Genomic DNA, 63,517 nt, shown 5'->3' on the forward strand with positions numbered 1-63,517 from the left:
CCAGCAACCACATGGTGGCTCACAACCATCCACAACGAGACCTGATGCCCCCTTCTGGGACGTCTGAAGACAGCTACAGTGTACTTACACATAATTAATAAATACATGTTTAAAAAACAACACAAAGGCTCAAACATGGTGCTAAAACAGTCTAACTTGATGTATTATCTTACAGAGATCTCTTTCTTGCTCTGTCAAATGTTAAGCGTTTGAGATGGATGTTCCTGGGTCCTCTCAATTCACTGAGAATTGTAAAAAAAGAAAAAAAGGAAAAAGAAAAGGAAAGTTATAGTCTAACAGTTGTCAATGGTCACAAATGGATTTGGACCTGTGAACATGAAAAGATGCTGTATCTTTCTTTGTTTCATTTGTTTTGTGATGGTCTCACTTCGCTACAGAGCCTGGCTGGCTTGAGCTCACTAGGTAGAATAAGCTGGCATCAATTTTTCAGTGATTCTCCTACTCTGCCTCTCTAGAGCTGGGAGCAGAGGCCTTTCCACCACGTCTGGCTGAGACTCTCTCAGGAGTGTCAGGCAGCATTGAGAAGGGCCGGGAGGATGAGCCTCTTGAAGGCAGTGACATCATGGAAGCTTAGCTCTGGCTTCTGCCCAGCCTCTGGTTCTGTGAGACGATGTGAGGCCCAAGGCTTGGGTCTGGAACTTGTCAGCCTCACCTGTCAGGCTTCCTCAGACCAGTATGCAGGGGTCTGCTGTTATCACTACAGACAGCATGGCTAAAGGAGAGTCAGATGTGGTGAGAGTGTAGAGGTGTGCTGCTATGGGCCAGGCATCCCCAGTTTGACTGTCCCCTTTGTGACAAGCACTGGGAAGAATTCAGGCTCATTCTTTCACGAACTTACTCATTCATCTTAGTGTTAATAAATTAAATATTCAGCAGCTGGGCATGATGCTGCACACGTGTAATCCCACTATTCAGGAGGTGGAAGCAGGAGGATTAGGGGTCCATGGGCTATACAGTAAGTTCCAGGCCTGGGCAGTTTGCAAGTTTGAGGCTACCTTGGGCTCAAAACAAAACAAAACAAAACAGAAAAACCCAGTAGCAATAACAAACAGTTAAAAGAAAGCAGAAATGTGTTAGAAATAGACAGACAAATTCAGTACTATAGAATTGCTCAAGAAGGCTTCTTTTGAGCTGAGAAAGTAACAGATGGCTACAAAGAACATTCTAAACTGAGGAAAGGGTTCTTTCTTTCTTTCTTTCTTTCTTTCTTTCTTTCTTTCTTTCTTTCTTTCTTTCTTTATTATTGTATTTGAGTACACTGTTGCTCTCTTTAGACACACCAGAAGCAGGCATCAGAACTCATTACAGATGGTTGAGAGCCACCATGTGGTTGCTGGGAATTGAACTCAGGACCTCTGGAAGAGCAACCAGTGCTCTTATCAGCCGAGCCGTCTCTCAGCCCAGAGAAGGGTTTATCTAAAGTGGTGATAGGGAAGCTCTGGATGTCTGCAGAACCTTAAGACCAGTGTAAAGTGGTCATGTGGCAAACTCCCTCCTAATAAACGCCAGTTGAGCAAGTAAAAAACAATCACAGCCAGACATGCTGGCACACATCTATAATCAATCCTAGCACTCAGGGGACAAGTCAGGAAAGTCTCAAGTTCAAGGCTAGCCTGAACTATACAGCAAGGCCATTTCTGAAAACAACCAAAACAGCAAACAAAAATGCCCATAAACCCCACAAACACCTAAGTATTTCTGCTTCCAATCTAGATACCTAATATTCCCACATAAGACACATAAAGTACCATTTCCACCTAGAGTATTTAAGAAACCAGGATTCTCTAGACACTGAAAGCCAGGCAAGGAAAAGCAATAACTGCTCAGTAGAACACAGGAAGGTAAATTCTATGAATGTCCCACCACGTTGCCTAAACAGTTTCTAGAGTTCAGCATGGGGAGGAGGCACTCTGGGGCAGTCTAGCAAGCCCTCTTCATTGACAGAGAACTAAAATGTACATAGTTGTATGTATCTGTATTTTTAAAAAATTGGAGTGTAGGGGCAGAGTGCTGTGTAACACACGAGGCCTCATATTCAACCTCAGCATTGCAAACACAGAAAAATGACACAAAACACTTAAATGGAAACTACAGACAAAAAGCACAGCATCTAAATGAAGATCCTACTGGCTGGTCTCACACAATGATGGAAAACAGCCAGCTGACCACATGGAAACTGTGGCATGCACCCGCTACCCCAGCTCTTGACAGGTAGAGGCAGGAGGATCAGGAGTTCAAGGTCATCCTTAACTTCTTAGTGAGTTCAAGACCAGCCTGGACTATATGAGATTCTATTTTTTTTTTAAAGATTTATTTATTTATTATATGTAAGTACACTGTAGCTGTCTTCAGACACTCCAGAAGAGGGAGCCAGATCTTGTTACAGATGGTTGTGAGCCACCATGTGGTTGCTGGGATTTGAACTCTGGACCTTTGGAAGAGCAGTCGGGTGCTCTTACCCACTGAGCCATCTCTCCAGCCCCGAGATTCTATTTTTAAAAGGTGTGTGTGTGTGTGTGTCTGTGTGTCTGTGTGTATGTCTGTGTGTACATAGTGGCACATGCCTGTAATCTCATCTCTTAGGAGGATGAGGCCAGAGGATTGCTATAAATTCAAGGCTAGCCTGGTCTATAGAACTCCTGGTCTATGGAACTCCATGTTAGCCAGGGTTAAAAAATAAAAATAGAGAAAGAAAATTATAGTATAGTAAGATATCCCTAAATAACATAGATACAGACATTAAAAACAAATTCTTCCTTCCCCTTCATATTTTATGTGTTGAGGGTTTTGTTTTGTTTCTCAATGGGGTCTAAGATTCAGCCTCTCATGACTAAGGAATTAATACACTGAACACTCTTGTATCACATACGCGTTGACCCCGAGGCCTGGTGGTAGGTTTTACTGGGACACAGCCATACTCACTTGTTTTTCCGATTATACATGGCTGCTTTCCTACTCGAGTTACAAGGGCTGACTGTAGTAGCTGTAACAGACATGTAGTTTTGTGGCTCACAGAGTTCTGTGAAATGAGCTCTTCATGGTGATAATTATACCGATGTGTCCTAGCTGGTTTTTGTCAAGTTGACACAAACCTAGACCTATCCGGGAATGGGAAATCTTAGAGAAAGTGCCTCCTTTCTTTTTGTTTTTTTTGTTTTTGTTTTTGAGACAGGGTTTCTCTGTATAGCCCTGGCTGTCCTGGAACTCACGTTGTAGACCAGGCTGGCCTCGAACTCAGAAATTTGTCTGCCTCTGCCTCCCAAGTGCTGGGATTAAAGGCGTGCGCCACCACGCCCGGCAAGACAGTGCCTTCTTAAGGCTGGCCTATCGTCAAATCTGTGGGGCATTTTCTTGATTGGTGGTTGCTGTGAGAGGGTCCAGTCCCCTGTGGGTAATGTCACCCCAGGCAGGTGGTGCTGCACTAAACAAGAAGGCTGAACAAGCTAGTAAGCAGTGTTCCACCATGGCCTTTGTTGCAGTTCCTGCCTCCAGGTTCCTATCCTAACTTTCTCAGTTCACAGCCAACCTCTCCTGGGAGTGTAAGACAAGATAAACCCTTTCCTCCCCAAGCTGTTTTTGACTATCCTGTTTCATCACAATAAGAAAAATCCAAAACAAAACAAGATGAATTCAAGCCCAGCATGGTGGTGCACGTCTTTAGTCCCAGCACTTGGGAAGTAGGGGCAGGTGAATCTCTGAGTTCAAGGTCAGCCTGGTAAAAAAGAGTAAGTTTCAGGATAGCAAGGGCTACACAGAGAAACCCTGTCTTGAAAATAATCAAACCAAAATAAACAAGCAACCCCCCCAAAAAAAGAATGAGATGAGAGGCCCCTTACTTTCTGACTGTGGGTATTCTGTTTTATTTAACTTTTCTTTTCTTTGTTTTCTGGGTGTGGTAAGTAATGCACTTTTAATCTTACAGTCGGGAAGTAGAGACAGGCAGATTTTGGTAAGTTTGAGGCCAGCCTAGTGTTCTACACAGTAAGTTCCAGAACAACCAATCCTACATAGAGAGACCTTGTCTCCAAACAAACAAACAAACAAACAAATGAAACATGTCGTTGGTGTGCCACAGCATGTACAGGGAGGTCTGGGGACAATTGTGGAAGCTGATCAGCCAGGGCTACCTAGAGAGACCATGTCTCAAAATAAATAAAAATTCTGTTCAATGTGTGTGCCTCAGCATGTATGTGGAGGTGTGAGGACACTTTGTGGGTGCCAGCCCTCTGCTTCCACTGTGAGGGTACAGAAATTCAACTGTGCCCCCAGGCTTGCAACAAGTACTATTATCTACTGAGTCATCTTGTAGGCCCAAGAGCTGTTTTGAAAAGACTTGCTAGAACCAGCTGTTGCTAGGTCTGGTTGTAGGTCACATGTGCATGTATACACATGGACAGAAATATCACATGTATTTTTTGTAGTTACTATTTTTTGTTTTGAAGATAGGGTCTTACTATATAGCATAAACCAGGTTCAAACTTGCAATACTCCTGCCTTAGCTTCTTCAGCACTAAGATAGGAGGTATGTACCATCACACCCTGTCATATGTCGCTATAAACTTCAGTCCCAGGCCTGGTGTTGGGAGCAAACAGGAAGACTGGGGAAAAGTCTTTTTTTTTTTTTTTTTGTTTTTTCGAGACAGGGTTTCTCTGTGTAGCCCTGGCTGTCCTGGCACTTACTTTGTAGACCAGGCTGGCCTCGAACTCAGAAATCCGCCTGCCTCTGCCTCCCGAGTGCTGGGATTAAAGGCGTGCGCCACCACGCCCGGCTTTTTTTTTTTTTTTTTTTTTTTTTAAAGATTTATTTAAGTACACTGTAGCTGTCTTCAGACACTCCAGAAGAGGGCGCCAGATCTCGTTAGGGATGGTTGTGAGCCACCATGTGGTTGCTGGGATTTGAACTCTGGACCTTCGGAAGAGCAGTCGGGTGCTCTTACCCACTGAGCCATCTCACCAGCCCGGGAAAGGTCTTTTTAATGCCTTTTTGTTTGTTTGAGTCAGGGTTTCTCTGTGTACCCTTGGCTATTGAGACTGGCCTCAAATTCCTTTTGGTGTTCTCTCTCTCTCTCTCTCTCTCTCTCTCTCTCTCTCTGTCTCTCTCTCTCTCTCTGTCTGTCTCTCTCTCCTTTTATATTGCTGAGAGTTGACCTCGGTCTTCTCCCCCTCCCACCCACCCTCACTCCTCCCCCAACTTGCCCCTCAGAGCAAGGGCTCTGTCAGTGAGCTAAACACCCTCCAAAACCCTCCAGTTCTGCTTCAGGGTCTATGTAACTGTAAAGTTAGCAGCTGTTGCACGTATTTCAAAGAACTCTGAAGTTCATAGGCCAAAAGCAAGGCAACCATACTGCAGTCCCATCCCTCAGAACTGGATGGTTCCTCCTCCTCGGCTTCCCTTTCTAGGCACTTTCTACTGCTGACCTGCCACACACAAACTTCCCTAAGCCTTTCCTGTCGGCACAGCCCTGTCCAGCACAACAGCCCTATTCCGGATTCCTGGTGTTCTTCCCTTCTGCTCCACCCAGTCCCCATTCCTTCCCTCTTCTTTTAGAGACCTCTCCACTGGGTTGTGGTGGCGCACACCTTTAATCCCAGCACTTGGGAGGCAGAGGCAGGCAGATTTCTGAGTTCCAGGCCAGCCTGGTCTACAGAGTGAGTTCCAGGACAGCCAGGCTATACAGAGAAAAAACCCTGTCTCGAAAAACAAACAAACAAACAAAAAAAAGATACACTGTATGGGCCGGGTAGTGGTGGCTCACACCTTTAATCCCAGCACTTCGGAGGCAGAGACAAGTTGATTTCTGAGTTCCAGGCCAGCTTGGTCTACAGAGTGAGTTCCAGGACAGCCAAGGCTATACAGAGAAACCCTGTCTGGAAAACCAACCAACCAACCAAACAAACAAACAAAAAAGATACAATGTATGCAAGCTACTACCATTTACATCAAAACTATATATACAAATGTCTATGTTTCCAGAGCCCCAGAAACTTGTAAGTGTTGCTGGAAGACAAGACTAGGGACTGGAAGAGTTAATTCAATGGATTCTGTTTTAGGGATCAATTTTACTTTTGCTAAACTGGATAAAATTCACTTAACAGAAAATTAATCTTTTTTCTTCTTAAAATTTTATTTTATTATTATTGCATGTGTGATTACAGGTATGCACATTCCATGCAGTGCCTGTAGAGAAAACTCAAATGAGTGTGTTATCTCCTTCCACCTTGTGGGTCCCAGGGAGTGGACGTGGGTCATCAGGCTAAACAGCAAGTGCCTTTACCCACTGGTCATCTTGATGGTCCTATGTTAATTATGTAAAACTGTAGAGTCTCAAGATGAGCACTGGTGTTTATCTTTGGTCTTGCTCCAGCACACTGTCATTGCACCAGAATAAACCCTATGCCAAGCACTCCTAGCTCCCATCTCTTAGCTCTCACCAAACCCTAATATGCATCTTACCTTTCTGGGTATTCTTTGCAAACGGAATCATGCAATGTGACCTTTTGACTCTGGCTTTTTTCACTTCCCATATTTTTTTTTCAGAGTGTTCACATTGATCCTTTTGTTGACAAGCTTGCTAAGTGGCAAACATTTGGGTTGTTTCACTAATATGAATACTCACATATGGGATTTTGTTTGAAGAGAACATGTTTATCAATTATTTGGAACATATACTAGCATTGGAATTATTGGATCATTGGTAGTTTATTTTGCTTTGTTGGCACTGGGAATCAAATCTAGGGCCTTGTACATGTAAGGCAAGTGCTCTTAGCACTGAACTACTACGTCATCAGAATATGGTTACATGTGAGCATGTATTTAACTCTTTGTGATGGTCTTATACATACATCCTGGTTAGCCTCAAACCTGTAATCCTCCTGTCTTAGTTTTTGGAGTACTGGGATTAGATGGGTGGGCCACTGTAGTCAGCTCAAATTGTTTTCAATGTTTTTCTGTGCAGTTTTCACTTGCTGGAACTGGTTTGGTTTTTTGTTTTTGAGACCTGTTTCATGCAGCCCAAGCAGGCCATCCCTAACCTACAAGTAGGTGTTATTCAAATGGAAACACTGTCTTCTCAAAATAGAAAAAAGAAAGCATATATTCACAGAAGGAGATTGTAAACAAGGAGGTTATTGTCTGTCCTAAGACAAGAAATTAGCAAGTCTTTCTCTAGATGACTCCTGGGGGAAGATCATAAGTTGCACTCCAGACCCCTCAGTTCAGATTTAATTCCCTTGGTGCACTCTGGTTCCAGGACTGTGCACATAACATCCTGGGTTAAACCTGGTCCCCACAGTGGTCCCACATCCTTGTACAGGTGGTGGGTGGGGCCTCTCTGTACTTCAAATGCAAAACAAAAAAGTCATCTCAGAGCAGTGATGAGGAGTAGGTGGGCTCAGAGATGAGAGCCCAGCATTCAGCTGGATGCCGGCGTTGGTGGCCTTCTACTAGCAGGGCACAGGAGAGATCTTTTCTCTGGAAAGCATCATTGTCTACAGGCTATCACAGCTGCTCTGATGCTGTACTCTCAAGGATCTGGCAGAATCCCCCTCCCAAAATATTTTTCCCCTTTATTGTTAGTTCAGAAGAATAAACAGTTATGCTTTAGGGTGACAGGGATCATGGTTAGATGTTAGGAAAATGGCTTGCTGTCTGAGGGCCATCTTATGGCAGAGAACATGGGTTTACTCTATAGCACTGTGGCACCCATGGTTATCATGTATGGAAACCTGAGTGAAGTCACAGAGAGACAGATATGGGGTTCATTGGAGAACAGCTGCCCTTGACCACACAGGAACCATGTGAGACAGGTACCAGGCCCATTTCACAAATAAAGAAACTGAGGCTGAGCTGCTACTTACTCTTTTGCCTAAAGTCCCAGAAGCAAATACTAAGTATTCCAAGTACAGGTCCATCTCTGTCTTGAAGCTTAACATTAAGTATTCATGGCCATCTTTAATCCCAGCACTTGGGAGGCAGAGGCAGGCAGATTTCTGAGTTCGAGGCCAGCCTGGTCTACAGAGTGAGTTCCAGGACAGCCAGGGCTACACAGAGAAACTCTGTCTCTAAAAACAAAACAAAACAAAACAAAACAAAACAAAACAAAACAAAACAAAACAAAACAAAACAAAACAAAACAAAACAGTATTTCATGGCCAAGTGGCAATAGGCAGTGGCCGTAGATAGATCTTTTGAGTTTGAGGCCAGCCTGCTCTACAGAACAAGTTTTAGGACAGCCAGGGACAAAGAAACTATGTCCCAAAAAAACAAAACAAAGTAAAATAAAAACTGTCAGTAGACAGCTGGGCATGGTGGCTCACTCCTTTAATCCTAGAACACTGGGGAGGCAGGAGGTTCTCTGCAAGTTCTGGTCTACAAATGGGATTCCAGGACAGCCAGAGCTGTTACAGAGAAACTCCATCTCAAACACACACACACACACACACACACACACACACACACACACACTCCCTGCCCCACCCCAAACCAAAGCAAAGAGAAGTCAGTGGAAGTACTCAAATGCTCACATTTAAGTGTCATCTGAAAAGTCTGCCGGAATCACTGCTGAAGGTACAGCGGTGAGAGACTTGGTGTGGAAACTGAACTCCCCAATTTCCAGTTGACACTTGGTGGAAATTCAAGTATTGGGTGCAGTCAAATGGATCTCGGTAGGTCCTAGGGTCTGGTTGCTGGGGTACTAGGTATTTAAATGTATTCTTGGACGTGTCCCAGGAATTGGCCTTCTTTTCAGAAACTAATTCTGGGGGGCTGGAGATATGGCTCAGCGGTTAAGAGAGCTTGCTGCTCTTCCAGTGGACCCCAGTTCAGTTCGCAGCACCCACATCAGGTGGTTCATAAACACCTGTAACTCCAGCTCTAGGGGAGACATATACACATAAGTAAAAACTCTTTTTTTCTAATCTGAAGGTAAAAATGGGGTCAGCTGACCCTAGATTTTATCTATGGTCCCTCTGACACAGATTCTTTGATCTGCACTTCTCTGTAACCACTGAGGAGATATCTAGGTTAAGGTAAGGCTCTCTCCCCAGCTGCCTTTAAGTTCTTAGAGAGAATGAGTGTGCCCTCCCTCCCCTTCATGGGCAGCAAAGATGAAAGACATAGGAGCTACACTCACACCTTCAGAGGTAAGGTAGGTGTGCCCCCCCCCCCCCCGTCCTTGCACTACTGCTTTTTACACAGTGCCTCAGGACCCAAAAGACTTGCCACTTGGCACACTGGACACTGGTCTAGCCCTTTGGCCTTTCTTGGAAACTTGGCCTAGTAGACCAGCCTACCATACCTAGTGAACAATTCTATAATTTGCCTGGCTGAGAGGGTGCCCTCTCCCAGGTTCTGGGAGTCAGGCAGGGAAGCAGGCCAGAGAGGTATTCTCAGTGACCTTTGGTTCCCTGGGAAGGACTCAACAGCCAGTAAAAGTTTACCAAGTGCTGCTTAATGGATGCCAGAACTTAAAACCCATTTCAAACAAAAACAAAACCAGAGGGTTTTTGAACAAAAATTTTCATAGGAAAAGATCTTTGATTAATTTTAATTTTTTCCTAGAAAAAAAAGTTTCTTTCTTTTCTTTTTATTGTTTTTCCAGACAGGTTTTCTCTGTGTAATTGCCCTGGTTATCTTGGAACCCCATTTTGTAGACCAGGCTAGCTTCAAACTCACAGAAATCCACGTGCCTTTGCCTCCTGAGTGTTGGGATTTAAGGCGTGCACCACTGCACCCAGCTGGAAATTCTTTCTTAGCCCAAACTCAAGATCCTTCTGTCTCATTTCTTGAGGAAAAATAAATCTATCACTTTCATCCCTTTTCCTAGTTACCCTTTTAGTCCATTGTGTATTGCTGTAACGAAATACCCTAGACTGGACAATTTACAAAGAATGGAGGTTTACTTTGCTCATGGTTCTAGAGGCCAGCAAGCCCAGGACCTTGGCATCAATATCTGCTCAGCATCTGGGGAATGCCCAGGGCTGCATCACCTATGAGTGCGAGCAACATGAGTCTGCAGAGTAAGTTTCCAATGTATGAATTTGGGAGTGGGGCACTTTAAAATCATAGTACTTATTATCCACTCTTCATATTAGACCGAAAGGAAACAGCAACAAGGAGACTGTTAGTTCCGGGCCAGCCTGGGCTACTATACAGGAAGATCCTGACAAAAAACTCTAGATGTCCCATCCCTGAAACCCATGTAAAAAGCCAAGTGTGGTGTCATAGGCTTACAGTCTCATGTCTGAGAGGTAAGACTGGAGGCTGACAGGAGATCCCTGGCCAGACCGCCTAGGCCAACAACAACAACAAAAACATCCAAGATAAACAGCTCATGAGGGATGACACCAGAATTGACTTTGAAAAAAAAAAAACAAAACATGTTTTGTTGTTGTTTTTGTTTCTGTTGAGGAAACAGAAACATAAAATGGTACTCAGTAGCTTGTGTGTAAACCAAAGCTACTGATGTCAACCACTGAACCTCTGTTTCCCTTTCTGCAAAACCACTGCGGTTATACAGGAACTCACAGGGGAGAAGGACTAGGTGACGGCCACTGAGAGGTATAAGTAAGGTCGTCAGGGTTGAGGCCAGAAACCCAGAAACCTTTGGCTTGCTCAGACACCCCTACTGGGGCTTCTCTGGATTCTTTTTCTTTTTTCCAGAGACAGGGTGTCACTGTACACACACACACACACACACACACACACACACACACACACACACGTATACATAGCTCTAACTGACCTGAAACTTGCTATGTAGATCAAGCTGGCTTTAAACTTACAGAGATCCCACAGCCTCTGCCTCCCCAGTGCTAGGATTAAGATGTGTGTCACCACAACTGGCTTATATTATTTCTTCAACCCCTCTAATTTTCCCACTTAGGCTCCTGGAATTCTAGTCTCTTTCCTTTTTGAGTAGGGGAAAACTGTCACTGATACATTAATATATTAGAAAACAAAACAAAACACTTCTAGGAATTATTCCACTGGAACACTAACTTTACTTCCCATTTCTCTCTCTAATAAAAAAAAAAAGTTTTTTTGAGATGTGACCTCATGTAACCCAGGCTGGCTTAAATTCACTATATAGCTGAGGCTGATCTTGAACTGCTAAAATAGTAGGCCTATGCTACTACACCCAGTTTATGCAGTGCTGGAAACCTCATTGAGGACTTTGAGAACATGACTTAGTTATTATTCTACTGCTGTGAGACACCATGGCCAAGGCAACTTTTAAAAGAAAGTACTTAACTGGGGCCTTGCTTTATAGTTTTGGGGAGCATGTGGGCAGGCAGGCAGGCAGGCATGATGTTGGAGCAGTAGCTGAGAGGTCACCCTGATCTGCAGGCAGCCGGCAGCAAAGCTCAGTGAAACATCTACTCCAACAAGGCCACACCTCCTAATCCTTCCTAAATAATCTGCCTACTGGGAACCAAGCATCCAAATATATGACCCTATGGGATCCACCAACATATAAACCGCCACAGCAGACCCGGCAAGCGCTCAACTGAACCACACACTTTGCTTTTCATTCATTCAACTTCATTCCTGATTTCTTCCTGCTAGAACCTGGGAAGGCATTCAGAAGTTACAAGGGGACTTAAGGAGGAGACTCATCTCTCTCTTCTGATTGTTTCTTAATTTTCAGCCAATGATGGAAAGAAACAGTAGAAACATCTTTTGGCATGCGGCAGAGAGGAGACAATATTGTCTTTCTAGAAGTGTGGGGTGAGGTCCCTAGTCCCCTCTTCCTACCTCATAATCATACGTATTGCCAATGGACTCTGTGGCCATCAAAGAACTTCAGGGTTCCATCTGTAGGAAAGGCAGAGCAACACCCTTGACAGTCTGAAAGGTATCTCTAGTTTTACTTTAGGAAAGCAAAGTCCTGCCCGAGGCACACAGTTACCAGGTTTCCTGGCTGCAGACCCAGGTCTGTGGAAAGGCTACTCTGGGAGTAATAGCATTTGTTTCTGATTCAAACCTGAGATATAGGTTCACAAAGTGGCTCTGAATAAAAGAAGCAAACAAAACAAAACAAACAAAAAGACATCTCAGAGATTCTGAGACAAAAATGACCCAGTCTAATTTGACCTGCAAATACAGCAAGCATTACTTGGTATTCTTACACGTGAGTACTATTACTTCAATTTTTTAAAAAAGATTTATTTATTATATGTAAGTACACTGTAGTTGTCTTCAGACACTCCAGAAGACGGAGTCAGATCTCGTTACGGATGGTTGTGAGCCACTAGGATTTGAACTCTGGACTTCTGGAAGAGCAGTTGGGTGCTCTTACCCACTGAGCCATCTCACTAGCCCCCCTATTCTTCAATTTTATAGCTTATTTATTGATACTGAGCTAGTGACTTGCTCAACATTCCAAAATCAGAACCCTCACTACCTCTGGTGTTTTGAGACTGTCTTACCATGTACATATCCTTGGCTGATTTAGAGCTTGCTATGTAGACCAGGCTGGCCTTTAAGTCACTAAGATCTGCCTGCTTCTGCTGGGACTAAAGGGCGCATGAACATTTCCTTAAACACCTCCCCTTGTTTTTTGAGCGGCTCCCTGGGACTTGAGCTGGCTGATAAAGAGAGGCTGGCCAGTGGGCCCCAGGAATCCTCCTATCTCTGTCTCTTCCTGTTGGGATTACCAAGGAGCTCTTTATGTGCTGAAGAATGAAACTCTGGTCCTTTCCCTGACATCTAATGATATTTACTAAGGGCTAGAAGAGCTCCTTCAATTGTTCTAAGCCTCGGTTTTTTAATATGTAACTAGAGATTGCAGGAACAACAGGGGGATATTAACAGTACAGAGTGGCATTATGTCTCCCCCCCAGGCTCCCTAGCCCCTCCCACCCTGACCTCTTGCACCTGAAAGGCTGGAACTTAAATCTCACTAGCAACTAAGAAAATAAGCCTGAGGAAACACCCATCTTCTGAGTCTTAAGGTCCTGGACCAATGCTGTTATTACCCAGGACATCTTGTGGCGACTTCAAGTCAGAATTCTTTTTTTTTTTTTTTTTTAAATTTATTTATTTATTATATGTAGGTACACTGTAGCTGTCTTCAGACACTCCAGAAGAGGAGAAGAGGGCGCCAGATCTCGTTACGGATGGTTGTTAGACACCATGTGGTTGCTGGGATTTGAACTCTGGACCTTTGGAAGAGTAGTCGGGTGCTCTTACCCACTGAGCCATCTCACCAGCCCCTTTTTTTTTTTTTTTTTTTGGTTTTTCGAGACAGGGTTTCTCTGTGTAGCCCTGGCTGTCCTGGAACTCACTTTGTAGACCAGGCTGGCCTCGAACTCAGAAATCCGCCTGCCTCTGCCTCCCAAGTGCTGGGATTAAAGGCGTGCACCACCACCGCCCGGCCAAGTCAGAATTCTTAAGATCTGCTTGGGAATGCCCAGACACACCTGGAAGGTGTTTCTCAGGAGTGAGGTAATCTGACTTTTTTCCCCCTACTTATTAAGAATGAACTGGTGTGGTGGTGCATGCCTTTAGGAGCAGAAGACAGATCTCTATGGGTTCAAAGCCAGCCTGGTCTACAAAGCAATTTCTAGACAGCTAAGGCTTTTCAGAGAAACCCTGACTTGAAAACAAAAAACAAATAAAAACCACAAAAAGAGTGAAAGGCTGTGGCCAGGAGTGGTGTTACACAACTGTGATCCCAGCACCTAGGGGAAGAGGCAAGAAGATCGCTGAGTCTGAGGACAGCTTGGTCTACACAGCAGGCTCCAGGCGAGTGTGACCCTGCCTTTAATCAAACGAATAAATAGTTAAACAAGCAGCCCAACATTATTCAGTGTAAGTTTGCTGAAGATCCCCCCCCCCCCCCCCCGAGACAGGGTTTCTCTGTATAGCCCTGGCTGTCCTGGAACTCACTTTAAAGATCAGGCTGGCCTGGAACTCAGAAATCCGCCTGCTTGTCTCTGCCTCCCGAATGCTGGGATTAAAGGCGTGCACCACCACGCCCAGCTTTTTTTTTTTTTTTTTGAAGATCTCTTAATGAAAAGCCACTGCTCAAGCTCTGTGCTGAAGGCCCAGAGGCTACACCTCTTTAGGATACTTGTTAGAATTAGGGAAGATTCCAAAACAAGGTATTCCCAGGCACAAAAGAAAGAAGGCAGCACTGTGAGCATATGGAAAGGAGAGTGGAAACTGAGGAAGGGCAACCTGGGGTGGGGGACATTGCAGGGGATAGAAGTGTGAGAAGCTCAGAGGTGAGACCGGAGGAGGAAAGACTGGCATAGTTGGAGGGAAAGCTCCCATTCTCCAGGCAGGAAGTCAAACCTGTACTACCACAGCTCCTCTTTCTAGCCAGATGAGGACTTATCCTATAGGCAGTATCAAAAATCCTAATGACACACAGGGAAAAGTGGGCTGGGCAGCGCCTTCCGGTCTTCCTCATCTCCAAATCTCTTTAGGGTTGGAGATATACTTTCAGGGGTTGTGGGGCACAGAAAAAAAAAAAAATCAGACAGTTGCCTCTGAAGTGTTTAAGAGGTATCACACATGCAGGAAGCTTTTCTGACACATTAAGATTTTTTTTTTTTTTTTTTTTCAAGACAGGGTTTCTCTGTGTAGCCCTGGCTGTCCTGGAACTTACTTTGTAGACCAGGCTGGCCTTGAACTCAGAAATCCACCAGCCTCTGCCTCCCAAGTGCATTAAAGGCATGCGCCACCACTGCCCGGCCACATTAAGAATCTTTATGGTTCTGGGGAAATGGATCAGTGGATCAGAGCCTTGCTCTATAAGTTCAAATCCTCAACATATATGTAAAGCAGGTTTTTGGAACAGACAAGGTAGATTCTGAGAGTTTATTAGCCTAGCAGAAGAACAGAGCTTCCGTCTGAAACATGGCAACAAGAGGCTGAGTAAGAGAGACTGGATGTGTTGTTCTGGCCTCCACATGCACACAGGCACATCACCTACTCCCTCCTTCCACATGCACATGAATCCCCAAAAAACTTACTTATCTATGGGTCTAGAAAGATGGCTCAGCAGTTAAGAGCAGCTGTTGTTCTTCCAGAGGACTCTAAATTCCAAGAACTCTTGATGTCCTTCTACTTCTGTGGGGACATACGTGCAGGTGGTGCACTACACATACTCAGGCACATACACTACGTAAAATAAAAGGAGAGGGTTTTGTTTTTTTTTTTTTAGTTGAGACAAAGTTTTTCTGTGAAGCCCTGGCTGTCCTGGAGTTCCCTCTGTAGATCAGGCTTGAACTCACAGGCATCTGCTTGCCTCTGCTTCCCGAGTGCTGGGATTAAAAATGTACACCACCACATGGTGTGTACATGGGCATGGTGGCGCACACCTTTAATCCCAGCACTCGGGAGGCAAAGGCAGGTGGATTTCTTGAGTTCGAGGCTAGCCTGGTCTACAGAGAGAGTTCCAGAACAGCCAGGGCTACACAGAGAAACCCTGTCTCGAGAAAAAAAAAAAAAAAGAAAGAAAAGTTAAAAGTATATGTTCAGAACAGAGTGTAATCTTGGTTTTAAAGTATGCATAGAAAAAGGACTAGAAGAATTTAATAATCTTGTGAATCAGATAGCTGGACTGTTCACCACTAGGTATTTTTCAGTATTTACAAAGTATTAGCATTAGAAAAGTATTACTTTCTAACTGTATCACCAATTTCCTAAAGTGACAAATGCAGCCATGGGGGCCCAAGGAGGTCCCTGCCTCATCTGTCATTTCTTTGGGTCTTAGCTTCCTCATCTATAAGACAGAGTCCTTAACTCTACAAGATGCCCCTCTGGATTAGAAAAGTTCAAATCGGGGGCTGGAGAGATGGCTCAGTGGTTAAGAGCACTGACAGCTCTTCTAGAGGTTCTGAGCTCAATTCCCAGCAACCACATGGTGGCTCACAACCATCTGTAATGGGATCTGATGCCCACTTCTGGTGTGTCTGAAGACAGTTATAGTATACTCATAAAATAAATAAATTTTAAAAAGAAAGAAAAGAAAAGTTCAAATCAACCCTATAGGGGTTACCTAAGTTTAGAAAACTGACGGGGTTTCTCCTCTGGAAAAGCTACAGCAGACTACTTCTTAAAGTCTTAAAGAGTTATTTATTATTATATCTATGTACATACTGTAGCTGTCTTCAGATACACAAGAAGAGAGCTTCAAATCTCTTTACGGATGGTTGTGAGCCACCATGTGGTTGCTGGGATTTGAACTCAGGATCTTCGGAAGAGCAGTCAGTGCTTTTAACCACTGAGCCATCTCTCCAGCCCTACAGCAGACTTCTACAGCAGGATCCTGAAAGGAGGGAAGGAGGGAGGGAGAAGGGGGAATTCCTCTTTGGCAAAGGAAGGAGGAAGACTTCAAGAGACTTGTAGGAAGAGGGGAAAGTGTGGTAGAGGTATCTGAGGACGAACAAGATTGAAACCACCTGGACATGCTGGAAGCTGGAAGAACCTTAAAACTCTGGGAAAGTGTAGCACCTACTTCGGATTATCAGTGCTAGACTCTTGCGGAAAGCAGGGCCTGACCCAAGCATTAGCACTAGTGTGTGTAGTGGCAATTCTGTGTAACCAATAAGTAAGTATAGTCAAGTACACCCAGGCCCGGGTCACAGTAGGGGTTCAACAATTACTTCCCAAATGGGTGAACATATCACTGGCAAAACCTCCATTTACTTATCCGTGAGATGACAAGTTATCAGGGAGCCACAGCACAGCTCTCACGCATGATGGAGCTAACTCTATTTGGCAGGTCCGCACAGGGAAGTCCCCAGGGACTAAGTCACCGCCCAAGGTCAAGGTTCCTAACTGGTAAGGGGGCTGCAAACCAAGACTTTTCACCTGGACCGCCCCTGAGCGCGGTCTCACGCCCCGAATCCCGCTACTAAGACTTAAGTTCCGTGTTTTGAGTCGGGGCAGTAGATCCCACCGGGAGACACCTGAGCCGAGCCCAATCCGCTCTCCTCTCAGCTATGGCTGCTCAAGGATTATCGGGGACTGCGGCTGGGATGTCTCAGTGCACATAAAGGAACTCATGGGCAGGGGCGCACGAAAGAACTCCAGTGCTCTGGCGGCTCCGCAGGGCAGTCAGGGCCGCTACTCTCCCAGTGCGACTTCAGGTAGGTGCCGGTTTTTTACAGGCTGCTGGCAGGAGACGTCCTGGTCAGCATTTATTCGGCCTGGGGGAAAATCCAGCCCTGAGGCCGCGCCCCCCGCCACCACTGGGTGGGAGTCTAGGCGACCCCGCCCTAGGCGTCAGCCGGCTCTTCCCTCCCCCACCCTGGGGTTTGGAATTGGAGCGGAAAAAGAACGAGCCGTGAGAAGTCTTAAAAGCGGGGTGGAGGTAACGAACGGAACCTTCTAGGTTAGTCGAGGTACCCCCCTTCCTGAAGTTGAAAACGATTGGGCTCCCCTCACCTCCTCTTCGAGGTGACGGAGGTTGAGAGGGTGAGGGAAGAGTTTGTATTCTAATCCCCACCAACTGGGCTGGAATCCTCCGGCCAGATAGGGGAAGTGATTTCCTCAAGGTCACTCAGCAAAAAAACCTCTCGGTGCCTTGCTCAAGATCAGGTGTTTGCCGTCCTCCCCCTTCCTCGCCTTCACCCCCAAAACCCGGTCCCCGGCTGCTTCGCGCGAAGAGAACCTCTGGCCCGGACCCGACAGGAATTCGGGGCGAACGGAGTGCTCGCGACAGCCTACACCTCCACATCTGGGCATGAAACCCGGAGCCCCGCCGCCGCCGCCGCCGCCGCCGCCCTCGCCCTGGCTGGGGATGCAACGTGCGGGTCACCTCAAGCTCCACCCAAGCCCGCGCGGCTCCTTTAAGAAAAGTTCTCTGAGAGAGTTCATCAAAGTTTAAAAAACTTGTCTGGGAGAAGGGAACGGTGGGGTGCAAGAGAGCCGAGTCGGGGAGAGAAAGGGAGAAAGGGGTGGGGGGTCGACCAAGGAAGCGGAGACGGGAAAACGCCCGAGCCAAGGAAGGCAGAGAGGCCGGAGCGTCGCGGCCCGGGCCGGGGCCGGGGCCGGGGCGAGCCCGCAGTGGGCTGCGGGGATTGGCTGCGCGTTCCCCCGGAGACCGCGCGCGGGGCGGGGGCGGGGCGGGGGAGGGGCGGGCCGGGCCCCAGCTGAGGCCGGTTCCGGCGCCCGCCCCCTCCTCTGGCGCCCGCCCCCCGCCGCCCGCGAGCGCACTCGCGGGCCGCCCTGAAAAGCCGGAGGCGGCGACCGCACGGGCTCCGCTCGCTCGGGTTCCCGGTGCCTTGCCCCTCCGGCCGCCTCCCGCACCCGCCAAACTTAATGTGATCCCCCCCTTTCCTTTCTCCGCAGCCTGACGCGGCAGCAGCCGCTCTCCTCACCAGCTCGCACTCTCCTCGGGGGCGCACGGCTCGCCGTGCCCCTGCCCACCACGGGACCGACCGTCCCGCTCCCCTCTCCGCGTTCCCCCTCACCATGAGCAACCTGAAGCCGGACGTCGAGCACTGCACGGGCGCGGGCACCGGCAGCCCGCTGGAGGAGGAGGTGGGTGTGCGGCCGCGGGAGCCGGCGCGCGTGAGGTGCACGCGGGGCCGCGGGCGGCGCGAGGTCCTGCGGGCCACCGCTCCTGGCGCCTTCCCGCCGCTGCCCTTCGCCCTGGGGAGGAGCAGCCTATGTCCAGCGGGCGGAGGCGTGCGGCCTGAACTGGCCCGGCGGGGCCGGCATTGTCTCCCCGCCCTCCTGGGCTCGAGGAGGGCGCGCGTCCCCGTGGTGGGCTCGGGGCGCCGCGGAGGTCCTACGCCCGCTGCCCTCCTTCCCCAAGCCCGGTGGGGCTTACCTTGCCTGAGGCGCGCCTCCTGGGTAGCCTGGACCCCCTCCGGGACTGGAAGGAGCTGAGAGGGATTATCCCGGTGGGTGCGGGAGGCTGGTTCACCCTCCAGCCCTTCCACCTCGCCCCCTCCCCGTGACCTTGGAGGCCTGGCCGGCTGCCCTGCTCCTAGGTTAGAGCTGTGGTCTCAGTGGGCAGGCGGGCTTTCCGCCCTGTCTCAGAACTTGGGCTTCTTCAGAGAGTTGAGCCGGCAATTTAGTTAAAGTCGGAAAAGAGAGAAGTTAGCCTTGAGTATTCCCTGTTCTCGCTCTTTGACCTAGTATCCAAGCCAGTACCCCAAACTGGCCAGGGTGGGATCTTCCAAGGAGAGGTGACATAATCTTGTCCAGCTGCCCTATGCTGAAAAAGGGGTTATGAGACCGCGTCAAGGAATCATCAGTGCTTGTGGTTTTATCGTCTGGTGAGGACCACGCACTTGGGGGGGATAGAAAACCTTTAAGGTAGCTTCGAGTGGAAGCTAGGCAGGCAGGCCGGCTCAACTACTATGGGTTCTAGGCTCCTAGGGAGCTCTTTAACGTATGCTGTGTCACTCCAGGGCTGAGAGACCCTTCCTGCCCCACCCTGGCATACTTTTGCCCAGGAAACCAAGGGCCAGTTATCCAGCCCTAGGGCCCTTCCCCTTGGTCTGGGGTAGAAACCGCAGAGGCCCTGATGTTTCTTACTGGTTGTGCTAATGAGTTGGTGCAGAATGACCCACTGTTGGGCTGGGCCAGCAAGAGGCCTGCTACCAGCTTCAGTGCACCAGTGGCATGACATCTTGAGACATCTTTATAATCTAGGTTTGGATCCTGGAACAAGGAGGCAGGGAATTATATGCAATGATTCACTCAAACGATGGAAAATGAAGGGGGGGGGGAGGGGGGAAGACCGCTCCAGAGGTCTCTACTAGTAGCTCTGGAGTGAGTGGTAGCTGGTCTTGGTTACTGTTGGCTTTGTCCTCTTTGAACCTTTGGGGTTCTTCACCCCATCCTGATCTAAATGGTTTTTAGAATCTCCTCTGAGAGTTGGGAGTGAGGAGTGTGTTGTTTGCTGTTGTGTCTGTGATCTCTGCTTGTTTTCCCACCCCCTTGTGCTGAAATTGTGGGGAGGGCAAGTGCTTCCTGAAGCTGTTCCAGGACCCCCAAATTATGCATCTATTAAAAGGTTGGCCCTCAGCAGGGACTTCACACTTAATGAAAGGCTGACCAGATCCTCAGACCTGTTCTGTCTGGGGAAGGGAACTAGCCATATGGTCACAGGGAAGAGTTGGAAAAAGTGTGTGGGACCTTGGCTACTTTTAAAAATTGTCTTTCTGGGAGAGAGGGCAGGGTATTCAAAAAAAGTAGAGCCACTGCTCTTTCCCCTAAGGACTGGTGATAGGCCTTGGTGATTCAGAGAGTTCTGAGTGGTACCCATAGAGGGACATGGGCTTAAATTTAGTATTTAGCAAGAGTTCTAAGCAGTAGGTCCTTATTTGGGTAGCATGTACACTAAAATAAAAATACAAGATAGATTAGCATGGGCTCTGTTATAAAGGTGACACAAAAACTTAGGAAGCGTTTCGTACTGAAAGATAAAATAGAACTGGTAAGATAACTAACCGGGTATTTGCTACTAAGCTTGACTGTCTGATCTGTGGAATCCACATTGGGGCGAGGGGGGGGGGGAGAGAACGAACTAATTCTTGGAAGTTGTCCTCTAGCCCCGACAGTGCACCCTGGCACTCATTCTCCACCACGATCACCACATAAAAACAAATTAAAATGTAGTTGAAAGTGGAAAACTGAGGGCATGGGGATCTCCCTATGTCTGCTCTTGTCTGGTGGGAATAGGAGTTGTCGCTTCCCTCAACAGTGTTTTGATCAATAGCCCAAGAACTCTTAGCTCCATTTCTTTCTGGTTGCTTGGCTGGAGCTTGTCTCCTTAGTTTAGGTGGTCTCAGGCAGTCAGTTTTACAATCCCTAAGCACCATCATCCAGAAAATACTGTTAGCATTGTTGATTTACTGCTGTGGCCGAAACTGGCCCTTCCCAATCATCTATTGATTAGCTATAACAGGCCTAGAGAAGTAAAGGCTACAGTCTACCTTTAACACCTCAATTCCTAAGAATACCAGGTTACAGGAGAGAGATGTATTTTCTAAGTTCTAGGAGGAATGAATCCCTGCATCAACTTGAACTGCTTTGTATAATCAGGTTTCCTTGCTTGCCTCCTGCTCTCCCCAGGAGGGTTCGTCCCATATTATGATTCTCAGGTTCCTTCTCTGGAATATAGATGAAAGGATTGCAGGCCGGGGTGGGGAGTGAGGAGGACTTGCTGGGCAGTGATGGTGTGTCTACCATAGTGACACTAGGAAGTTAGAGGTTAGCTCTCCCTGAGATGAGGGCGAGTACAGTAGGAGGCTGTTAGTGTGGAAAAGATGTTTCAAAATGTATGGCAGACATCAAAGGGTGAGTCCTGAGACAGAGGCAGAAGGATCCTAGGTTCAAGGCTAGCTTGGCTCCATAGTGAGGCCTTGTTTCAAAAGCTTTGCTTTTGAAGGGAACAGGGTTGTTGTGGATTATGGGGCCTCGTTTATTTGGATAGCTACGCTACTAGTAGTTTGCTATATGGAGAAATAACAAAAGCCAAAGCCACGTTATGAAAGGCCCAAGAGCATGTGAAGTTGGGAGGAAATTGCCATTTTCTTGCACTTGAAGGAAGACAGTGGAAATTAAGGGAAAAGCGGAAGTTCTTGTTTAGTTGAAGGCTATACCCTCCTCCAGGTGGGTCTTGATGGAGCACCAGATGATTTAACATAGACCCTGAAAATCCTGCTTAGATTCTCCCAGGGGGGAGGCAGTGTCTCTGGAGTGTGGTATTTATTTACTGAGAGGGTCTTGCTACAAGGCATAGGCTGACTGTGGCTTGCAAGCCTGGCTTGCAAGCCTGTCTTGAAACTATGTAGCTTAGTTACTATGACTTCAAATTCTTGATCCTTCTGCCTCAGCCTTCTGAACATTGACTTTACTGTATTATTGGGATTACAGATGTGTGCTACTATTCAGTGTTACTTAAAGCTACTTTATTGCAGTATGATTGACACTGATAAAGCTACATTTATTCAACATGTAATTTGATGAGTTTGGACACTTGGCTGTAGTTACTTTTTGTATTTGTTTTGGTTTTGGTTCTAAGGATTAATCCCCAAGCCATCACTGATGCTAACTAAGCAAGCAAGAGGTCTGTCACTGAGCTGAATCCCAACACCTACAGTAATTTTCTTTTTAGAGCCCTAGCTGGCCTAGAACTTGGCCAGCCTCAGCTTCCCAGGTGCTGGGATTAACCTACAGTAATTTTTAAATTAGGAAGCATCCTAAAGTCATTAAAGTGTGGTATTTGGATCCCTGAGTATGTTTCTAAGACAGAAAGAAGCTAGTTATTTAGTTAGTTTTTAAGACAGGGCCTTACTAACTAGCCTTGGATGACCTGAAATGTAACAAAGTTCCTCGTCCTTCTGCTTTTGCCATCATTCCCAGCTTGTAAAGAAGTTTTCTCTTAACCTAATTGTAAAGTAGTTTTCTCTTAACCTAATTGTAAAGTGTAGAAAGTCAGGAGTAATGGTAGCCAAGGTTACATTATTTGGACCTATGACTGTTACCTTTCCTTCCCATAATAGCACCTCTGAGAAGTTAATAGCTTAACTCTCCTCTCTGAGGTGTGGATAAGTAGGATGATTTTAGGCCTGCAGTGATGGACAGGCCAAGGATAGTCTAAATGAATGCAAAGAAATTCTAGAGTACAGTGTATGATGTGGGCATCTTCCTTTCCTTTTTTTTTTTTTTCCTTCAAATTTTAGTTTTTAGTTATGTCCAGTATATGTGTCAGTGTATGTGAGTGCATGTAGGCCAGAATAAGGCATCATGTTCTCTGGAACTTAAATCACAGGTGGACTCTGGTACTTAATTGAACTTCGGTACCATGCAAGTTCAGGGGGGACTCTAAAGAGGTTGAGACAAGAAGGCTGTCTTAAGTTCAAGGCCATTCTGACTTATATAGGGATTTTAAGCCAAGGCTACAGAACAAGAACCTGACTCAATACACACATCAAAACCAACCAACCGGGGCTGGTGAGATGGCTCAGTGGGTAAGAGCACCCGACTGCTCTTCTGAAGGTCCAGCGTTCAAACCTCAGCAACCACATGGTGGCTCACAACCATCCGTAATGAGACCTGACGCCCTCTTCCGGTGTGTCTGAAGACAGCTACAGTGTACTTACTTATAATAATAATAAATCTTTAAAAAACAAAACAAAACAAAAAAACCAACCAACCAAAGCTGGATGTGGTGTTGAATGCTTCAAATCCTAGCATTTGGATAGGAGCAGGAGGGATGGGAGTTAAAGGTATATTTTAAGTCTTACTATGAAGAGACTCCATGACCAAGGCAACTCTTTGTTTTGTTTTTCAAGACAGGGTCTCTCTGTGTGTAGCCCTGGCTGTCTGGCTGTCCTGGAACTCACTCTGCAGACCAGGCTGGCCTTGAACTCAGAGATCTGCCTGCCTCTGCATCCCAAGTGCTGGGATTAAAGGCGTGTGTCATCACTGCCCGGCCAAGGCAACTCTTACAAAAGAAAAAATAAAGCATTTTAATTAGGGGCTTGTTTATAGTTTTAGAGGGTTAGTCTATTTTGATAGTGGGAAGCATGGCATTAGTCATGGTGCTAGAAAAATAATTGAGCATTGCATACACTAGCAAGCACTTGCTGAAAGGACCCTGATATAGCTGTGTCTTGTGAGACTAGGCCGGGGCCTAGCAAACACAGAAGTGGATGCTCACAGTCAGCTAGTGGATGGATCACAGGGCCCCCAATGGAGGAGCTAGAGAAAGTATCCAAGGAGCTAAAGAGATCTGCAACCCTGTAAGTGCAACAACATTATGAACTAACCAGTACCCCGGAGCTCTTGACTCTAGCTGCATATGTATCAAAAGATGGCCTAGTCGGCCATCATTGGAAAGAGAGGCCCAATTGGACAGGCAAACTTTATATGCCCCAGTACAGGGGAAAGCCAGGGCCAAAAAGTGGGAATGGGTGGGTAGGGAAGTGGGGGGAAGGGTATGGGGGACTTTTGGGATAGCATTGGAAATGTAATTAAGGAAAATACATAATAAAAAATATATTAAAAAAAATAATTGAGAACTACATCCTGATCTGAAGGCAGAGAGACACTGATAGACACTAAGCTCTGTGTGGGCCCTTGAAACCCCAGAGCCCACCCCCAGTGACACACTTCCTCCAACAAGGCCGCATCTCCTAATCCTTTTAAATAGTACCACTTCCTGGTGACTAAGCATTCAAATCTATGAGCCTATGGGAGCCATTCTTATTCAAACCACTACCGCTGGATTACCCTGGGCTACTTGAAGAGACCTTTTCAACCCCCAAAAAAAGCTAGGCATATTTTGTTGCACATCTTTAATCCCAGCACTTGGGAGGCAGAGGCAGACAGTCTAGTTTACATAGTGAGTTCCAGGCCAACCAGGGCTAAAAGAGAAAAAAGAAAAAAAGAAAAAAGAAAAAAAACCACAGAAAAACATAACAAAAGAATCATCCACCCTCAACCACCAACATAAACCTACACACATCTGAAAGAACACGGAACATCTCGGTGCTTGTCGGCAAGCTTTTCAGTTGAGGGAAGGAAGTCAGTTCTATCTTCTAGGCACTTACACGGAAGCATGGCCCAGGCAAATGGATCCAGGAGGATTCTGTGAGGAGGTCAGTCTCCTCCACTCTCTAGGGATGGTTATGGATGTATCTGTCTTCTCTGCTAAGACGAAGAGGCTAGATCGTTAATAGTAAGTATTAAGTAAACCTGACTGTAGTGTATGTCTTGGGCATTGTGTGTCTTAATTCCTCCTCTGATAGTAGCACTGCAGAGTCCTTACATTAAACCAGAGACCAGAGGCTTGCTTTCACAGGGCTAGAGTCAGTGCTTAACCACATACTTCATGCACCTCTCTGTTTTACATTAGGGTTGGTGTAATGTGGTAGTGTGGAGAGGGAAAAAATGTCTGTAATCAGTTGCTGGTGTTCCTGGTACTGGGGGTCAAACCTGCTTTGTGCTTGCTATCCAAATATTCTATGTCCCAGGTTCTACACTTGCAGCCAAAGAAAAGGAATATGATTTTGTTTTGAGGCGGGGTCCTTGACTTAATAATACTAGAACTTGCTAAGTAGACCAGGTTTAGACCAGGTCAGCCTCAGACTCACAGAGATCTGCCTGCCAATGCCTGAGTGCTGGGATTAAAGTCTAACCATGACCAGCTGCAACCAAAAATTTTGGTTGAGTTCTGGGTCCCCAGAGTAGAGGAACCTAGTGGTTGAGTCAGGCCATCTGTTTTAGGCTGGTGGCAACCTCAGACCTGGCAGTAGATGGTGAGTAATCACCTCCAGCCAAAAACTTTATTTTATCATACACGTTTAGAATTGCCATTGTCTGGGAATTACGAAAATGACTCAGTTATATTTTAAGTTCTCTACAGGAGTCAAAACCCTTAGTCATCTATGAAGGGGCCAATTGTTTTCATACACCATTGCCACAGACCACTGTGAGCATCTTAATTAAAGAAATGAATAGTCTTGCCCTCAAGTAACTACTGCCATTCTAGAGACATTTTCTTGGAACTCTTTATCTCTTCTTTCTCTCTATGCAGGCATCCTGGTTGGTTTGCACCATAGAGTCAGTTGTTAAATCCCATTCAATGTTTGGACCTAAAGGTCCACCCTCCCACCTTCTGGACTGGCATTGCTAAATTCCATATTAGAGTCACAGCAGGGGCTGAGGGTGTTGTCTTCTTTGTTTTAAGCCATTTATCTCACTGGGTCCTGGACAGATGGAGAGGAGGGAGAGTCAGTCCTTGGTTCAGGGCTATCCAGACCTGAGCTACATTGTTGTGTGGTAGCATGACCTGTCTGTTTCTATTCTGTTAGTCATATATAGGCAGCAGCCCTATTGAGCTCCGTGTCAGGTCTCTATGATCTGTGTCTATCCTTTGCCTTATGAATGCTTGGTCACCAGGGAGTAGAAGAACCGTTTGATTGGATTAAAAGGATTTGGAGATACAAGGCTTTACTTGGAGGGTGTGTTACTGGGGGTGGGCTTCGAGGTTTTCAAAAGCTTATATGCAGCTCAGTGTTTGTCTTTTGTAACCTGTGGATCAGGATGTAGCGCTCAGCTACTGCTCCAGTGCCATGCATGCTGCCGTACTTCTGCCATGGTGTACTAGACCTCTGAAACGGTAAACAAGCTCCCCATGAAATGTTTTCTTTTGTAAGAGTTCCCTTAGTCATGGTGTCTCTTCACAGAAATAGAACAGTGACTAAGACACCAGGCATGAATGAAGGCAAGTGATAGATCATGATAGCCCATCACACAGCAGCAAGGAGAATGGGGGTGGGGGTAGGTGGACTTGTAGGTGGACTTGTAGGTGGACTTTTTCGAGACAGGGTTTCTCTGTATAGCCCTGGCTCACTTTGTAGACCAGGCTGGCCCTGAACTCAGAAATCTGCCTGCCTCTGCCTTCCAAGTGCTGGGATCAAAGGTGTGCGCCACCAGGCCTGGCTATAAGATAAGACTTCTTTAATGTTGGGAATGCCTTGGAAGCCTTGCCTCTGGGTGTGGCTTCTGATTTTGCCTGGAGCCACAGGGCCATCACAGCTGTCTCCTGCATCCTGCTGTAGCACCAACTCTATCTAGAACTGCATGGCACTTCTTGTCAGCTTTAGTTTTCTAAATGAGGCATAGGTCAGTGCACATGACAGGCTTTGACTGATTGTGTACATAAAACATGAAGCCTTCTCCTGAGGCTAGGAACAAGTTGGAGGATGAAGCCTGAAGCCTTACTCAGTACTTTATATATAACCAGCTCTGTTTCTCCACTTAGAAAACTTGCTATCATCCTAGCTGGTGATGGTCCCCGGTCTCTGCTCTTACCATTCCTATGCATAGTTAATACTTTAGGGTATATTTTACAGCCTAGAGGGGAAGAACCCCAAACTCTCCAAGCAGCTTGAACTTTACCCTCAGCTCTTGTCTACAGGCTATCTAGTCCCAGAACTGGCTTGTCTGTAAAAAAACGGGAGACCATACCAGTTTCACCTGCTACACCAAAAGGAACGTCAAGCGTATGGAGCCCATGGTGGTTGATTCATTTGAATGAGTGTAACGATAAAGTGTGGTTCGGAATGCAATCTCACAGCCAACCTCTGATGACATGTAATTGGGGGCTGGAGTTTGCTGGGCAGTCACAACAATGGGACAGACACTGAGGTCTGGAACTTTCTACCCAGTCTGATTTAGTGATAGTGATTTTGATCTTTGAAGTGATCCAAAGTGAGCTTTGGAATAAGGTGTCATGTGATCAAGAACTGCCTAGGAAATCACATGGTTGGTGTGTTAAGGAGCCACTGAGCCACTCCAGAGCTCCATAGAAAGCAGGGGGAGCCTGTCCTCAGAGCACTGGACTCCAGGGATTCCGTGTCTCTAGGTTCATAGCCACTGCTTACCACGGTGCTGCTTGCTCTTTCCCTGTGCCCTTGATTAGTGCCTTATAAGTCCTGGGTCTGCAGGCCATGTTGCTAACATTCCATCCATCCCGCGTCAAGTAGCCCTATGCAGAGCTTCTTTCCCTGGGAGGAGTGAGAGTTAACTTGCTGTGCCAAGCCCAAGCCTAGGACTCAAGCAGAATCCTACTTCACCCTTGAGCACACCAAAGAAAAAGTGGCCACTGAGATCAGACTGGCTGCCTTGAGATTTCTACCTGGCAACCTCACACTGGTTCAGCGGTGACCCACCCCCCTCATAGCCCTGGGCCCAAGGTGGCCTAAAGGCACACCACTCACTTACAGGTTTGTTCTTGTGAAAGCAAAGGCTCTCAGGAGAGGGATAAAGCACATTGCTTACATCTTACCTTGAGTAGTTTGTGTTTTGAGACAGAATCTCTGTGTAACCCCAGCTGTCCTGGAACTCACTCTGTAAATCAGGCTGGCCAGGGTACTGGGATTAAAGGTGTGTGCCACCACACCTGGCCCTTACTCTGAGTCTTAATTTACCTTCACTTCTCCCTTTATAAAAGGAGTTCAGGCAAGTGATTTTTTTCTTTATGGCTACACTTACTGTTCTTGCAGTGCATGTACAAAGAAAGTCTGGTAACATGAGTTCAGTGGTGCATACCTGTCGTTCTAGTCGTTTTGAGAGGTTGAGAGGGAGAATTATTTAGGCAGCTAGCTAGGTTCAGCGCCTTCCTAGAACAAATGGTGACAGACCATCTAGAAAGGGAGAAGGAAAGGAAAAGTTTGGGTGTTTAGGATGTTCAGGTGTGAGGGGGCTGTTTTTTATTACAGCCGAGACAGAAGGGAAGGCCTGCAGCCACCTGTCCCAGTTGGTGATAGGGCCTGAGACTTCATCCTAGGCCTCCTGATAACTGTTTAAGTCCATTTCTTGCTTTTCTCTAAGTCTTGTTGGCAGTTGCCTTCTGATCAGGAGGTGAAGCCTGAATCCAGTTTCTTGCTTCAGTGGAATCTCCCTTGTGGTGATCACTTCAGGTCCCAGGATTATAGCATCTTTATAGAATGTTGAATATTTTTGTGTCAGGATGTGCATATGTGTTACATCAGTTGACTAACACCTATCCAGAAACAGTGAAGACAGTGCTACTTACATAGAGGACAGAGATGGCAGGTTTCCGTTTTACCTCCCACCTCATCTATTTGTTTGTGTGCGAGACAGAGTGACTTTGTGGGTCTGTCTGGCTTAGAACCTCCTATGTAGACCAGGCTGCCCTGTAATTCTGACTCCCCACTGCTGGGATCAAAGGTTCTACCAGGCCCAGCTTTGGACTGTCTTCCAGAACTCCACTCTAGTCTCAAATTCTCATGACTATTCTCTTGCCTCAGCCTCCTCTCTGGAGTATGGTGTATGGAGTGTTGGTATTACAGGTGTGAGCCACCATGGCTTGCTGGCTCCTTTCACCTTATTTAAAACCGATGCTATTTAGGACTAACCACAGCATCCCCCTTACCCACTCTAGTGTTCCTCAAGGTCCTGTTTCTTTCTCCTTTGGTCAGAGCTGAAAGCAACTTGTCCCAGCGTGCCTAAGGCTGCTTCATACTGGGGTCTAAACAGATTGGCATGGTAAGATCAAGGTCTGGAAATTGACATCGACTTATGAACCAAGCACTTGGGGACCTTAAAGCTACTTTTTTACTTGTGCAGTGGCTGCTAGCAGCTCACTGGACCCCTGGGTCCTGATTTTCTCATCTAAAAATACAGTATCTTCCAGCTAAAAAATTCTTTATTTAGGCTACTACTGAGAACTCCGAGTGGGAGAAGGATGTGGGAAGGGCTTACAGGAGTCTTGTTTTTCCGAGTTTGGATTTCCCTCCTCTCCCCTCCCCCTCCTAAGTAGTGTTTTCCATCCAGATGACTCTGGTAGCCCTAGCTCCAGCCGTGAGTAGGCGGGACTTGAGTGAGAGTTACTTGAACCTTGATGGAATGGATGGTTAGGCTGCGGTCCCTTTCCAGTTTGAATTCTAACTTTAAGAGATGCTAAAAGACTTCTGGAGATAGCTCAGTAGGGGAGCCCTTGGCTAGCCTAGACAAAGCCCTGGGTTAATCTCTAGGACTGCAAATAGAACACACTAAACAAAAACCAAAAAAGATTTACAGAATTCATTTTCTTCTCTTTTTTTTTTCTTTTTCCCTTTTCAAAAACTGTCTTTCAGTTTTTACTTATTTGTGCGGGGTGGGGGAGTCTCAACGTGTGAGCCACTTGCCTTTCCTTTGTCGAGGGAAGATTTCTATTTCTATTGTTTGTCACTACATCTACAGGCCAGCTGTCCCACAAGCTTTAGGGCCGTTTTCCTGTGATATACAGCTCTGGGGTTCTGGAGGTTGAATTTAGATTGCTAAGCATGTGCACTGGCACTTTTAGCCACAGAGCCGTCTTCTAGACCCTCTTGTCGTTTTGTACAAATATTCTTCCTCAAGTACTGAGATTCACAGTGTGGTGGTGCACTGGCCCCTTCTTTCTTGATTCTATCTGCTTTGTAGGATATTTTTATTGCCAAAAGTCAAAGTTTCCCTGTGTACACCTTCTCCCTGAGTCCCATCCTGTTGGCAAGGATTTATCGTGGGGCAGACTACTGCCTCAAGTCGGTTGGTGGAGTTTCTGAGGTCCAGGGCAGCCCTGGTGTTCTTTAGCAATATTTCTAGGGAAACAATCTCTACATAGAATCCCTTGACTCCCAGGTCCTGTCTTGGCTCCTCTGTGGCTGGAGTTTGAAGAAGGCCGTGGTTGTCCTTCAGAGTTAAAGAGTAAGAGGGTTTAATGACCATGGGTGTTACATTGTTGTTGAAAGCAATGTTTACCCTTTCCATCGATAATAAAATCTGGCATTTATGGAGTCCATCCTCTTTGAGCAGCAGGTGTTTAATGCTTGGTATGAAGGAGGTCTTTATGGGTGTAAAAAGTTGTGTAGAGTAGAAACTGAACATAGTGGTACAGTTGGGAGGTGGAAGCAGGCTGTCAGGTGATGTGTTAATAAAAAGATAAAGAGGTACAAGAATATGTTCTATGGGGGTGTGGTGAGGTGTGGGAGAGCGTGGCATAGGCCCCCCAGCCAAGGCATCCCTGTCCCCTTAGGGACCAGCCACGCGACGGTATAGTATAGAATAGTATAGAATAGAGTTTATTCAGGGCATGGGGAAGGGAGTTAAGAGGGTAGTAGAGACAGAGAAAGGCAGAGAGAGAGAGTAGAGAGGTAGAATAGAGGCTGGTCATGAGCATGTGGGGGGCGGAGATGGAGGGAGAGGGGGAGCAAGAGAGCAAGCAGCCGCTTTTATAGTGGGTCAGGCCTATCTGGCTGTTGCCAGGTAACTGTGGAGTGGGGTTTAGACAGAATGCAACATCAGGAATTCAAGGTCATCTTCAGCCACGTGGGGAGGTGGAGCCCAATTGAAGTCCATGAGACCCTATCTCAGAAAACAAAAAGAAAAACAAGGCTGGGATATTTCTCCCAATCCTGAACAATGTTAGCTGTCTCACTTTTACTGAAGACACAGACTTAGTGAGCCACTGGTCCCTATCCTGAGTACAGGTTCTCTAATGAAGAGGACCTCCCCACCTCCCATTCTAGGACTCTCTCTGTGATCTCCTAAGAGAAGTCTGAGCAGTTGCTGTTTGAGCCATGACCTTTAGGCTGCCTCCAGCATCTGCCTGACCATGCCTTACCTAGAAGCGCACTAGTGCTTTGTTACTGAAAGCTTGTTTAGTCTTTTTTATTTTTTTAAATTTATTTATTATTATAAATAAGTACACTATAGCTGTCTTGCACCAGAAGAGGGCATCAGATCTCATTATGGGTGGTGGTGAGCCACCATGTGGTTGTTGGGAATTGAATTCAGGACCTTTGGAAGAGCAGTTAGTGCTCTTACCCATTGAGCCATCTCACCAGCCCCTCTTTAAATTTTTCAAATTAATTAATTAATTAATTTTTTGGGTTTTCCTTTTCTTTTTTTCTTTTTTTGGTTTTTTTTTTTTTTTTTTGAGACAGGGTTTCTTGGTTTAGCCCTGGCTGTCCTGGAACTGTAGATCAGGCTGGCCTAGAACTCAGAAATCTGCCTGCTTCTGCCTCCCAAGTGCTGGAATTAAAGGCATACGCCACCACCACTTGGCTTTTTCTTTTTTTTTTTTTTTTTTTTGGTTTTTCGAGACAGGGTTTCTCTTTATAGCTCTGGCTGTCCTGGAGCTCACTTTGTATACCAGGCTGGCCTCGAACTCAGAAATCCGCCTGCCTCTGCCTCCCGGATGCTGGGATTAAAGGCGTGCACCACCACGCCCGGCTGGCTTTTTCTTTTTAAAAGATGTGTTTATGTATGCACATGGTGTTTTGTCTGAATGTACATTTGCATTTACAGACCAGAAGAAGGTACAGAACCCCTTGGAACTACAGCTATAGACAGTAGTGAGCCACCATGTGGGTGTTGTGAATTGAACTAGGAACCTCTGGAAGAACAGTCAGTGAGTGCTCTTAACCACTGAGCCATCTCTCCAGCCCGTTTTGTCTCTTTGAACAACTGTGAGTTTATTTGAAGGAAGATTTTCACTGACCCTTAGATGTGAATGGACTCACTAGAGCCCTTCCTATTTTTTCTTCAGAAAGTGAACCGTGGCCAGACTTGGGGGTACACACCTGTAATCCGATACTTTGGAAATCAAGGCAAGAAGATCCAGAATTTAGATGTATGATAGATATCCTGTCACAAAAACAAAACAACTTGAGTTCTGGCCAGAATAGCTATGCATACAACATGAAGAAGACACCTATCCTATGGCATGAGACAGTGTGGTCAAGAATCTCCCTTTATAGGCATGGTGACACATACCTTTAATCACAGCACTCTGGAGACAGAGGCAGGCAGACCGCTGAGTTCAAGACCAGTTTAGTCCACAGAGCTAGTTTCAGGACATCTAGAGTGACACAGAAATTCTGTTTCAAAAAAAAAAAAAAATCTCCCATTAAATTTGCTTACCAGGGGCTGGAGAGATGGCTCAGTGGTTAAGAGCACCGACTACTCTTCCAGAGGTCCTGAGTTCAATTCCCAGCAACCACATGGTGGCTCACAACCATCTGTAATGAGATCTGATAACCTCTTCTGGTGTGTCTGAAGACAGCTACAGTGTATTCATATACATGTAATAAATAAATCTTTTTTTAAAAAATGCTTACCAGGAGGAGAAATTTCCACTGTGTAGATGGGAACTGCCCTGGCCCTGTGCCCGTGGATACTGAGTGTGAAGCTAGTACTGGAGGGACAGAAAGAGCCTAGGAGTGCCTGGGCCCTTCCTTCTCTCTGAGTGACAATAAAGGCCTAGAGAGTCCCAAGAAGTTGGATATCAAACCACAGCCTGTGATGTGGACTTAGCCAAGTGGAAGCTGGACTTCTCCTGCTGGGCTCCTAGGGTCTGTAGAGCAAAGACAGAGAGTAAGGCTTGTGTAAGAGAAGAGCAGCTTTGGGAGTTCCAGGGTCTATGGCCCTTGGTAGCTGACAGGTGAGAGTTTGCAGAGGTAAATTATTTCATGTTCTTTGTTGACCCTTATGTGTGTGCTAGAGTAAGGAGAGTTCTCTTGGTCTTGGTGTCTGTGTTGTATAGATTGTTGTATAAATTGAAACATTCAGAAAGATGAAGTAGATCCCTGGGCCAAAGCCTAAAGATGGGTACAAACTCTGATCCAACTAGCCTGTTCTCTTGGCTATTTATAGTGTCATTTTGCCTTGTTGGGTCACATGTCTCTGGGTAAGTTTCTTTAGGGGAACTGAATATGAAGGGGGAGATCTTGCTTGACAGTGCCTGAGTAGATGCTTGGAAGGGTGGACAAGTTTTGAGGCTTGTTGTCTCTCTAAGACTTTGTGTAGTTGGCATGCCAGAACAGCTCACACTGGTGGGAGCAATACAAGGCCAGGGTGCCAAGGCCACGGCAGGACTTCAGGGGAAGGAATGAGGACTGAGAAACCCAGCCTAAAGGATGGATGCTTTGTAGCTAATGAGTGAGAACGGGGCAGGGTGGGAAGGAACAGCGCAAGCAGCTGCTATGAGATGAGGACCTGGAGTGCATGGGGTTGTGTGGAGTCTGATGGTGGAAGCAGTCCATTGGTGGGTTCCAGGCGCCCCTCTTCTGAGTGCTGCTAGCCAGCCTGTTGAGCTCATACCTCCTTTTACCATTAGTTTGCTAGTTTCTATTTTTGTTCCTGTCATCTGGAATAAAAAGCTTGAGAAGGGAGGAGACCCAGCTACGGGCTGTATAGTGTAACTGCCCAAGGAGATTGCTGTAGGCACACCCAAAATCTTGAGTACCTGGGTCTCACCCAACTCTGTTCCTTGGTGAGCCAAGTTGCTTGCAGAGCTGATTGTGGTGGTGCATACTTACGATCCGAATTCTAGGGGAGGTGATACTGGCGTACTGCTATGAGCTTGAGACCACGTTGGGCTACATTTGAATTCAGGGTCAGTCCTAAATACATATTGAGACCTGTCTCAGGAAAATAAAAAAAAAAGAAAGGGGTATTAGCCTTCTATGTAGACCACACTGGCCTTGAACTCAGAAACCCTCCTTCCTCTGCCTGCAAGTGCTGGGATTAAAAGCGTTCACCACCACTGCCTGGCTACTGCCTATTTCTTAACTAGGGAGATAAAAGGATGTAATTGGCTGGGGTGGAGTGTTCAGGTGACTTAGCCCTCCTACACTGTGGGTCTGTGGCTTGTAGATGGGACCAGTCACATAATCCAGACCTGCTTTGTTTCTGTCAGGGTATCAGGGCATGCAGGGGACAATGCTATGCTGTAGCCTTTGAGGAGGTTTAGAACATAGATGGTGGACACCAGAGGGAGCAGGCAGAGAAGCCTGGAGGGGAGTAAAGAACTCATGCCTCACTCCCACAGCAAGCAGGAAACTTTGTGCTGAGAACTTGCTATTTAAGGGGCCTCTAGGGAGGTCTGGCCAAAAAGCCCTTTGAGGGAGAGATTAAAATTAGCCTGAGTTGAGATAGGCATGCTCTGGAGAGGGCTGAGGTGGATGTTTCTGTGGGGCTGCTCTAGGGAAGAAGACAAGATGATTACTGTGGTCCCTTCGGTAGGCAGCTTGCACTCAGAAGTCCCATCTGCTAGGACAGACCCTGGTGCTCCAAAGCCAGGCTGTGTAGCAGAGAGACTTGGATTTTGAGTCAGTGGTCGTCCTCTCTGTGACCTTGGGTGAGTCACTCGTGCTTGGGGACTTAACTTGTGTACTTTTCCCCCCAGTTTTTTAAGGCAGGATTTTTCTATGTAGCCCTGGCTGTTCTGGAGTTCTCTTTAGGACCAGACTGGCCTTGAACTCAGACCCTTCTATCTCTGCCTCCAGAGTGCTGAGTTTAAAGGCATGCACCACCACCACTTGGCTGTCATGTTTGTTTTAAATAATTTTTTAGATGTAATATATATATATGTATATATATATATGTCTGTGTGTTTGTATTTATGAGTATGGTGTCCTCAAAAGCCAAAAGAGGTCCTTTGGATTACAGAAGGTTGTAAGTTCTCAGGTGGGTGCTGGGAACCATGCCCAAGTCATCTACAAAATAACAAGTGCCTCTGTGTGTGTGTGTTTGTGTGTGTGTACATGCCTGTGTTTACCAATATGCCACAGATGCACTGGGGGGGCAGCGGGGGGGAGGGGCGTCAGTGGATAACTTATGGCTATCAGATCTCTGTGGATTCCAGAGATCAAACATAAAATAAGTTTAAAAGCTTAGACAGGAAATGGTGACTCATACCTTTAATCTCTGTGAGTTCAAGGCCAACTTGGTCCAAGTTCCAGGACAGCGAGAGCTTCACAGAGAGAAGCCCTATCTTGGAAAAAACAAAACCAAACCTGTAATAAACCTTCTTTTCCCACCACAGCCCCCCAAGTGCTGTGCCTATCTTAATACCAGGTGCCAGCATCATTTGCATAGCAGAGGCCCCTGTGACATACCTGTCCTAATGCCTGGGAGACAGGTGAAAGGATCGAAAGTTTAAGACTTGCCTGAGCTGTTTCAAAAAGATTAGAAAAAAAGGGAAAAAAAAAAAAAAGGCTGGGCATGGTGGCAGATGCCTTAAATTTGAGCATCAGGCGGATGTCTGAGTTCAGGGTCAGCCTGGTCTACATAGAGAGTTCCAGGACAACTGGAACTCTGTAAAAGAGACTCATAGAAGTTAGGTAAGGTAAACAGTTCTACTGATTCTCTCAAGTGCTCTCTACCTGTGGTTCCAGAGGCCAGGAGTCATAAGATAAAACCTGGTGTTTAGATCTGACTTCATTACCAACTGGTGACCACAAGGAGGGCACTCATTACAGCACCAAACCATCCTGTGGGAACCTGGAAGATTTTACTTCTCAAAACTCTACATATGGGGCTGTGGAGGCAGTAGGCAAAATACTTGCCCTGCATATTCGAGGACTGAAGTTAAGATCCACTTAAAAAGCCAGGTTGAGGGTTGGAGAAATGAACAGCACTGGCTGCTCGTCCAGAGGACCTGAGTTCAATTCTCAGTACCACATGGTGGCTCAAAAACTGTATTTCTAGCTGGGCGGTGGTGGCGCACGCCTTTAATCCCAGCACTTGGGAGGCAGAGGCAGGTGGATTTCTGAGTTCAAGGCCAGCCTGGTCTACAAAGTGAGTTCCAGGACAGCCAGAGCTATACAGAGAAACCCTGTCTCGAAAAACCAAAAAAAAAAACAAAAAAAACAAAAAAAAACTGTATTTCTAGTTCCAGAGGAAGCCAAACCTTACTTTGGCCTCCAAGGGCACTAGACTTGCATGTGGTACATATTCATATATGCATGCAAAACACCCACACTTTGTTTATTTGTTTGTTTGTTTGTTTTCCAGACAGGGTTTCTCTGTACAGCCCTGGCTGTCCTGGAACTCAACTCTGTAGACCAGGCTGGCCTCAAACTCAGAAATCTTACTGCCTCTGCCTCCCAAATGCCGAGATTAAAGGTGTGCGCCACCACCTCCCTGCACACAATATATTTTTTAAAATCCAGGTGAAAGCCAGGTGGTGCTATGTGAATTTGAAACTAGCCTAGTCTACAGAGCAAGTTTCAGGACAGTCAGGGCTACAGAGACCTTCTCAAAAACAAACCAACAAAGAAAGCCAGATGGACACAGTGGCTGGCCTTTATTCCATTTCAATAACTGTTTTATTTCCAGTTTGTTACCAGTCTCTCTATCCAGTAAACGTGTAGCAGAGATTGACTCAAGGTCACTGTAGCCAAGGATGACCTTGAACTCCTGATCCTACTGCCTCTATCTACCTTTCTGGCATTGGAATTACATATGAGTGCCTGCATACCCAGCTCCGTGAAATTGGTTTGGCTTTTGTTTCTTTGACACAGGTTTTCTCTGAGTATCCCAGGCTATCCTCAGACTTAGATCACCTACCTCTGCACCCCTAGTGCTGAGATTAAAGGTATGTGCCTCCATGCCTAGCTAAGCTTAGTAACTTTTTGATAGCATTTGCTAAGTGTATGCTCACACATAAGTGAGTCTGTGTCCACGAGGTGAGTAGTGGCCAGAAGAGGGTGTTAGTGTCTTCCTCTGTCACTCCGCTAACTTCGTGAACCTAGGCTGGAAGCCAGCCAGCTCCGGCATCCTCCTGTCTCCGTCTTTCCCAGAGTGGTTATAAGTGTTCGTGGGATGTCCACCTTAATATGTGGGTACTCAAAATTCAAACTCTGGTACTTATGACTGTTATGACTGTGTAGAAAGCGCAAAACCATCACATTTTTATGTGCTCATTTACGGAGTGGGGTGCTCTCACACTCTCAGGTGCGGAGGTGGTCTTTGCTGGGTCTAGAAAAGGATGGTTACATTTACGCACAGGGGCTCCTCCGCCTTGCGTCTGTTGTCTGGAGATGTGCTCAGGTGTTGTGTGAAGCCTAAAGGAAGCTTTGATAGACTTGAAGCTATGAAACTGTGTGTGTACAGGAGGCCTGGAATACACTCAGTTTCCTCTGTAAGCCCTACCTTATGAATGAACAACCCTGACCACTGTGGTCTCTGTCTCTAGGTCCGCACACTGTTTGTCAGTGGCCTCCCTGTGGATATTAAACCTAGAGAACTCTACCTGCTCTTCCGGCCATTCAAGGTGAGTCAGGATCGAGGAGCCCCCAGAGCCCAGGATCAGGGCTGAGCAGCAAGAGTGCATCTCTAGTGTGGATTGAACTGTAGAAAGGTGTTTCAGAAGCTGGGGTCACAGATCTGGCTCTGTCTGATGGTTCTGCTGACTCTCATCTTGTGCCAGTTTCTTGGCCCTGCCAAACCTCTGTTTACTCATCTGTAAAGTGGAGATGGTAAAGACTTTGCCATGTGAAGAATTCTTTTTTTTTTTTTTTTTTTTTTGGTTTTTCGAGACAGGGTTTCTCTGTGTAGCCCTGGCTGTCCTGGAACTCACTTTGTAGACCAGGCTGGCCTCGAACTCGGAAATCCGCCTGCCTCTGCCTCCCGAGTGCTGGGATTAAAGGCGTGCGCCACCACGCCCGGCTCATGTGAAGAATTCTTGAGACTTGATGTAGCTTTTTTTTTTTTTTAAGCTGAGGAAACTGGATAAGGGACTTGCTCTCAAATGGTAATTTAGTAGAGCCCTGGGAATGCCCTGGGCACTGCTGTACCATGTGATTCAGAACACTTAAGGCCTCAGGAACTCAGCCTCAGTGTGAGGGTTGCCTTTGGACGATTACAGAATGCTTCAGGGGATGGCTGATGGGGGAGACAGTGCTGGGGTAGCACGGCAACAGCTTCTGACCCCCTGAAATGGCCACCTCTCTCCACAGGGCTATGAAGGGTCCCTGATCAAGCTCACCTCAAGACAGGTAATTTCTCTTCTAGGTTTTTTCCTCTCAGCTCAGGCTAACTGCTGGCATGGAACTGAAACGTTTGTCCTACTGTTTGAAGGCATCTGAAGGTGGAGACCCACTCCTTGCTGTCTTGCTTCTGCCCTGACAGAAGGACAGCCTCCACAGCTCTCTCCTTTTCTAGCCAGCTGGGCCTTGTCAGCCTCTCTCCTTTCTGTCTGGCTCTGGCATTCTGGAAACAGACTGCCTGGCCCCAGTGGCTAAAGACTGTAGAGATGAGATGATAGCTGGGCTCTGGCCTCCTGGAGGAAACCCGGAGTGTGAAGTCAGAAACTTTCAACCTTATCTGCATGTATTTACAATGGTTCTGGGGTGTGGTTACAGCTTGGTGATAGAGTACTTGCCTAACATATATCAGACCTTGCTTTAGTCCTTGGTGCTGCTTTAAATTAAAAATAAAACAAACAAACAACAACAACAAAAAAAAAACTTACAGAAAAGGTGATGTTTAATATGGCCCATGGGCCAGTGCTGTTTTGGAATCATTTTATAGTGTGGTGCTTATAAGGGACGCTTAACTTAGATGGTTGTGAATTATGAATCTTCCAGACATACCTTAGAGAGGGTATGGGCAAGGGTTTTTTTCCTCTGTATTCCCTTACCAGAAAGTCAAACTGTTTTAAATTAGGTGTTGGTTCCTCTTCCTCCTCCTCTTCTTCCTCCTCCTCTTCTTCCTCCTCCTCTTCTTTCTCCTCCTCTTCTTCTTCCTCCTCCTCTTCCTCTTCCTCCTTCTTCCTCCTTCTTCCTCTTCCTCTTCCTCTTCCTCCTCCTCTCCCTCTTCCTCCTCCTCCTGCTGCTGCTGTTGTTGTTTTTACTGTTATTATGTTCTTATGTTTGTGGTATTGCGGGGGAGGGTGTCAAGCCCAAGGTCTTTGACACGCTAGGCAAGTGCTGGACCTGGGGTGCAGATGCAAGGCAGGGAGAGATGCAAGGCCGTCCTCTCTTTTTCTTCCTACTAGCCTGTTGGTTTTGTGATCTTTGACAGCCGGGCAGGAGCGGAAGCAGCCAAAAACGCATTGAATGTGAGTAGACAGAGGGCCTGCCTGCCTTTCTCTGACGGGGTGATTGGCCCCGTTCTGTCCATTGCAGATCTTCCCTTACTGCCCACCAATAAATGTGGGTTTTTATTTCCCACCCGTCCCTGGACAGAGTCTCTGGCTGCCTTGTTTATGAAAGTGTCATCACTCCACATCTCAGCAGCTTTCCCTCCACTGTAGCCCTGTGTGGAAAAGTCTTACAGCTGAGCTCGCAACCTTCTGGGGCCCTCTCTACAGATGAGAGTTGATAGTATGGGTCCTTGCATTCGTCTCTCTTTTCTCCCCATATAGGGTATTCGCTTTGATCCGGAGAACCCGCAGACCCTGAGGCTAGAGTTTGCCAAAGCCAACACCAAGATGGCCAAGAGCAAACTAATAGCAACACCAAATCCCACCAGTGTCCACCCTGCTCTAGGAGCACACTTGATCGCCCGGGACCCTTGTGAGTGGGGCTCTGACCTTCCTTCTCCTGCCCTCTGGCTCAGCCTAGACGAGCAGGCTCTTGTTAACCTGCACATATTCAGATCCTGAGATGGGTCATATCTCCTTTTCTGGGACTTTCTTTCACCCATAGCCACTTACCCTGAAACTTAGCATCCCACTTCTTCCTCTGCAGCCTTCTCTAGACTCAAGAAGACTGGGCTCCAAAGCTATCAGGCCTGCGAGATTTCCTTGAAGCCTTTCTGTGATTTCTCTTGTTTAATATAGGCTATCTATAGCCTGCTTGAGATCTTCACGAAATAGGGTATTCATCATGCCAAGCAAGCTCCCGGGGCTTCTTTCCCTGGTCTTGAGGAAGGGTAACTAAGGCTCATTTATAGTGCTGGGTCCTTTTCTGTTTGGAAAGGGGTGCTGGGAGGGGAGACCAGTGTTCTGACTATGGAGGCTGTTGTCTCCTGTTATAGATGACTTGATGGGGACTGCTCTGATTCCTGCATCCCCAGAGGCCTGGGCCCCTTACCCTCTCTACACCACAGAGCTGACCCCAGCCATTTCACATACCACGTTCACCTACCCAGCTGCCACTGCTGCTGCTGCTGCTGCCGCCACCCTACATGCTCAGGTAAGCCATTTTGAGTGGAAGTTGGGGGTGCTTACTTGGCATAGGCTGTCTGCTCCTGCCTCTGGGGCTGCAGCAACAGAATTGTTGTCTTTTCTCAGGATTGGTAGCTTGTGTCTGTAATCTTAGTATTTAGGAAATTGAGGCAAGAGGATTGCTGGGATTTTTTTTTTTAAAAAAAGATTTATTTATTTATTATATGTAAGTACATCATAGCTGTCTTCAGACATTCCAGAAGAGGGTGTCAGATCTCATTACGGATGGTTTTGAGCCACCATGTGGTTGTTGGGATTTGAACTCAGGACCTTCGGAAGAGCAGTCGGTGCTCTTAACCGCTGAGCCATCTCTCCAGCCCCCCACCCCCCTTTAAGACTTATTTATTTCATGTATGTGAGTACACTGTTGCTCTCTTCAGACTCACCAGAAGAGGGTGTCAGTTCCCATTATAGGTGGTTGTGAGCCACCATGTGGTTGCTGGAAATTGAACTCAGGACATCTGCAAGAGCAGTTGGTGCCCTTAACTACTGAACCATCTCTCCAGTCCCATTGCTGGGATTTTTAAGACAGCCTGAGCTAAAATGTGTGACATGGTGCCCAAGAAAACCCCAGAACCCCCACAACTGTTATCTTCCCAGATTATTTGGAATCAGTGTCCCTAGGGATCTGAATGTTAGGAGCAGAAACCAGGGACATGCAGGCAGGGTCTGCTTGGCCTTCCTATCTTTATGAATTTTATCAAGCTTTTGTTTTTGTTTTTGTTTTTTTGTTTTTGTTTTTCGAGACAGGGTTTCTCTGTATAGCCCTGGCTGTACTAGAACTCACTTTGTAGACCAGGCTGGCCTCGAACTCAGAAATCCGCCTGTCTCTGCCTCCCGAGTGCTGGGATTAAAGACGTGCGCCACCACGCCTGGCCCTTATCAAGCTTTTAAAGGTTTCCGTGCCTCAGTTATTACTGTGGAGAACTAGAATAATAAACTGTGCCTTTGGATTGTTTAGAGTTGGATAGTGACACAATAAAGGCTAGAGCTTTGCCTGGATAGTTTAGGACTCCCGTTTGATTACATTTATGTGTGTCTTACATGTGCAGAGATTATAAGACGGCTTTTAGAAATCAGTTCTCTACCATGTGGGCCAAACCATCTTGTCAGCCTTGTTTTTTGGGTAGGTTTTATTGGTTTAATTATTTTGCTTTGTTGGTAGATTTATTTTGGTTTATAAAACGGGGGTGGGGGAACTTATGTATGTAGCCCAGGCTGGCCTTGACCTCTTGATACTCTTGCCTCTACCTCCCAAATGCTGAGGTTACAAGCATACAACACAACACCTGACTTATTTTTGTTGTTGTTTTTTATATTTGTGTTCCTTTTTTGTTGTTTAGTTCTGTTTTTCTGAGACAGTGTTGCTCTGGAGGCCAGGCTGGCCTTGTTGGTAGTTCTCCTACCTCAGCTTCAGGTACTGGGATTACAAATTTGGGGACTGGGCATTGGGGGCAGGAAAAAGAGTAGCTATGTATAGGGGACCCAGCCAAGCAGCCACAGGAGGGATATCAAGGGCAGGATTGAATCTATCTAAACCTCTGCTCAGACGTCACCAAAAAGTGAGCCTTGAAGCAGGGAGTGTCCTATACCTTCAAGAAAGGAACAGTTGGAGGTGGCTATTTATTTGGTCCTGACCTGGGCAGTAGAAAGCAGAATTGGGCGCTTTACCTAGGATCTGAGTGCATATCCATTTCTAAGTTTTTTTGAGTGGCTTTGGGACCCAGAGTTTGTCCCAGTCTCCATGTGGGAAATCCAAGCCAGGTGCTGCTATCATGGCAGGTATACCCCAGCAGGAAAGTCTCTCAGCAGGTTCTGATTGTGGGCCAAAATGTGGTTAAACGTGGTACTTTCTCCAGCTGAGCACCCTGGGCATCTGGAAAATTCATCAAAAGTGCTGATGCCTTCCAGAGTGGAAGGTATGAGTATTAACGCTGGATCAAAGTAGGAGTCAGGGAAGCTGTGTGTGTGTGTGTGTGTGTGTGTGTGTGTGTGTGTGTGTGTGTGTGTGAGAGAGTGTGTGTGTGTGAGTGTGTGAGCGCATGGGCCCTGAGAAGGATTGGTGTGTATCTGTGTGTGTGTGTGTGTGTGAGTGAGTGTGTGAGCACATGGGCCCTGAGAAGGATTGGTGTGTATCTGTGTGTGTGTGTGTGTGTGAGATCCCAGCTTTGCTACTAATTAGCTACATGATCTTCACCTTTGGGCCTATGTGTGCTCATTTGTAAAATGAGAAGGCTGGTCTGTGTCAGGTATATGGAGCCAGCAACAGTGGGTTTGTCAAGAGGGCCCCTCTGCTCTGCTAGCTGGGAGCTGAACTCTGTAGCTGCCTGTCCTGCGGTCCTCTTCCCGGCTTCTTCCCATGCTCTACTGCTTTCTAACTGTAGTCCAGATCCTGGCCCCCATTACACAACCTCTTTGTGACCTTTGACAAGTTGCTTAACTAAATCTCTCCGATCTCTTGTATTCCAGGCTATTTTTTTTTTAAAGATTTATTTATTTATTATATGTAAGTATACTGTAGTTGTCTTCAGACACCCCATAAGAGGGTGTCAGATTTCATTATGGATGGTTATGAGCCACCAGGTGGTTGCTGGGATTTGAACTCAGGACTGTCAGAAGAGCAGTCAGTGCTCTTAACCGCTGAGCCATCTCTAGAGCCCCTCCAGGCTAATTTATAATTGCAGTGTGTAGCCAAGAGTCAGGATGGCCTTGAGCCTCTCATTCCCCTGTCTCTACCTCCACAGAGTACTGAGATCATAGGCAGGTATCACCCTGTTTTACTTGGTACTCAGCAAGTACTATCAACTGAGCTACATCTCAAGGGTCCCATCCCCAGACCCCACCCCCGCCTTTTAAAAAAAGATTATTTGGGTTTTTTTTGTTTTGTTTTGGAGACAGGGTTTCTCTGTGTAGCCCTGGCTGTCCTAAAACTCATTCTGTAGACCAGGCTGGCCTCGAACTCAGAAATCCGCCTGCCTCTGCCTCCCGAGTGTTGGGATTAAAGAGGTGCGCCACCATGACCGGCTCTAAAAAAAGATTTTTTTATTTTATGTAGATAAGTGCTCTATCTGCATGTACACCTACATGCTGGAAGAGGGCATCAGATCCCATTATGGATGGTTGTGAGCCACCATGTGGTTGCTGGAGATTGAACTCAGGACCTCTGGAAGAGCAGCCAGTGCTCTTAACCACTGAGCCATCTCTTCAGCCCCATCCTCACCTCTGCCCCTAGTTAAAGACAGTTTGTCTGTGTAGCCCTATTCTAGAACTCTGTGTAGACTAGGCTGCCCTTAAATTAAGAGATCGACTTGCCTCTGCCTTCCAAGTGCTGTACTTTGTGCTTTTTGAGACAGGGTCTCATGACTCCTAGGATGACCTTGATCTAATCTGCCCCTTCTTAGAACGCTAGGGTAACTTGTGTTTTACCACACTCAGCTTTGATGCAGCTGTCGGTGTGAATAAAGTGCTGTCAAAGTGCTGGAGTTTATGATTGCTAAGGCAGGTGGATTATTATTATTGTCTAGCTGGATGCCTGAGGTCTGTGTCTGCCTGAGATGCTGCCTTCTAGCCTTCCTGGGAACAGGAAGGAGGCCACCCTAAAGCACACTGGTATATCTTGGAGGAAACAGTCTCTAGTTCTGATCCTGTTTTTCAAACTTACTGGACATCCTCAGTAGAGGATGGCATAGGACCAGACGTAGTTAAAAGGCATATTCCATGTAGTGATACCTTGTTTTTCCCTTTCAAGACCCCTCCTCACTTTGCTCCATGACAGTACTGCACCAGAAGTGGAGGCTGAAAGTATCTAAATAGCGAAGTGAACACTTGAGTCTAAGTAAGAGGTTCTGACCCAGAGAACCAATAGAAATACGGAGGGCAAGGAGGTGGCCTTGAGAAATGATAGCAGGTAAAAAAATGAAAGGTTTGAGAACTAATACCACTATCTATCCCCTGTCTGCTGCGTCCCAGGCCCCATAGCCCAGTGGCTTCACAGAGCACACCTGCAGGAGGGCCCTGAAGAGAATTCTATGGCACTCATGTTTTAACATAGCAGGCTTCTCCTGTGGTAGGCATTGTTGCCTCTGCCTCTAACCTCAGCATTTAGGGAAGTGGGAACAGAAGGGTCAGGAGTTCAGCCCAGCCTCTACTACATAGCAGATCTGAAGTCAACTTGTGTTTCACTGCAACTGTCGCAACAGCAAAACTTTCCCTATATGGAAAAGTGGAAGCGGGTGTGGCCGCAAGGACACAGACTCCTTGCATGTTTTCCTGCCCATGTAATGTAATGGGGCTCTTGACACTTTAGAAGTTCATGAGTGAAACTCATGCACAGCGTGTGACATGTGGCAGGTACCTCAGAGGCCTTTAAGCTCCGACAGATTTGCATTTAGGGAGAACACCAAACAGAATGGGTTTCTCTTAACTTTGGCTTACCCTACTCTAGGGAAAACCTTTCTCTTTTTCTTTAAAAAATGAAAAGCCTTAAACTTGTGGAAGTCCTCCTGCCTCAGCTTCAGTGCTGGGATACCAGATGTGTTCTTTCATGTCTACTGATGGCTGCCTCTTTTTTAAAAATTCTATTTTAGGTCCTGGTAAGGTGGCTCAGGAGGGTTAAGGTGCTTGTAGCCAAGCATGGTGCCCAGAGTTTGATCCCAGAAACACGCAGAAAGGTGAAAGGAGGAGAGAACGGATTCCACTCACACACTGGCACACATGCCCACGTGCCCACACACATACACGAGAGTAAATAAGTGAATTATTGAATTTGGGAGAGGCTATGTAAGTAAATCCATAGGTGCGAGTCCTTCATAAAATTTTCTATACAAAGTTATTAATGTTTGTTTGTTTTGGCTTTTTGAGACTAAGTTTCATGCACCCAAGGCCAAACCTTGAACTCCTCATTCTCTACCTCTACCACCTGAGTTCAAGCATTAGGAGTGTGACCACCGTGCCTTGCTGGAACTTGATCTTAGGACAGTTAGTTTTCCATGTCAGTAACAAGATTTATACCCATGCCTGTCTGGCACAGCATTGTTTAAACGGGCCAATTCCTGGCAGGTGTTGAAGATGTTAGAAGTTCTTTCCTGCTGACAAGATCTAGTGAGGTAGGTCCCCTTGCCACACATTTGTGGGTACTTGGCCTAATGGGTTTTCATTATCGCAAATTCCTGGACCTATCACAATAGTCTTGTCAGGCAAAGAGTGAAGTTTGTTGATGCTGTGATCATTTAAAGCATTTACTTATCATCATCCTCTTCTTCACCATCACCATCATCTTAGCTGTTTATGTGGGCATGAGTGCCAGGATGTATGTATGGGTGGAGGTCAGAGGGCAAGAAGAGGAAACACAGAAAGGGACTGGGATGGTTTTAGGGGGATATGCCAGGCATCTGTGGGGTGTTCACAGCAACCCCACTGAGTGCCTCCATTCAAGCACATTCCTTTGGCACCCGTGGCCTAGTTGCCCTGGGCCCATAAATGTCCCCACCCACCATCTCAATACTCCAGGGCCAAGGAACTGCTGTAGTTGGGACACCTGAGGAGCAAGTACGGAAGAGACTTTCAAGCAGCCATCTGAGGCGTCCGCTCCCCTGTATGGAAGGCTTTCATCCAGTTACCCTTTGTCTGGTCCCATGGGCTGCCAGCCAGCCAAGCACTGATTGTCACGGGGCTGCTCCAGCTGGGTAAAGGGTGGTGGGCAGGGCTCATGGGATTCTGAGCTGGCTGGAGCCCTGAGCTTGTGTGATGGCCAGACTACTACTTACATCCTTGCTTTGTGTGAGTAAGTTCTAAGAGGGTGACCTAGTCCAGCAGAGGGCCTGAGGCATTTCTTCTTTCTTTAAGCTGTCAGCCAGGAGAAGGAAGAGCCTGTCTTGCTACGGACCAAGTATACAAGTGTTAGGATAATCAGCCCCTAATTCTCATCACCGTCTGTCTGTCCTTGGGGGATGTGATGGCCTAAATGATATACTCTACAAGTAGCGCCTAGAGTTGGGAGGGAGCAGGTTTCTAGATCATCTCCCTCAGCCCAGAGGGCCTGGCATTGGTCATGCCCTTTCTGCTTACCCAAGAACAGGAATCGTACAGCCAAGTGGGCCAACTGGGTCTGCCTGCTACAGCTCCATGTGTGTTGTCTGAATGCCCAGCTTCTAACTCATACTCTATAGAAGCTTTTAAGTACCACCCCACTCTTTCCTAAGGGGACTCTAGGCTCTCCTCCTGGATGCTCAGACCCAACTTTCCCCAGACAGTTTTGGGTCAGGCTGGGGTTGACATGCAGTGCATGGTGGAGCAGGTTCCTTCCCTTGAAGCCTTTGTCTGGCTGCAGCTCAGCTGTTCTTGCCAGACATGAAGCTCACAGAGAGGGATATATACTGTTTAATTGACTAGTCTCTGAGAATCCAGCTTTGTTTGGAGCCTTCTGTGATTGTCATAGTATAGGAAGCTATTGGCCCTATAGGATAATCTAAAGCTGTCTCCTGCCTGAGGGCTCTGTAGGGCTTTTGAGTCTCTGAACTTAGAAGCCATATAACAAGAGTGTGGGATAGATAGAAAGGTCAAATGTGGCCGCATTGAGGAGTTGCAGGACCTGTGTGTGGAGACCCACTCCTTGGAGACCAACCACACTGGGTTTGCAAAGTATCTTAGTGTCTTCCCTGCTGTCTTGCTTGATCTTTGCAGCCATGTTTGTTCTTTAGCTAGATTGAGAAACATATCCAAAGAAACAGCACGAACTATGTCAAGCTCATTCTCCTGTTAATAAATTTTCAGACTAGGCATCACTGTTGGCAGGGTTTACAGAGTGAAGCCCTGGGTTCAATCCCAGCACTGCATAAAACATGCATGGTTGCTCACTTCTGTAATCCCAGCACTCAGAAGGTAGAAGCAGTAGGATCAGAAACTCAAGGTCATTCTTAGTTATATGGCGAGTCAAGGCCACCCTGAGATTCGTGAGCCCCTATCTCAAAACAAACCAAAAAACCCAAAGGCCTTCAAGATAGCTCAGCAGGTAAAGACACTTGTCTGTCAAGCCTGATGAAGTTCATGTGATAGAAGGAGAGGACCAACTCCCACAAGTTGTGCTATCACTTCATGTATGCCAAAGCATGCATACATGGATGGACACACACACATGCAAAGTATATTTTAAAAAGTGGGGGGGTCAAATCCGGACATGTCCTCCTCATGGAACCCTGACCTTCAGAGAAGGTGAGCCAGGTGGTAATTTCCCATTTTTAAGAGGAGGAAGCTGACGCTTAGAGGTGAGTAGCTGGCCCAGGCTCTGCCAAGCGGCAGCCTGATCAGCCATAAGACTCTGGCAGATTCGCCTGGCTCTTCTGAGACCGAGGTAAGCAGCTGGTATGTACTGACTGGCTTCTCTCACAGGTGCGCTGGTACCCCTCCTCTGACACCACCCAGCAAGGATGGAAGTACCGCCAGTTCTGTTAGCTCCTCAGTAAGTGTTGGCTCTAGGGGTCAGTGTCCTTGATGCTGACTGCTCACATGTGTGGATCTTCTCCCTGTTCCTGGGCGTTTGCTGGGGCTGTAGGCTGAGGGGAAGGGAGGCACCTGGCTGCTTCATCCTTCTGTCCTAAACTTACCCTGCACTACCCCCAACCCCCTCTTTACAGCCTCCATAGCCAGTTCCCATTCCACTCTGCTGATGGCGCTCTCTCTTTCCCTTCCCTTCAGGTCTTGTCACCCTGGAGTTGGTCCTGGGTTGTGTGGGGCCAAAACAGGGCTCTGCCCTCACTGCCACCCGAGGCCTGTGTGGAACTGCTGCTTCCCTCTAGACACTGTGAATCTGAAGCCTGACTCAGTGGATGGCTCTTGTTTTCTTCCTCAGTTCTCCAAGGCCTTCAGAAGGATCTGAGGCCTTGGATACCTAGGTCCAGTTTGCAGGCCTCACTGGGACCCAGCGCAGCCTGTCCTCCTGCTCAGACTTGTATCTGTAGCTCCCCATCTAGGAAAAGGGACATTTACTTTTGCATGTTTATGAATTGTGACACTTGTGCAAATGTGTGTATAGTTTGTTCCCAAACTGTCGCCGTAGCAACAGGTCTTGGCACTGGAGGCTGGTCCAGCCTACTGCTTCTCTCCACTCCCGACTCCTGCACCCACCCTGCTTCGGGGGGCCCAGAGCCTGAGGTCATTTCTACCTTGGGGGGTCCTAGCTCCTAACTTGGGGGCACACGCACATGTACACACACACGCACACAGACTCCGTTCTCATCCAACAGCAGATCCATAGCCTCTGAATTCCACTTCAGATCAGAGCCCTGCATTGTCTCCTTCTCCAGGCTGACAGGTCTGAGAAGCCTGCCTTGCGCTTGCCTTCCCCAGTGCACCCCACCCTGCCACTGCACCTCATTCTTCCTGAACTTCGAAACCAACCAAAACGTGAAAAGTATTTTTGTACCCTGTGTAACAAAATATTTATGGATCATAAAGGGTTTTTCATGTGTTTACCATTAATTATTAAAGAGACCTTGTTCAGCCTGTCAGATAAGTTTAATGTTTAGTTTGAAGCATGAAGAAGAAAAGGGGTTTCCGTTCTTTCGCAGTTGGCCTTTGTGTCGGGCTTTGGTTTAAGAAGGATGAGATGAAGGATAAATTGTGCAATTTTGTTTTATTTTACGAGCAGGTCTGCGCTTTGCCTTTAAACCTCAGCTCGGATTTCGGACAATGATGTCTGGAGGTGGCTGTTGTAATTGGTGACCCTGTGAGAATGTGAAACTGGATCATAAATGAAATGCAAAATAAAAACCTGAAGTGACTCTGCTCTGATTTTTGCTTCTATGTATGATCCATGGGATGCAGGCTGCTGGGCTGAGGATGACAACAGGGAGGCCAGAAACAGTCCTGGCCTGGTGGCCTGACCTCAGAGCTGCTATTGTTGCTTTCTTTAATAAGCTGAGGAGCCTGTCCCAAAGTGGAGAGTGACTGCACCAGGGTCTTCAGGTGCCCACCCTCCATCATCCCATCCTCTATGATGACTTTTCTCCTTGTTCTGGGAATTCTGAAGGCAGAGATCCTTAGTCCCTGCACACGGTCAGGAGCCTGAGTGTGCCTTTATCTGCTCACCTTCACCCTTCCAACCCTGTGGTCTTCTCAAACCCCCTTGTACAGAAAAACTGAAGTTGGTGTGCTAGGGTCGGTCTCTAGAGTCTGACCTCGGTGTACATCTATTGGCCTGTAGGGACAGAGGATCCACAAAACCTTGCCTCTGATGCGTTAAACTAACCAGTGCTGTTAGCTGTGGATGGCAACTGATTTCTGGGAAGAAAGCAGAAGGTCTTTAAGGTGAGGTTGCGCTGGGAACCTGGGGTTAGCATGGACAGGATTCTTGTGGCTGCCCTAACTCTACTGTGACACGGTGTTTTAGTTGAATATTAGAAGTGGCTTGAAATCCTTCCCAGCTCCCCTAGAGGGGGAGTTTGCTTCTTTGTCCACCCTGGTCCTGCAGGGCAGGGCCAGTGACCAAAGCCTGCCTCCTACTGGTTTCCTCTGAGCAAAGCGGCCGTGGCTGGCTCCAGTTGAACCTTGATGACTTGCATCTCTTCTCCTGTGTGGCTTGGGTGTAGGCTGTTAACTGCTCATGTGTCAGGGATGTCGTGCATCTAGGTGCTAACTGAGCTGGGAGAGGGCCCAGGCAATGGGGTAACTCGTGGCAGGTGGGCAGGTTACCTGGAACCTAGAGGAAAACTCAGGAGGGGACATACCTGCACTTAATTCCAGGAAAGGAAGGAATTGGCTCTTTCTAGTGGTACCCCTCACTGCTATGTGATCTTGCCATGCAAGCAAGGGCCCTCCCAGCCTGCAGCTCCTTCAAGCATGGAGAAAAAGCTGTTACATGTTTGACAGCTCCCTCCTGGGGGCCAAGTCATGGTCTGACCTACTTCAGCTGTGTCAGGATCCATTGGGTCTTCCCAAGGTGCTGAATTATTTAGTTGGGGCGGTTGGGTCTTCCTGAGAGGGACAGAGAAAGCTATTCCATAATTTAAAGGCCCCATGCCTGTGGCTTCAGGGGAGGAGGGGGCTCCTTCACACTTCACTGAGCAGAGCCCAGGCCTTGGTCTAAGAGAGGAAGGGAGGTCCTGAGCCCTTTCCAGCTGGAGCTTTTCTGAGGCAGGGCCTTGGCAGAAAGGCCTCGATGGACAGACATCTGGACTGGGGTTGAGTTCACAAGCAGACCCACCCAAAATCAAGGAGCTGCCTGGCAGGGACATGGTAAAGCTGGACTCAGAAGCAACCTCATCCAGAGTGCACATGCTATGCTGTTCAGGAAAGGCTAGCAGGTGTGTCATGGGCTCTGTCAACCTGACAAGCAGGATCATCTGAGAAGAGGGAATTGAGAAAAGCCTCTGTCATAGTGGTCTGTAGGCACATCTGGGACATTTTCTTGACTGACTGATGAGGAAGGGGCCAACACACTAGGCAGTGGTCTTGGGCTGTACAAAAAATCAGGCTAAGCACCCCCTTTGAGGCTCCTCCTTCAGTTCCTACCTCCAGATTCCTGCCTTGGAACCTGTTATGTAGATCAGACTGGCCTCAAGCTCAGGGATTCCCTGTCTCTGTGCCTCCTGAGTGCTGGGATCAAGGTTGTGTGCCGCCGCCACCTAGCTGGGTTTCAGGATTCTAAAAACAGGGTGCTGCATTCCTGTCCTGATGTGAAGTTTATCACAGGTACATATGAGAGGTGTGTCTTGTGATCACCGTCAAAGTCCTTTGAAGCAAGAAACGTGTTTTCATCTACTTTTTATAGCTATGGGAACTGAAGGTAAAAGCTCCAATGGGAACTGTCAAAAATGGTTCTAGCGGATAAAGGTGTTGGCCACCAAGCCTGACATCCTGAGCTTTCTCTTGGGGTCCACATAGGAGAGCCAGTTCCTTCAGCTCGTGCCCACACCTCCATATGTGCACAGTGCACACATCTTCAGACAGCATAAATATCTTTTCAAAATCCCACAGAGGGAGATGACTCAATGGGCAAAGCACTTGTTTTGCAAGCAAGATGCTCAGAGTTCAGATCCGCAGAACCTGCATTAAAAACTGTGGTCTGGGGCTGGTGAGATGGCTCAGTGGGTAAGAGCACCCGACTGCTCTTCCGAAGGTCCAGAGTTCAAATCCCAGCAACCACATGGTGGCTCACAACCATCCGTAACGAGATCTGGCGCCCTCTTCTGGAGTGTCTGAAGACAGATACAGTGTACTTACATATAATAAATAAATAAATGAATCTTTAAAAAAAAAAAAAAAAAAAAAAACTGTGGTCTGACTGTAACCCTAGGACTGAGGAGGGAAAGGGGGGATCCCAGGTAAGAGGCCTATCAGGAGGAACTGAACCTGCAAATTCCAGGTTCAGCAAGAGACCTTGCCTCTTGCTAGTGCAGAAGACCTGGATTCTTTTCTCATTGTCCATACCAGAAGCTCACAACTACTTGGAACTCCAGAGTCCCCCCCCCCCCCCCCCCCGACTTCTTAGGCACCTACATGCACAAAGTACTCTTTTTTGTTTTGTTTTTTTGTGTTGTTGTTGTTGTTTTTGAGACAGGGTTTCCCGAGTGCTGGGATTAAGGGCATGGGCCACCACTCCCGGCCACAAAGTACTCTTATGTATATATAGGCACACAAAATCTTTTTTAAAAAGTTTATATGTATTTGTGTTTTGAGAACATGTTTCTGCATACCATGTACATGACTGGGTACCTGCAGAAGTCAGAAAGGGTGTCAGGTTCCCTGGAACTCGAGTTGTGAGCCAGCGTGTGGGTGCTATGAATCAAACACAGGTCCTCTGCACCAGCCCAGGCAGACAGACACACACACACACACTGCTCCAGTGAAGCCTGCACTTGGTGGAAGATGGAGAATAAAGTGTAGTTTCTGTTCTTTAGAATGGCATGTACAACGAGAGACCCAGATGGCTGAGCTGTTCAAGTGAGGAACACCCAGGAATGGGAAGAGTTAGGGGTGGGGTTGTCATTCTCTCTCCTGGTTTCCCAGGACAGGGTCACTTGAATCAGAGACTTCTCTGATGGGTCTGTTTCTAGCTAAATTCAGATCCACATTCCTAGAATCTGCAACGTGTCTCCTGGAAATCAGCTCTGCTCAGGGAAGGAAGACTGGAGGAGATACTGTTGGAGGGTTGGGAGGTGCAAATGGGGAGCCAAGGCCTCAGGCTAAGATTTCCTCAGTACTGCACTCTCTCGTGTGTGCTTGCATAAACATTGCATACTGATGGCTGCAGTCAGCCCAACCTGGCTTTCAGCCCCTTTCAGGACAGGATTTGGCTCTGTTCACTGGAGATGGCAGTACCTTCTTAGGAAACTTCAGGGTGATCCTACTCCAGCTGTTCTTGTCTGTGTTTGTAGGTGTGGTATACTCTGACCCCAGGAAGCTCTATTTAATTTAGGGTTTTTGTTGTTGGTTTTTTTTTTTTTTTTTTTTTTTTTTTGGTCACGGTTTTTGTTTGAGACAGTTTCACATAAGCCCAGGATAACCTTGAATTTGCTATTTAACTGTAGATGACCTTGGCCCCTGACTCTCCTGCATCCTGGTACTAAGCTTGCAGCCATGCCTATCTCTTATCCTCCTCCTGCCTTTATCCTACGTCCAGTCCACGTGTTTTTGTTGCATCCTGTCTATGTCTCCTGGCCCTTGGTCTTTCCCTGGTGGAGGGAAGTTGAGGTTACTCTGTTCTCTTCACTTTACCTTGAAAGTGATGGCTGAGGCACCATCTAGACCATGAGGCTGGGGTGCCCTCTTCTGGTGAAAGAGCTCAAAGCCATTTGATTGCTTTCCTTCCAGGACAGACTTAGACTATCTGGACCCCTGCTCCAATGCTCTGAGTTGAGAAATCACTCACAAACACCAACCACTTCCTGGATCTGTGCATGCTTTGCATTCTAGACAGCTCCATTAACTACTGACCCTGTGGACACAACTGTGTTAGGCCCCACGATATCTGATTCATTCAGCAGTCTCGGCTCACAGGTAGAGGCGCTTCAGCCCTAAGAAGCAGAGAGATATGTCCAAGTCCAAGTGCATTCAGATATACAGAGCTGATAGAAAGTTCAGGTTGTTGGGGGTTGGAGAGATGGCTCAGCGGTTAAGAGCACTGATTGCTCTTCCAAAGGACCCAGCTTCATTTCTCAGCATCCACATGGCAGCTCACAACTGTCTGTCACTCCAGTTCCAGGGAACCTGACACCTTCACACAGGCATACATGCAGGCAAAACACCAATGTACATAAATTAAATCATTTAAAATTCAGGTGTCACAGATCGGGCTGGGTGAGATATGTCAGTTTATGCCTGTAATCCCATCACTTGGGATGCAAAAGCATAGGGATCAGCCGGGCGTGGTGGCGCACGCCTTTAATCCCAGCACTCGGGAGGCAGAGGCAGGCAGATTTCTGAGTTCGAGGCCAGCCTGGTCTACAAAGTGAGTGCCAGGACAGCCAGGGGTACACAGAGAAACCCTGTCTCGAAAAAACCACAAAAAAAAAAAAAAAAAAAAAAAAGCATAGGGATCGTTGCCAGTTCAAGGCGACCTGGTTGACATTGTTAGTATCAGGCCATCTGGGTAACGTTCTGCCTCACTGACGAAATGCCTGGACGTCGTTAGTAATGACTGGTCATTTGCCTTCTAGCCATAGCTGATATTCCCAGAGTTTATATTTCCTTGTTGCATTTGGTAGACTCTTTGCCCGCTGGAATGACGGAAGTAGACCCCTCTGGTAACTACAACTTGGAATGTCCCCTGCCAGCCTCCCCGGTGCCACTTTGCATTCTATGCAGTGGCACCTCACAATGCCACGAGATGTTGTTAATTTCTCCTTTGCAAACATTCCCTGGGTCACTGCCTGAGAGAGTCCAGCACACTTGGTAGTATCTGACACATGGCACCTAACTGGCTACTTCACTTCTGAGACCTTGTTTAGGCAAGTCTTCTCCCATCTGGGCATGTGTCTTAAGGGGAATATGACTTCTCTGGGAGTCCCCACCCAGTAAAAACAGTGGGAACTTTCTGAAGGCACAATGAAATGCCCGAGGCACTAACGTTCATGTTCCTGATGTTTTCGGTGGTGAGCTATGGTAGAGGTGCTGGTGGTGAGCTATGGTGAGCCTGGTGCTGGGTGTCTGGACATTTCCCAGGACAGATTTGCACCACCCTGTTCTTCATGAAGTTCTAGGCTTGGCCAAGAGTTGCACACACCAGGCCTGTAGGGGCCAGAGAGGGAGGCAGTCCTAACTGGAGGGCAGGACCCATGCTGAGCTGTTCTGAGCCCCTGCTGCTCAGCAGGGTGGGGCCCATGCAGCTTAATATTTTTCTATAGAAAGACAGTCAGAATTTAATGTGAAAATTCCTAATCTGTTGGTAACTAATCAAACAAACAGAAACTAACAAAACAAAAACCCATGGAAGCAAGCTGGGCATATGGCACATGCCTGAATCCCAGTGCCTGGGAAGCAGAGACAGGCGGGTCTTTGAGTTTGAGGCCAGCCTGGTCTATAGAACGAGTTCTAGGATAGCCAGGGCTATGCAGAGAAGCCCTGTCTCAAAAAGAAAAACCTGAAAGCCGTTCTGCGGGTTACACTATGCTTGTTGCTCTTTTAGGTTTTAGTCTGTGCAGTGAAGTCTGTGGACAAGGATCTGCCTTCAAGTGCTCAGTCTGTGTGTGACAGCCCCCAGTCCATCCACAGTAACTGTTCATAGCTGGCAGAGGGCCATGCGCACAGGCTGCTTTATCTAGGCATCTCACCTTTACCCGCTGGATGTTTCTGGGTGCCTTCAAGAGGCCACCAGGGGGCAGAGGCGGAATGCTGGATATGATCGGTTATATAGTGTGTGTATATTTGTTTTGTGTTCTGTTTTTTTTTAGAGACTGGGGTAGTTGAGATAGGATTTCACAAAACCGAGCATGACCTTGAACTCCTGATCCTCTTGTCTTCCTATCTCTGTGCATGTACCACAGTGCCCTTTAAAGAATTGTACTATTGGACCAGGCTTGATAGCACACACTTTTTTTTAAAAATATTTTTAAGAAAGCATTCTTTTTTAAAGACGTATTTATTTATTTTATGTGAGTACACTGTAGCTGTCTTCAGACATACCAGAAGAAGCCACTGGATCCCATTACAGATGGCTGTGAGCCACCATGTAGTTGCTGGGAATTGAACTCAGGACCTCTGGAAGAGCAGTCAGTGCTCTTAACCGCTGAGCCATCTCACCAGCCCGATGGCACACACTTTTAACCCAGTGTTTGAAAGGCAGAGTTTGAGGCCAGCCTGGTCTATGTGGTGAGTTCCAGGACAACCAGGGCTCTTTGGAGACACTGTCTCATGGGGGGAAATTTGTATTTCTATCATCTTTTTATAAGGTTCTCATACTGTAGCCCATGTTGGCCAGGAACTCAAGGCCATCTCTATTAGCCTCTCAAGTGCTGGGATTACAGGTGTGCACGAACACACGTGGTTTGGATGGGGATGTGATTAAAAAAAGAACATGTTCAGTGCATATAAAGCAAGTGGTTGAAAGGCTAGGATGGCGAAGCTGTGCACAATTGTGCGTGCTTAGAGCAGAGAGAAGGCTACAGGGGACTTGGTATAGGACAGAGAATAGGCATTCTTCCCAGAAGAAGCATGTATAGAGGACAAAGCAGGGCATGATGGGAACTGTCAGTAGACCAGATCATCAAACAAATTTGGAATGAACTGGGGAATAACCTAGAGATACATCGCCAGGTCAGGTCTAGACTCTGGCATTTCAGACTTTTGGGGTATTTTTTGGTTTTTCGAGACAGGGTTTCTCTGTGTAGCCCTGGCTGTCCTGGAACTCACTCTGTAGACCAGGCTGGCCTCGAACTCAGAAATCCACCTGCCTCTGCCTCCCGAGTGCTGGGACTAAAGGCATGTGCCACCACGCCTGGCCAGATTTTTTTTTTTTTTAAAGATTTATTTATTTGTTATATGTAAGTACACTGTAGCTGTCTTCAGACACTCCAGAAGAGGGAGTCAGATCTTGTTACGGATGGTTGTGAGCCACCATGTGGTTGCTGGGATTTGAACTCCTGACCTTCGGAAGAACAGTCGGGTGCTCTTACCCACTGAGCCATCTCACCAGCCCCAGATTTTTTTTAATTTATTATTTTTACAAGTATTTTGCCTGCATGTATGTATGTGTGTGTACACACACATACATACATGTATATATATATATGCACTATGTACATGCCTAGTGCTCTAGGAGTCAGAAAAGAACATCAGATCTGGAGTTGGAGTAAGAGACAGCTGTGAGCTATTGTGTAGGTGTTAGAAATTGAACCCTGGTCTTCCGCAAAAGTAACATATGTTCTTAACCATTGAGCCAGCCTTTAGCTTATTTGAATATGCAAGTTATGCATGGGTGTAATCTCATAAAAACTAAAGCTTTATCACAGGTTTAGGCCCATCACCAAAGTCTCAAAGATGACTCTGGATCCCTGGGGTATAAACTCAGGTGCATTCCCTCCTGTCCCAATCACAGCTGCAGTCGTCTGCTCAAGGCAACTCAGCTAAGGAGTTGCAGCTTGTTGCTGGGGGCACTGCTAGACCTTTACTCTGAATCCTCTGTGCCTTGCAACTGGGATTTCTCACTGAGAACATGAGAACGGTGCTGCTGCATTGTCAGGCTGGTGAGAAGCTGGGACCGAGGCACAGCCATGCGTGTTTACAGGCTATGTTGTCTACCAACAGGTGTCTCTCTTGGTTCCTTCTGTATTCTGTGGATCATCGTCATCATCATCACCACCACCACCATCATCATCATCACACTTATTTCCCGTCTGTAACATGGTTAATTGAGTAAAGTTTCTTTCTTCCAAAACTGAGTTTGATAGAGTCCCAAGTGGTAAAAGGAGAGACTTGCCTCTCAAAGGTTGTCCACGCCACCTACCTGCAGGTGTACTTATGCATGTGGAACTGAATCTCTCTCCACCCTGCAGGTCCTTGAGGTTGAACAGTTATCACAGGCTGGACAACAGGCACGTTTGCTGAATCTTCGGTCCTGCTCACCCTGTGTTTGTTTTGTTGTTTGAAGCAGGGTCTCATGTGGTCTTAGGTGGGCCCCAGAGTCGTTCTGTAGCAGAGGATGACTTTGAACTCCTGATCCTCCTGTTTCCAATACTTTCAAATTCTGAGGATACACGAGTGTACTATTACACCTGGCTCTGTGCTCTAACTTTTTCATTTTTAGAATTATTTGTTAATGTTTTGCATCTGAGTACACTGTAGCTGTCTTCATACACACCAGAAGAGGGTGTCAGACCCCATTACAGATGGTTGTGAGCCACCATGTGGTTGCTGGGAATTGAACTTGGGACCTCCGAAAGAACAGTCAGTGCTCTTATCCACTGAGCCATCTCTCCAGCCCTGGTGCCCTAACTTTTGACCAAGACAAAGTATAATAATCATGGCAGTGTAATGGGCCGCAGGAACTCACACTCAGTCTCTGTGCTGGGGACAACAGGGACGGACGACTGGGGTAGACTGCAGCAAAATGGACCAATGGAGCCCAAGCTCTTTGGAAAAAAAAATGTGTGCATGTTTATGATTTGTTGTTTTGTTTTGTTTTTGTTTTTGTTTCTTTTGAGACAGGGTTTCTCTGTGTAGCCCTGGCTGTCCTGGAACGCACTCTGTAGACCAGGCTGGCTTCGAACTCAGAAACCCGCCTGCCTCTGCCTCCCAAGTGCTGGGATTGAAGGCATGCGCAACCACTACCCAGCTATTTTTGGGTTTTTGAAACAGGGTTTCTCTGTGCAGCCCTGGCTATCCTGGAACTCTATAGACTAGGATGGCCCTGAACTCAGAGATTTGCCTGCCTTTGCCTCAAATGCTAGGATAAAAAGTTTACACCAGCCGGGCGGTCCTCCTTTAATCCCAGCACTTGGGAGACAGAGGCAGGTGGATTTCTGAGTTCGAGGCCAGCCTGGTCTACAGAGTGAGTTCCAGGACAGCCAGGACTACACAGAGAAACCCTGTCTTGAAAAACAAAAAACAACAAAAAAAAGTCTACACCACCACCACACCCAGGTTTATATATCCAGTTACAGAGAGGCCCGAAGGGTCAGAGACCCTCAATTGAGCAGTCAGCTGCTCACAGTTTCTGTAACTCTGCCTTTAATTGTGACTTCAGGGAGAATCTAGAGCAGCAGTTGTCAATCTGTGCGTCTCAACTGCTTTGGGAATCCATATCAGAGAGCCAGCATGGCAGATATTTACATTACATTCATAATAGCAGTAAAATTATAGCTATGAGTAGCAAAGAAATAATTTAATGGCTGGCAGTCACCACAACATGAGGAGCTCTGCTAAAAGGCTTGCAACATTAGGGAGGTTGAGAACTACTGGGTCAGAGTGTCTAGTCTGGGGACGATTGCTCATGGAGAAGCCCTCATCCCTTATGGCCTTTCCCTGGAGTGCACACACACCTGTAAGGAATTCCTGACCTGTGTTCAGTGGGGAAGCCCAATAAATTCTACAGCTTCCCAGAGGAACTTTGGTGGAATGGTGCTGCCATTTGTCCCTCGGACCTTAGGAGGGGAGGAGGGATGACTGTTGCTTATGTCTTCCGTAGGAAGGAATTTCAGCAGCACCCGTGCTAAGGATCAAGCACAAGTCTTCACGAATGTTAGGCAAGTATCTTATCAACTAAATTATGTCAGCCTCTAGTGTGGCTTTCTTTCTTTCTTTTTTTTTTTTTTCTTTTGAGACAGGGTTTCTCTGTATAGCCCTGGCTCTCCTGGAACTCACTTTGTAGACCAGGCTGGCCTCGAACTCAGAAATCCGCCTGCCTCTGCCTCCCGAGTGCTGGGATTAAAGGTGTGGGCCACCACATGCGGCTAGTGTGGCTCTCTCAAGACAGGGTCTATTGTTTGTTTGTTTTCTGAGACAGGGTTTCTCTGTGTTGCCTTGACTGTCCTGGAACTCACTCTGTAGACCAGGCTGGCCTTGCAGTCAAAGAGATCCTCCTGCCTCTGCCTACTGAGTGTTGGGCTTAAAGGGGTGTGCTGTGACCACCTGTCTTGAAACAGGGTCGTCCAGCCCAAGCTACAACTCGGAATCCTCCTGCTTCAACCTTCTGAGTGCTGGGATTACAAGTACTGGGTCTCAGGGGAACATGCTTGATGCTAGCCTTATTTTTAGTGTTCCGATTTCAAGGACAGCGTCTAACCATGTAGTCCTGACTGGCCTGGAACTTAATACATAGACCAGGCTGGCCTCCAACTCACAGAGATCTGCCTCCCTCTGCCCAGTGATGAAATTAGAGGTGTGTACCACCATATTCATTATATATATATATTATATATATATATTTTTTCTCTCCCCTCCTGAAATAGCATCTTTGTGTATAGCTCTGGCTGTCCTGGAACTCACTCTGTGGACCAGGCTGGTTTTGAACTCATGAGCTCTGCCTCTGGCTTCCTAGTGCCGGGCCTAAGGGCATGGGGCACCACCATCTGGTTCTATTTTCCATTAGATTATAGGTTACTGTATGAAGTCTTGTTTTGGCTGAAGCTACCGTCGGCCCGCGTGCTACTGTTTTGTGATATCTCTTGGAGCTTTTTGCTTAAATGTTGAGCACTGGGCCTCTGTCCATCCATGGGCATGGGCTTGGTTCTGCCATCTCAATGGTTACAAAGGGTTCTAGATGGTCTCACAGAAGCTGTGGAAATGGCTGACTCACTGGCCTCTGTATCTCATGTGTTTCCACCTGCTTTTTAACATCCATCTTGTCATAAGAGCTCTGCTGCGAAGCTAGAAGTTCTAGAAGGATCCCTGTTAGTTCAGAAAGGTCAGGTGATCTGTATTTGCCAGGAGCGAGGAGACTCCCCAGGGAGTTGGTCCAGTGGCCTCCAGAGTTTTTCAGGCTTTGGGGCTGGTTTCTGTGCTTCTCTGTGGACAGAGCCCAGTGGGAATGAACATACCCTGGTAACTAGTTCTCAAAGGGCAGAGTCGTGTGGCTAAAGTGGAAAATGTGTCTGGTGTACATGCATACACACACACACTCGCTCATAGTTACTGTATTAGCACTCCCAAGACCTTTTCCCACGAAGTCCCATGGTCCCAAGCAGCGGAAGGGCAGCCAGTCATGGGAATGAACTGCGGCCCCTTCCCTGTGGAGGGAGGCCCACCCCACCCTGCTGCATGTATTCTAGGCCATAGGAGCCCTGCCCCCGCTACTTCTCCCCCCTTCTTACTTTCAGAGGAGGAAATTGCTGAACAATGTGGCAGATCAGAGAGTGGGCACAGCGCCTGGAGCCCAAGGCCAGGCCAGGTCTTCAGCAGGCTGTGGACTCTGACCTCTGGCTGCCCTGCTGCTCCTGGGCGTTCTCACGGTTCGGGCCTCCTTTTTGCTGGGAGACCTCCCCTGGGGAACAAGTCCTCCTCTTCCTTCCGTTGGTCTTTTCCCCAGGGTGTGGTAGCCCTCTGTGTCTTCCTTCCCTCATTCTCACCATGTCAAGGTCGAATTCCCTTCTAGACCTGGCAGATCCTCCCACCGGAATAGTGGAAGTGCTCCCAGACACTCAGAGGGACACATGGAAGTAACCTTGTCCATTTCCAGCCTCTTCGTGCTGGGAGGATGGTGGGAACTTCCGATTGGTCTAAAATAGTGTTCTGCCTGGGACCAGAACCCTGACCAGTCCCAGGTTCAGTGTTTAGTTCCCTAAACTTGAAATGTCTGGGTTATAACTGGTGTGGTGGCACACACCTCTCATTGTGGTACTTGGTTGTGAGGTAGGAGGATTAATAGAACACCAGGGGTCCAGGCCTGTCTGGATTACAGAATAAGGACCCACTGTGAAATTAAATAGTCTTCATGGAGGTACACACCTACTATCTCACACTTGAGAGGTAGAGGCAGGTTGATCAAGAGCATGGCTGGCTGCTTAATAGGTTCAAAGCTAACTTCAAATAAAGATTTTTAGCCTGCTGTGTTGGCACACACCTTTTAATCCCAGCATTTAGGAGGCAGAGGCAGGTGGATCTAGGTGAGTTCAAGGCCAGCCTGGTGTACAAAACAAGTTCAAGATAGCCAGGGCTATTACATAGAAAAACCCTATCTTGAAAAACCAAAACAAACAAATAAGTGGTTGTACATGCCTTTAATCCCAGCACTTGGGAGGCAGAGACAGGCAGATTTCTGAGTTCGAGGCCAGCCTGGTCTACAAAGTGAGTTCCAGGAGAGCCAGGGCTACACAGAGAAACCCTGTCTTGGAAAAAAAAAAAAAGATGGATTTTAGGGCTGGGTGTGTGTAACTATATTGCTAGAATGTTTGCCTAACATGTATGGAAGTCCTAGGTTTAATCCCTGGTATGGCAGAAACCAGGTGCATTCCTGTAATCTCACACGAGTTGGAGGTCAAAGGATTGAATTACCCAGTAATTCCTTTTATTTTTCAGTCCTGGAGCTTTCATCCCCAAAGGCCTGACAAAGAGCTGGTTATCTCGGTGTGGAGCTGGGGCCTGGGCCTTGGTTGGGCAGAGGAGGTAGAGGGGATACAGATGCTAAAGTGAGGTGAAACTCATCAGAGTCTGGTTTCGTAAGAATGCATTCTTCCAGACCTGAAGCACTTGCTCAGTAGTTAAGAATGTATTCTTCCTCTGACCCTTTCCTTCCGTACTCTGTGTCCCTTGAGTATCCTGTCTCTCCTCTTTTCTAGAGAGCAGCAGGACTGGTTTATTTTTGTGAGGTATCTCTTAGACACTGAGTAACTTATATCGTCCCGCTGAGACGTGTTCTGGTGCCAGACTTGACTTTCACACAGGTCAGAAAGGGCTTCGGAAGACCTGACTAGTCTTTCACACAGCTGGCAAGCAGACTGGTTTACATTTTCCTTACCACGTTGCACCATAAGGTATTTTGGTTTGGGGTGGATCCAACCTAGGGCCTCACACAAGCTAGGTCAGCATTTTACCCCGGAGCTGTACCACAAACCCTCTTTTATTTAAGTTAATGGAACTTTAAATAGCTAGGGGCAGTTGTGCAGGACAGTGGCAGTAGAGGCAGGCGGCTCTCATCTTTGTGATGTTCTCACTTGCTGGCCTAGTTGCAGGAAGATGGTCACTTCTTTTTGTTTTGTTTTTAGTTTTTTGAGACAGGGTTTCTCTGTATAGCCTTGGCTGTCCTGGAACTCACTCTGTAGACCAGGCTGGCCTCGAACTCAGAAATCCACCTGCCTCTGCCTCCCAAGTGCTGGGATCAAAGGCGTGTGCCACCATGCCCGGCCAGCAAGTAACTTTCTTGCTGTAGAAGATGCGTCAGTGAACATTAACAGACAGTAATTCTCTTCACCATAAAATAAAAATTAAGGCCAGATGGTGGTGGTGCGTGTCTTTGATCCCAGCGCCTCAAGAATCCGAGGCAGGTGGATCTCTGAGTTCGAGGCCAGCCTGGGCTACAAAGAGAGTTCCAGGATAGCCAGGGCTACACAGAGGAACCCTGTCAAACAAACAAACAAACAAACAAACAAACAAACAAACAAAGTGGTTGTAAAAATTAGTGCTTTAGGAGCTGGGGAGATTCCTTAGCTAGTACCATGACCTGAGTATGATCCCCCCCCCCAAAGAAATGAGTGCTGGTTTGTTCTAGCTCTCGAAAGATGGGGTTTCTAGGGGTTTTGTGGGGGAAGGTGGGAATCCCAGCCAGCATAGCTTACTTGGTGAATTCTAGGTCTCTGTCAGTCACTCCATCAACCAAGTAGCTGACGCCTGAGGAATATGTCCTCAGGTTGCTCTCTGGCCTCTACATGTACACACATACAGTCCAGACACACCTGCACACACATGAATCTATACACACACATACATCCCATCCAACCTCACAGAAACCCACAGAAATGCCTAGTACATGGTTGTTATCATTGTCATCATGTGCTCCTAGTATTTGTCAACTAATCAGAAAGTGGTTTCTTTTTGGTTTTTTTTGTTTGTTTGTTTGTTTGTTTTTGTTTTGTTTTCCGAGACAGGGTTTCTCTGTATAGCCCTGGCTCTCCTGGAACTCACTTTGTAGACCAGGCTGGCCT

The 63,517-nt window shown here is 47.1% G+C and overlaps 1 protein-coding gene across 3 annotated transcripts; it reads left to right on the top strand.

Annotated features, from left to right (window-relative positions):
• Positions 1-16,880: 16,880 nt before the first annotated feature.
• Positions 16,881-49,238, top strand: Rbpms2 (RNA binding protein, mRNA processing factor 2). 3 transcript variants are annotated; one of them, XM_021171880.3, is made up of 9 exons: positions 16,881-17,124; positions 18,329-18,520; positions 37,476-37,553; positions 38,239-38,277; positions 39,279-39,341; positions 39,648-39,798; positions 40,262-40,419; positions 47,838-47,907; positions 48,144-49,238. In XM_021171880.3, the coding sequence occupies exons 2-8, from the start codon at positions 18,452-18,454 to the stop codon at positions 47,898-47,900; spliced, it is 621 nt and encodes a 206-aa protein (XP_021027539.1). In that variant the 5' UTR covers positions 16,881-17,124; positions 18,329-18,451; the 3' UTR covers positions 47,901-47,907; positions 48,144-49,238. The 3 variants fall into 3 exon arrangements, with proteins under 3 accessions (XP_021027539.1, XP_021027537.1, XP_021027538.1); XM_021171878.2 differs by lacking the exon at positions 16,881-17,124 and adding an exon at positions 17,292-17,369; XM_021171879.3 differs by lacking the exon at positions 16,881-17,124 and adding an exon at positions 17,334-17,348.
• The last annotated feature ends 14,279 nt before the right edge of the window (positions 49,239-63,517 follow it).

This window comes from Mus caroli, unplaced genomic scaffold (assembly GCF_978045245.1).
Source record: "Mus caroli unplaced genomic scaffold, Mus_caroli_1 scaffold_11, whole genome shotgun sequence".
In the NCBI taxonomy this organism is placed as follows: domain Eukaryota; kingdom Metazoa; phylum Chordata; class Mammalia; order Rodentia; family Muridae; genus Mus; species Mus caroli.

Bases quoted from the DNA above. Each gene is read 5' to 3' on its own strand.
- Rbpms2 (XM_021171880.3), top strand. From the start codon at position 18,452: ATGAGCAACCTGAAGCCGGACGTCGAGCACTGCACGGGCGCGGGCACC. The intron at 39,799-40,261 runs GTGAGTGGGGCT...CTCCTGTTATAG, and splicing joins CTTGATCGCCCGGGACCCTT to ATGACTTGATGGGGACTGCT. The intron at 40,420-47,837 runs GTAAGCCATTTT...CTTCTCTCACAG, and splicing joins CCGCCACCCTACATGCTCAG to GTGCGCTGGTACCCCTCCTC.